The sequence below is a fragment of the Muscardinus avellanarius genome (genome assembly GCF_963383645.1).
Source record: "Muscardinus avellanarius genome assembly, chromosome: 8".
Lineage (NCBI taxonomy): Eukaryota > Metazoa > Chordata > Mammalia > Rodentia > Gliridae > Muscardinus > Muscardinus avellanarius.
Genome location: NC_137794.1, coordinates 62086811 through 62158899, shown reverse-complemented (window position 1 = coordinate 62158899; position 72089 = coordinate 62086811). Strand labels below are relative to the sequence as shown.

Genomic DNA, 72089 nt, shown 5'->3' with positions numbered 1-72089 from the left:
AAGGTCCTTTGCAACCCAGTGAGACCCTGTTTCAAAATAAAGAGTAAAATAGGGCCGGGGATGTAGCTCAGAATGCCCCTGGGTTCTATCCCCAGTGCTTCAAACAAAACAAAACAAAACAAAACAAAACAAATTTTAAAAAGTCAGCTGGGGGTGGTGGTGCACACCTGTAATTTCAGTACTTAGGAAGCTGAGACAGGAGGATCGCAGGTTTAAATCCAGCCTCAGCAAGTAGTGAGCCTCCCACCAACCTAGCAAGACCTTGTTTCCAAATAAGAAATAAAATCAGGCTGGGGGTGTAGCTCAAAGGTCCAATGTCTCTGGGTTCAATCGCCAGTAGCCTCCCCCCCAAAAAAAATTGTTTAAATCTGGATCCAAAAAAGGTATGCTCATGTTTGGTTGTACAGCTCTTTAAATCTTAGTCTTTTAAAAATGTTGCTCTTGTTATGGCCTTTAAGTCTTTAAAAATCATCTGCCGGGCGTGGTGGCGCACGCTTGTAATACCCGCGCTTGGTAGGCGGAGACAGGAGGATCGCGCAGGTTCGAAGCCAGCCGCGCACTGGCTTAGGAGACCCTGTTTCCAAAATATAATATAGGTCTGGGAGTGTAGCCCGGAGGTAGAAGGGCTTCCAGGAACCCAGTACCACCAAAAAAAAAATCATCTACTGTAGTCTGTCCTTCCTCCCACTCCCACCCTTTCTTTTCACATCACACTGACTTTTTTCAGAAGCCAGGCCAGTTGTCCTGAGAAATGTTCCACATTCTGGGCTTGGCTGCTTGCCTCCTTGGTTGTCATTTGGTAGAGATTCCATGTCAGTGACGCAGAAATTTAACTGTTTCTGTTTGTCTGAATTTCCTAGAGACTAGAAGTAAAATTCCACGATGCAAATGACGTCAGGCTCCCCAGCCCACGATGTAGGCAAGAGCAGACCAGAGATGAATTTCATGTTTCCTGTAGCACGAAGCCGGAGGCTGCAGTCTCATCTCACTGGAGGGAGCTCGGTGGGCTCAAGGCCATCCCCCACTGCACAATCCCTGTCAGCCCCCGGCCACCGATGGCACTGTCTGAATTAGTGCTCCTTAAGGAGTTAGTATGTCTTTTTTTTTTTTTTTTTTTTTTTTTTTGGTGGTACTGGGGTTCCTGGAAACCCTTCTACCTCCGGGCTACACTCCCAGACCCATTTTTTATATTTTTATTTGGAAACAGGGTCTCTTAAGCCAGTGAGCCTGGCTTTGAACCTGCGGGATCCTCCTGTCTCTGTCTCCCAAGGGCAGGGATTACAAGCGTGCGCCACCACGCCCGGCATAGTGTGTGATCTTTTAAAAAGTATATTTCCATATAAGTGCTTTCCTTTGTACCTGCCTGCGGTTTCTCTCATCCAGAGAAGTGACAGGGAAGTCACCTGGAAGCCACACAGTGACTTTGGGACCACACAGAGACAGAATTCATGTCTGCTGATCCCCGATCCCACGTTCTTGTCTATGGCAGAAAACACCAGACGACAGTGCTTCCTGCGGTCTTGTCCTTGGGAATCCAATGGGGATATTTTTACATTTATTTATTTTGGGTACTGAGGATCGAACCCAAAGGCATCCTACCTCCGGGCTGCATCCCCAGCCCTTTTATATTTTTGTTTTGAAACAGGGACTCACTAGGTCGCGAGAATCTCGCTAAGTTGCTGAGGCTGGTCTCAACCCTGCTGGGCTCCTGCCTCAGCTCCCCAAGTCCTGGGAACCACACCCAGCTCCATTGGAGTGTTTTCTTCTCGTTGCCTGTGTAATTTATTTATTTTTTAAATTTATTTTAAAACTTTTATTGGTATAGTATGATCTAATAGAGTATTTTTATTTTTATTATTATTATTTTTTTTTGTCTCTATATGTTCTATTTTATTCCACTAGTTTTTTTTTTATTTTATTGGTGCACTGTATTCATACATCATAGTGGGATACAAACTTTTGTAGACATACATGCACACATCGCCCAGTCAGCCCCCACCCGATCCCCACCCCATTCTCTCCCCATCCCTCCCTCCCATGCTTGGCTTAGTGGTTGACATCTAGTATTATAGCAATTTATCCAATTTTAATGATGATAATCTCACATAACAGTTTCATTTGTCTGATACCAAGCTTTTCATGACTTAAAGATAACATTTCAATATTTCTTTTTGCTTTCTTTCTTACCAGAGAATATTTTTTTCTTTTTTTTAGGTGAAACTATCATATATTTATTTTTCAGAAAAAAATCTATCCTGATATGGAATATGGACTCTAGATACCCAAAACAATCTCAAAGCAAAAACAAAGCTAGAAGATGTATAATTTCTGATTTCAAACCATATAAAGCTACAATAATTGAAACAGTGTGGTACTGTTCTAAAGGCAGATATATAGACCATTGGAGTTAAATACAAGCCTAGAGCTAAATTCTTCCCTATATTGTCAAGTTATTTTTGACAAGGTTTCCACGAAGATTTGGTGGTGGAAATAATAATCTTTTAACTAAATATTGTTGAAAAATAATAATTACATGGAAAAGAATAAAATTGGACCCTTACCTAATCCCACATACAAGTATTAACTCAAACTAGATAAAAGACCTAAATATAAATCTTTTTTTTTTTTTTTTTTTTTTTGGTGTGAAGTGGTGACATCCTTTTTGTTTTTTCTTTTTTTTTTTTAATTTTATTTTATTGGTGCACTGTATTCATACATCATAGTGGCATACAAACTTTTGTAGACATACATGCACACATCGCCCAGTCAGCCCCCACCCAATCCCCACCCCATTCTCTCCCCATCCCTCCTTCCCAGGCTTGGCTTAGTGGTTGACATCTAGTATTATAGCAATATATCCAAAATTAAAAATGATAATCTCACATAACAGTTTCATTTGTCTGATAACAAGCGTTTGATGATTTAAAGATAGCATTTCAATATTTCTTTTTGCTTTCTTTCTTACTAGAGCATATTTTTTTCTGTTTTTTAGGTGAAACTATCATATATTTATATATTTATTTTTCAGAAAAAAATCTATCCTAATATGAAATATGAATTCTAGATACCCAAAACGATCTTGAAAAAGAACAAAGCTAGCAGATATATAATTTCTGATTTCAAACCATAAAAAGCTACAATAATTGAAACAGTGTAGTACTGTTCTAAAGGCAGATATATAGACCATTGGAGTTAAATAAAAGCCTAGAGCTAAATTCTTCCCTATATTGTCAAGTTATTTTTGACAAGGTTTCCACGAACATTTGGTGGTGGAAATAATAATCTTTTAACTAAATATTGTTGAAAAATAATAATTACATGGAAAAGAATAAAATTGGACCTTTACCTAATCCCATATACAAGTATTAACTCAAAATAGATAAAAGACCTAAATATAAATCTTAAGACTATAAACTTTTAGGAGAAAATCTGGGTCATAAAACCTCACAACATTGAAATTGGCAGTGATTTCTTGGATATGATTTCAATGGCACAGGCAACAGAAGAATATACAAACTCCCTAAAAAATAAAAGAAAATATTGTATATCCAAAGACAATGTAAACAGAGTTAAAAGTTACTAATAGAATTGGATAAAATATTTCCAAATGCTATATCTGAAGGTATATTAATATTCCAACTAGAAATCCTAAAAATTAACAACAATAAAGGCAAACAATACAACTTAGAGATAGGTAAAAGACTAACATAAGTAATGAATCTCCACAGATAACCAATCTTAGTTGTCTGTTGGATGGAAACTCTTGTTTCTCTGGTTCTGGTGAGTGTTACCTATTTCTTCTTTGTAGTTAATCTCTTTGAGTATTTTCTCTAGCGCTGGTTTTGAAGACATAAATTCCTTCAGTTTCTGTTTGTCATGGAAACTTCTTATTTCTCCATCTAATTTGATAGAAAGTTTTGCTGGATAGGAAATTTTTGGCTGGAAGTTGTTTTCTTTCAGAGTTTGGAATATGTTACTCCAAGCCCTTCTGGCTCTCATGACTTGGTTTGGGAAGTCTGGAGTGATTCTAATTGGTTTGCCTCTGAATGTCACTTGGCCCTTTGTTTTTGTTGCCTTTAAGATTCTCTGCTTGGCTTCCACATTGGTCATTTTGACAATTATATGGCGTGGGGATCCTCTTCTCCGATCCTGTCTAAAGGGAGTTCTATAAGTTTCCTGGATCTGTGTATCAACCTCTTGCTCTAAATTTGGAAAATTTTCTGCTATTACTTCCTTGAAGAGATTGTTGATCCCTTTGGTATCACTTTCTTTTCCCTCCTCTATTCCAATTATTCTTAGGTTAGCTCTCTTAAGATGGGCCCATATTTCTTCAATGTCAGATTCCTGCTGTTGGATATCTTTTTCTAGATTAGAAACTATGCATTCATTTTTGGATTGCTCATCTTCTAAGAGCGAGATTCTGTTCTCCATGTGGTCTAATCGGTTGTTTGTGCTTTGAATTGAGGCCTTTACTTCATTAATTGCATCCTTTATCTCTTTTTGGCTCTCTCTGAGTTCTTTTCGAAGCACCTCTATTATTTCTACAGTTATTTTCCTGATTTGATCTTCTAGAAATCTCTGATTTTCTGTTTTATCAGGTTCTGATGTTGTGGGGTTGTGCACATTCATTACTCCAGTGTTATTCCTCTTTCCCATGATTTCGGAGGTTTGTGCCTTCTCTGGGTTCTTCCCTTGGGTCACTATGGCTTCACTTAAGGTGCTCTGGATCTCGAGTCTGTAGTATCTCAGACCCCACTACTCCTTTACTGGGTTGTATCACAGAGTCTCCGACCCAGGGAGTCGATAGAGGCTGCTTTAAACTATGGGGGGTGCCAGGTTGCACGTTCTCCTATGGTGTGATATCTCTGCCACCACCACTCCCTCACTGGGTCAAGTCCCAGGAGGCCCAATACTGCGATTTCTCCTCTGTGGCCCGCAATTTGACTCACTGTTCTTGAGTACGCAGATGTAGCTGTACTGGACTCGGTGAATTCACTGCTGCTGCCGCCGCCGGTTGCAATATGGCGCCTCTGCCACGCCCTTGGCCATGAGGCTGGCGTATTTTTTCTTCTCTGGTTTTGATTTCCACTCTGAATCCCTGCAGCGTGTGCTGAGCTCAGCCACTGGGAGCTTTAAATGCTGTCTGCGCCGAAAGATCCCGCCTGGCTGTTCCGCATCGGCTCACCTCGGCTTGCTGTGGCCGTCCGCTGAGTTCGCCGCTGCCGCTGGCAGTATGGCGCTGCTGCCGCGTCCTCGGGCGCGTGTGTCTCCTCTGTGGCCCTGAGCTCTGTTCTCAGTCCGCTTTCTCTCTGGAGCCTGGTGGTTTTTTTTGTTTTTCTGGTGATGGTGTTTTCTGGCTATGAAAGGCACTCTTTTTGTGGTAATGGAGATTGGTTGTTAGCGGGACTCTTAAGCCCCGCTTTTCTCGGTGGCCATCTTCCCGGAAGTCCCCTAAATATAAATCTTAAGACTATAAACTTTTAGGAGAAAATCTGGGTCATAAAACCTCACAACATTGAAATTGGCAGTGATTTCTTGGATATGATTTCAATGGCACAGGCAACAGAAGAATATACAAACTCCCTAAAAAATAAAAGAAAATATTGTATATCCAAAGACAATGTAAACAGAGTTAAAAGTTACTAATAGAATTGGATAAAATATTTCCAAATGCTATATCTGAAGGTATATTAATATTCCAACTAGAAATCCTAAAAATTAACAACAATAAAGGCAAACAATACCCTTTAGAGATAGGTAACAGACTAACATAAGTAATGAATCTCCACAGATAACCAATCTTAGTTGTCTGTTGGATGGAAACTCTTGTTTCTCTGGTTCTGGTGAGTGTTACCTATTTCTTCTTTGTAGTTAATCTCTTTGAGTATTTTCTCTAGCGCTGGTTTTGAAGACATAAATTCCTTCAGTTTCTGTTTGTCATGGAAGCTTCTTATTTCTCCATCTAATTTGATAGAAAGTTTTGCTGGATAGGAAATGTTTGGCTGGAAGTTGTTTTCTTTCAGAGTTTGGAATATGTTACTCCAAGCCCTTCTGGCTCTCATGACTTGGTTTGGGAAGTCTGGAGTGATTCTAATTGGTTTGCCTCTGAATGTCACTTGGCCCTTTGTTTTTGTTGCCTTTAAGATTCTCTGCTTGGCTTCCACATTGGTCATTTTGACAATTATATGGCGTGGGGATCCTCTTCTCCGATCCTGTCTAAAGGGAGTTCTATAAGTTTCCTGGATCTGTGTATCAACCTCTTGCTCTAAATTTGGAAAATTTTCTGCTATTACTTCCTTGAAGAGATTGTTGATCCCTTTGGTATCACTTTCTTTTCCCTCCTCTATTCCAATTATTCTTAGGTTAGCTCTCTTAAGATGGGCCCATATTTCTTCAATGTCAGATTCCTGCTGTTGGATATCTTTTTCTAGATTAGAAACTATGCATTCATTTTTGGATTGCTCATCTTCTAAGAGCGAGATTCTGTTCTCCATGTGGTCTAATCGGTTGTTTGTGCTTTGAATTGAGGCCTTTACTTCATTAATTGCATCCTTTATCTCTTTTTGGCTCTCTCTGAGTTCTTTTCGAAGCACCTCTATTATTTCTACAGTTATTTTCCTGATTTGATCTTCTAGAAATCTCTGATTTTCTGTTTTATCAGGTTCTGATGTTGTGGGGTTGTGCACATTCATTACTCCAGTGTTATTCCTCTTTCCCATGATTTCGGAGGTTTGTGCCTTCTCTGGGTTCTTCCCTTGGGTCACTATGGCTTCACTTAAGGTGCTCTGGTTCTCGAGTCTGTATTATCTCAGACCCTACTACTCCTTTACTGGGTTGTATCACAGAGTCTCCGACCCAGGGAGTCGATAGAGGCTGCTTTAAACTATGGGGGGTGCCAGGTTGCACGCTCTCCTATGGTGTGATATCTCTGCCACCACCACTCCCTCACTGGGTCAAGTCCCAGGAGGCACAATACTGGGATTTCTCCTCTGTGGCCCGCAATTTGACTCACTGTTCTTGAGTACGCAGATGTAGCTGTACTGGACTCGGTGAATTCACTGCTGCTGCCGCCGCCGGTGGCAATATGGCGCCTCTGCCACGCCCTTGGCCATGAGGCTGGCGTATTTTTTCTTCTCTGGTTTTGATTTCCACTCTGAATCCCTGCAGCGTGTGCTGAGCTCAGCCACTGGGAGCTTTAAATGCTGTCTGCGCCGAAAGATCCCGCCTGGCTGTTCCGCATCGGCTCACCTCGGCTTGCTGTGGCCGTCCGCTGAGTTCGCCGCTGCCGCTGGCAGTATGGCGCTGCTGCCGCGTCCTCGGGCGCGTGTGTCTCCTCTGTGGCCCTGAGCTCTGTTCTCAGTCCGCTTTCTCTCTGGAGCCTGGTGGTTTTTTTGTTTTTCTGGTGATGTTGTTTTCTGGCTATGAAAGGCGCTCTTTTTGTGGTAATGGAGATTGGTTGTTAGCGGGACTCTTAAGCCCCGCTTTTCTCGGTCGCCATCTTCCCGGAAGTCCTAATAGAGTATTTTTAAATTGAGTTTAAATAATAGATTTTAACAAAAAAATGGGTAGAAAATTGAGATCAGTTTGGGTCACTATAGTCTGGATTATTTATTTATTTCAGGGAAGCAGCCCCAGAGCAGGCAGTCCAAGCCTGCCTGAGCTGACCCACTCTCCCTTCCTCTGCTCCCGAGGACTCAGGCTCTTCCTGAGGCAGGGCCCAGTGGCACTTTGGGCCTTGAGTGGGGTGGGTGTGGAAGAGGACAGAGGAAGGGATCCCCAAAAGCCTACAGCACCCAGCATTCCTTCCATGCCAGTACCAGTGGTCTGAATTATTAAACACTATAAATTCAATTTCCTTGGTTATAAATGTCTGAAACCATCTTTGTTGTATGAGCCAATTATTTGCATGATTTTGACCAGAGAAAACAAAGATGACACTCTTCACTCAGGAATATTCTGGTTCCCAGTACTGGGCTGTTTATAGGAAGGGTTATATTCAGCTTAACAATAAAAAAAGCCAATTCCAGAGGCTTAGACAATTAGGATTTGATTTTGCTCACACAGCATTAAGACAAGTGTTTAGTGGTGGCTGGCTTTGTTTGCTTTAGCAGTTGCACAATGCTATGGTAGATGTAATTTCTTGGCCTTTCCCCATGGTGCCATGATGGCTGCTACATCGCTAACCATCATGTCTGCATTCAAGGCAGGAAGAAGGAGGCCCAAGAAAGGACTGTATCATCCACCTCTGTCCTATTTAATAAAGAAAAGTCCCCTTAGCCAAATTCTCCTGGGTAATCTTGGCATCTTGAGTTGCTAGAGAAGCTGAGGAAGCAGCCCTCCGCTTTCAGATCTCCACTGTGGAGGTAGCAAGAAGAGAGTTGGGCGCACATGAAATGCTTATCTAGTTAGACCAATCTTATTCTTCTTTGCTCTCTGGCACTTATTGTCTACGTTTTCATGAGAGTAATTTCCTCAGTCATTCTTCATTCTGTAGGACAAATGAAAAGAAATAAAGTGTGCATTAGGCACTCACCTCTGCCCCTGAACTAACTACAAGAGCTAGTAATCAAACATTGGCTCTGTCCTCCAGGAAAGAATGAGTACCTCGGATGCTACGAGTCCGATTGTGTCCCCTGCAAACTCATGTGCTGAAGTTTAATTGTCAGCGTGATGATAATATCATGAGATGTAACCTTGCTGGGAGTGGTGGCGTACACCTGTAATCCCAGTACTTGGGAGGCTGTGATAGGAGAATTGCAGGTTTGAGGACAGCCTCAGCAACTTAGTGAGACCCTGCTTCGAAATAAAAACCAAAATAGTCTGGGGCATAGCTCAGAGGTAGAATGTCTCTGGGTTTAACCCCCAATACAAAAAAAGAAGGAAACTAAGTTAGGGGACAATATCTAGTTTCTGAGCTATAGCTTGCACTTTATGATTAAAGGCCCATATGATCAGTCAGGGAACTCAGGAGAAGAATTTGAAGATTATCCTTTTTCCATGTATGGAAACCACCCTGGTCTCAACTACCTGAGCAGGTGTCACTTAAAGCCCTAGGCATAAAAAAGAGACAGAGACAGAGATGGAGACAGAGACAGACACACACACTGCCTTCTTAGATTATTACCAGAGCTCCATTCTCCCATCGGAACTCCCACAAATTTCCTGAATGACTCACCCCATATGACCTCCCTCTTTTTTTAAAAATTTTTTATTGGTGCACTGTATTCATACATCATAATGGGATAAAAACTTGTGTAGACATACATGCACACATCACCTAGTTAGCCCCTATCCAAACCCCACCTCATTCCCTTTCCATCCCTCCTTCCCATGCTTGGCTTAGTGGTTGACATCTAATATTATAGCAATTTATCCAAAATTAACAATGATAATCTCACATAACAGATTCATTTGTCTGATAGCAAACTTTTGATCACTTAGAGATAAATTTCACTATTTCTTTTTGCTTTCTTTCTTACCAGAGGATTTTTTTAAGGTAAAACTATTGTACATTTTTTTTTCAGAAAAAGTCTATCCTAACATGAAATATGAACTCTAAATACCCAAAACAATCTCGAAAAAGAACAAAGCTAGAAGATGTACATTTTCTGATTTCAAACCTTATAGAGCTACAATAATTGAAACAGTGTAGTACTGCTATAAAGGCAGATATATAAAACAGTGGAATAAAATAAAAAGCCTAGAAATAAATTCTTCCATATATGGTCAAGTTATTTTTGACAAAGTTTCCAAGAACATTTGGTGAAGGAAATAATAATCTTTTCACTAAATATTGTTGAAAAATAATAATTACATGAAAAAGAATAGAATTGGACCCTTACCTAACACCATATACAAATATTAACTCAAAATAGATAAAAGACCTAAATGTAAACCTTAAGACTATAAACTTTTAGGAGAAAATCTGGGTCATAACACCTCACAACATTGAAATTGGCAGTGATTTCTTGGATATGATTTCAAAGGCACAGGCAACAAAAGAATAAACAAACTTCCTAAAAATAAAAAAATTGTATATCCAAAGACAATGTAAACAGAGTTAAAAGTTACTGATAGAATGGGATAAAATATTTCCAAATGCTATATCTGAAGGTATATTAATATTCCAAATAGAAATCCTAAAAATTAGCAACAATAAAAACAAATAATACAATTTAGAAATACAATTTAGAAATAGGTAAAAGACTGAAATAAATAATGAATCTCCAAAGATTTTAACCTATAAACACATGAATATATTCTTCTTTGCTTAGTTGTCTGCTGGATGGAAAATCTTGTTTCTCTAGTTCTGGTGTGTGTTACCTATTTCTTCTTTGTAGTTAATCTCTTTGAATATTTTCTCTAGTGCTGGTTTTGAAGACATAAATTCCTTCAGTTTCTGTTTGTCATGGAAGCTTCTTATTTCCCCATCTAATTTGATAGAAAGTTTTGCTGGGTAGGAAATGTTTGGCTGGAAGTTGTTTTCTTTCAGAGTTTGGAATATGTTACTCCAAGCCCTTCTGGCTCTCATGACTTGGTTTGGGAAGTCTGGAGTGATTCTAATTGGTTTGCCTCTGAATGTCACTTGGCCTTTCGTTTTTGTTGCCTTTAAGATTCTCTGCCTGGCTTATACATTGGTCATTTTGACAATTATTTGGCGTGGGGATCCTCTTCTCTGATCCTGTCTAAAGGGAGTTCTATACGTTTCCTGGACATGTGCATTGACCTCTTGCTCTGTTTGGAAATTTTTCTGCTATTATTTCTTTGAAGATATTATTGATCCTTTTGGTTTCACCTTCTTTTCCCTCCTCTATTCCAATTATTCTTAGGTTAGCTCTCTTAAAATGGGCCCATATTTCTTCAATGTCAAATACCTGCTCTCTGATTTTTTTTCTAAGTTATAAATTATGCATATGTTTTTGGAGTGATCCTCTTCTAGGAGTGAGATTCTATTCTCCATGTGGTCTAATCGATTGTTTATACTTTGAATTGAGGCCTTTACCTCAATGATTGCTTCCTTTATTTCTTTTAGACTCTCTCTAAATTCTTTTCAAAAGTCCTGTATTATTTCTACAGTTATATTCCTGATTTGATCTTCTGGAGATCTCTGAATTTCTGTGTTATCAGGTTCTGATAATATGGGGTTGTGGGTGCTCATTGTTCTATTGTTGTTCCTTTTTCCCATGATTTCAGAATTTGTGCCTTCCCTGGGTCACTATGACTTCACTTAGGGTGCTCTGGATCTCGAGTTGTTGGTAATCTCAGCTGCCACTACTCCTTTGCTGGGTTGTATTGCAAATTCTCATACCCAGGAAGTTAATCGAGGCTGCGCGAGACCATGGGGGTGCCAGGCTGGGCATTTTCCCACGGGGAGCTGCAATTAGGGTGTGATATCTCTGCCACTGCTACTCCTGCACTGGGTTGGATTGCAAAATATCCGACCCAAGGAGATTATCAAAGCTATGCAAGTCCCTGGGAGTGCAGTACAGAGATTTCTCCTTTAGGGGCCGCAATTACACTCACGGTTATTGTGCGCGCAGATCTGGAGCTGTGGCGGGGTGCAGTGAACTCGCTATTGCTGCTGGCAATATGGCGCCCCTGCCACGCCCTCGGCTGTGAGGCTGGAGCATTTCTTTTTTGGTTTTGGGCTCCGTTCTGACTCCCTGGAAGGCGTGATGAGCTTGGCCACTGGGAGTTTTATACATTCATTGCGCTGAAAGAACTGCTGAATTATACCCGAATGATCCGCAGCTGCTCACTTCAGCTCCTTCTTTACCTTTCCTCTCTGGAGCCTGGTGCTGTGGGGGAAGATGGCGCAGGCATGGCTCTGCTGCCTCATTGCAGGCTTGCTTTCTGGTCTCTGGTTGTTCTTCTAGTCTTTTTTTTCTCTGTCCCTTGTGCTTACATTTTTAATTTATCTGCTGATGGTGTTTTCTGGCTATGAAAAGCGCTGATTTTGTGGCAACAGAGATCGAGTTTTAGCATGACTCGTGAACGCTCCTTTTCTTCGTCGCCATCTTCCCGGAAATGACCTCCCTCTTCAGGTGAGAGGTGGATTCACAAGATTGGGGCTTGACCCTGACCCTTGCAGAATATTCATTTCAGAAAAAAAGACATCAACCCCATAGCTCTGACATTCATACAACTGTGGAACAGGGAATCATGGTGGTGGGGCTGGGGAACAGTGAAAAAGTAATGACCCTAAAAGGGCCAATCTCTCCCAGCAACACACTGGTGTCTCAAGTTCCAGGCTCACTGTAGGCCATCAGATCTCCCCCCCACCAAAGCGCTCAGATGGGGGAATCCCAGGGGTACATCTGCCAGGCATCTTCTGTGACCTTTGCCATCTATGTATCCTTTGTCTGTCTGACAGCTTCTCCATATTTCTGCTACCATACAGGTCCTCAGAAAAAGCTAATACTAAGCCTGAAAAATAGAGTTCCACACATATAAACATAGGGAAAAAAGAAACAGTGTAATAGTGTTAAAAACATTCATCAAAACTGTACCTTAGCCTCTGGGCGTGGTGGTGCACACTTGTAATCCCAGCATTTGGGAGGTTGAGACCTGAGGATCGCGGTTTGCGGACAGCCTCAGCTACTTAGAGAAGCCCTTTGCAACTCAGTGAGACCCTGTTTCAAAATAAAGAATAAAAAATAGGGCTGGGGGTATAGTTCAGAGGTAGACTGTCCCTGGGTTCTATCCCAGTGCTACAAAAAAAAAAAGATAATGTTTTATTGGTTAGTTCTGTGATTTTAAAATTCAGTGACGCTTTTAAACATTTTAAATGAATGCTGTTGTAAGATATAGTTTTTTGTGTTGTTTATTTGTTTGTTTGCAGTACTGGAGATGGAATCCAGGGGCATTGTACCTCTGAGCTACACCCCTAGCTCTATTTTTTTTAGTCATTTTATATTTGAAACAGGGTCTCACTGAGTTGCAAAGGGCTTCTCTAAGTAGCCGAGGCTGTCCATGAACCACGATTCTCTGGTCTCAGCCTCCTGAATGCTGGGATTACAAGCATGTGCCACCACGCCCGGCTGAACACTATCCTTTTAAACTGCCTTAAATCATGTGATGCTAAGAAGTAAACGGAGACTCAGAGAAATTAAATGACTAGAGCCACACTGTACTGAGTGAAGAGGCTAAACGGACTGGAATACGTGGATGGGAACTTGCGTATCTATATTTATAATATGAACGTATTTTATTTTGTGGAGGTGAAGAATGTTTTCTCTTTAGTACTCTTGAGCTTTCATTATTATCTATAGATGAGAAAAAAACCTGAATTTGAGTTTGAACATTTCTTTTCTACACCAAACCCTTAACAAATCAGCACAATGTTCTCAGGCCAAAAAAAAAAAAAAAAAAAAATCTTTCTTAAAGGTCAAGCAAATGATAATCACAAAGAAATGAAGTGCTTCCAATTTTACTATAGCAGACACTGCAATTTCTATTCATTAGCTTATATGGTTTATGTATAGTTTCTAGAGCTTTCTGTACCTTTATGAGACATCCTTGGAATACGAGTGCCGGAAGGGCGCCTTTGGAATGACCCAGTAACGATCAATGAAGCAGAGAACCATAATAATTTGGTTATTTGAGCCATTAGGCAACTTATCTAGCTAAGTCAGAATCCAAGGCCTGGATTTTCTCATGTTAATTGCTAGTTCTTAACAGAGGCACGTATAGTGATGCTTAATTAATATTTAGTGATGAGAGTGATGACTAACATACGCCATATCAATAACATAAATATCACGGTCTATTTTATCAAATCTTTTTATGCACAAAGTACTAATTTTATTTTGCAGGGTCCCTCTACCACTGAGCTGCACCCCTTGTCCTTCTTATTTTTTATTTTGAAACAGTCTGGCTAAGTTGCAGGGGCTATCCTCCAACCTGCAGTCCTGTCTCAGCCTCCCAAGTACTGGAGTTACAGATGTGCGCTCCCTCAGTGGGCAAGTACTAATAATTATAAAAGCTTCGCTGTAGGTTGTGTTCCCATCTGAATGAGAATGCTAAAAGACCACCATCATCAAGCTTTGGAGCCTAGGTGAGTGGGCTGAGGCCAAATGGCAGGTGAGGTCTGCCCGCGACAGCCCAGGCGTGGCTGCTGGGCCACATTTCAACCCTCACAACAGTGATCTGCTCCCACAAATACATGTGTCCTCACTCAGACTGCATAGGAAGATATTTCAGGTGAAAACTCCCGAAATTCAACTCACTCTCTTCCTGTTCATTTACACAAAACACCCTCAAGGGCCCATCCACCACCAGGCACTGGTGGGTGTGTTATTTATTGCCCGAGGCAGGACAACTGGAGAAAGTAGCCACACCAAAGGATTCAGGATTACTGATATTTCTGGAAACTGCATAGGACCAAGCTCATCACCTCACCCCCTTTCACTGGCACCAGGCTGGCCTGGAACTTGCAATCCTCCTGCGCAGCCTCCGGAATGGCCGGGATTACAGGTGTGTGCCACCTTAATGGCTCCGCTGCCACCACCCTTCATCTCCTTATCAGTTAATCAAAGGCAATTTTTTTTTTTTTTTTGTGGTACTGGGGTTCCTGGAAGCCTTTCTACCTCCGGGCTACACCCCCAGACCTATTTTCACATTTTTATTTGGAAACAGGGTCTCCTAAGCCAGCGCACGCGGCTGGCTTCAAACCTGCGCGATCCTCCTGTCTCTGCCTCCCAAGCGCGGGGATTACAAGCGTGCGCCACCACGCCCGGCCAAAGGCAATTCTTTAAAGCTCCTCCTCCGTTGGTCTCCACTCAACACCTGTACCCCTGGCAGGGGCCTGATGGATCTTGGTGTCACCTGGTGACATCCCTGGACCAGCTGGAGCATGTTCCTGGGTGTCAGGGGCCCTGCTCATCCCTGGCGTCCTCTTCCTGCCTGTTCCTCAATCTGGATGAGGATGGCTCACACATAGCTGACCTTGAGAGGGCACTGCATTGGTGCCAAGACCTGTGCCCTGTGCCTCTGAGGTGCTCGCTCCACCCTCATCTGAAAAAGGTCACACAGCAGGCAGCAGGGCCGGGAATCAAACTGGGGTTCTGATTATGCCAGAACCGTGGTGTCAGTCTTTGGAGCAGGATAGCAAAAATGAGAGGGGACCAGATGCTCCAAGGCTGCCCAAGCCCTGCATGGTCACTCCCTAGAACTTTCAGACACTTGTCTCTTCCAAGGTCCAGCGACTTGATTTCTTGGCCATCGAGGGCAGAAAGGTCAAAGATCAAGTGTAGAAACTCTTGCTTCAGAGAAGCCCTCAGAGCACATTCAAGGAAACACACTTTGCTCCACACAACTGTCGTTTATTTATGGGGGTGAAATGTTAAAGGCTTCACCCATAAAACAAGATGTTGTCAAGCTCCGGCTGAGGAAACGGAAATGTATGAAGTCTTTCTGGAAAAATAATTTATATAAAACTTTCAAAAATACATGTCCTTTGATCTAGTGATTCCTAGAGATGAAGAAAAAGAAGATTTGATTGTGTACAAATGTCTCCAAATAGCGGCCTGGAATCTCAGTACTTGGGAAGCTGAGACAGGAGAATTGCAGGTTCGAGGGCAGCCTCAGCAACCCAGCGAGACCCTGTTACAAACAAACAAACAGGGTGGGGTGTAGCTCAGAGGCAGAATGTACCTGAGGTTAATCCCATTACCATACACCCATAAAAACCAAAACAAACAAATATAAAAACCTCACATTTCTTGTCACTGTTGACCAAGTATGTCCATTGCTAACAACATTTTTGAAAGAATTATTTGCATTTGGTATTACTGACATACCAAATTCTTCTTGTCTTGTGTGTGTGTGTGTGTGTGTGTGTGTGTTTGTGTGGTACTGGGGGTGGAACTCAGGGGCTTTTCTACCTCCAGGCTACACTCCCAGACCTATTTTACACTTTATTTGGAAACAGGGTCTCACTAAGGTGCTGAGAGCCTCACTAAGTAGCTGAGGCTGGCTTTGAACCTGCGCGATCCTCCTGTCTCAGCCTCCCAAGCGCAGGGATTACAAGCGTGCACCACCACACCTGGCTTCTTCTTGTCTTTTCAATGTATTAATTCAAAGGCTATTAAGATGCTTTTCTAAACAGGGTGCAATGGTGCGTGCCTGCAATTCCAATACTTGGGAGGCTGAGATAGGAAAATTGCGGGTTTGAGGCCAGCATGCAGTAATTTGGCAAGACCTTGTTTCAAAATAAACAAAAGTAAACCAGGCGTGGTGGCGCACACTTATAATCCCCACGCTTGGGAGGCGGAGACAGGAGGATCGTACAGGTTCGAAGCCAGCTTCTCTGGTTTAAGAGACCCTGTTTCCAAAATAAAAAAAAAACAAACACAAAATAGGTCTGGGAGTGTAGCCCGGAGAAGGGTTCCCAGGAACTCCAGTACCACCAAAAAAAAAAAAAAAAAAAAAGTAAAAGAGGAGTGGGGGTGTAGCTCAGAGGTGGAACACCCCTGAACTAATCATTCCAGTACAGAAGCTATGAAGAAGCAGCAGAGAGCGAGGTTTGATGGCACATACCTGTAATCCCAGTCCCTAGGAGGCTGAGACAGGAGGATCACAGATTCTTGCCCAGCTTCAGCTACTTAGTGAGGCCCTCAGCAATTTAATGAGACTGTTTCAAAATAAAAAAATAAAACAAAATAGGGCTGGTGTAGCCAGAGGTAGAACGCTCCTGAATTGAATCCCCGGGAACACACACACACACATCTGCAGAAAGTGGGGAAAAAGAAAAACAATCAAGGTGAAATCAGAAATTCAAGGAAAACAAACATAATAATGAAAAATTATCAGTAAAAGCAAATGTAGTTTGTGAAGACCAATAAAATGGATAAAAATCTCTCAGAACCATCAAGAAAATAAGAGCATTGCATTAAGTAAAACATATTAGAAAATTTAAGCCGGGCGTGGTGGCGCACGCTTGTAATCTCAGCATTTGGGAGGCTGAGACCAGAGGATCGTGGTTCGCGGACAGCCTCAGCTACTTAGTGAGGTACTCCGTATCTAGGTGAGACCCTGTTTCAAAATAAAGAACAAAAAACAGGGCAGGGGCTGTAGCTCGGAGGTCGAATTCCCCTGGGTTCCACCCCCAGACCCGCAAAAAAAAAAAAAAAAGAAAAAAAAAAGAAAAGAAAAGAAAAGAAAAGAAAAAGAAAAATTAAAAAGGGCCATATCTTCAAAATTGAATATTTTAAAAATCGGGAACATTTGACTGATGTTTGCCTGTACACTTGAAAATAGATAAAAATGGTCAATTTTTCTACAAAATAAAAATTGCCAACACTGTTCAAGAAGAAACAAAAAAAATGGAATAGAATAATAATTAAGAACATAAAAAAAAAACCTCACTGTCCTAAAAGGCACCAGGCTGTTGACTATTTTATTTTTATTTTTATTTTTTTCAGTACTGGGGATGGAATCCAGGGGCATTCGACCTCCGAGCTATTCCCCAGCCCCTATTTTTTATTCTTTATTTTGAAACAGAGTCTCACCGAGTTGCAGAGGGTCTCACTAAGTAGCTGAGGCTGTCCTTGAACCACGATCCTACTGTTTCAGCCTCCCGAATGCTGGGATTACAAGAGTATGCCACCACGCCCGTCTTGTTGACTGTTTTAAAATGTACCCAGGGTTGTTTTTTTTTTTTTTTTTAATACTGGTATTTCAAGGGCATCCTACCTCTAAGCTATATCTCCAGCCTTTTTATTTTTTATTTTGACACAGGGTCTCGCTAAGTTGCCAAGGCTGGCCTCAAACCCGAGATCCTCCTGCCTCAGCCTCCCAAGTACTGGAGTTACAGGAGTACACCGTGGTGCCCAGTTCCAGGATTTGTTCTAAGCAGGTATGGTAAGACACTCAGACATGAAGGTGACTTTTATAATGAAGTAGCCCTCCCCCTTACCGGGGAGCCCAGATGCTCTACCAATGAGCTGCCTCCCCAGCCCCTTTTATCTAGAGACAGGTCTTGCAAATTGCAATCCTCCTGCCTCAGCCTCCCAAGTAGCTGGGATTACAGGTGTGCTCCACTGGCTGAAGTTTTTATACTCACAGATTGCTAGACAGGAGGCACAGACTTCTGGGAAAGCGGCAGGGTCTATTAGGAGGCAGGTGGAGAAAGAGGGGAAGTGTCAGCCACGACAGTTACTGTGCTCTTTGGGGAAAGGATTGGAGAGGCAAAGCAGGCGAGTGCAGGATGAGACGTTTGAATCATTTTGGTGGGCTCCGGGTTTTAGGGATGGTCCTTACTTATATGGTTCTGGGTCTGGGGATATAGCTCAGAGGTAGAATGCTCCTGGGTTCAATCCTCAGTACCAAAACAAACAAGAAATAAAGGAAAAGAAGACACGATTAATACATCTGTCCAGGTGAGTTTTACCAATACTTCCATAAAGAAAAATAAAATCTATTTTTACAGACTGTCCTAGAAGCCAGGCATGCTGACACATGCCTCTAATCCCAGTGCTTGGGAGGCTGAGACAGGAGGATCACAGGTTTGAGGACAGCCTTAGCAAGTAGTGAGATGCTCATCAACCAGTGAGACCCTGTATCAAAATAAAATAATAAAATAGGTGGAGGTATAGCTGGAAGGTAGAATGCCCCTGGGTTCAATCCCTAGCACCACAAAGGCAAAGCAAAAGGGCCGGGCATGGTGGTACACACTTGTAATCCCAGCATTTGGGAGGCTGAGACAGGAGGATTGCGGTTTGCAGCCAGCCTCAGCTACTTAGTGAGGCCCTCTGCAACTCAGTGAAACCCTGTTTCAAAATAAAGAATAAAAAAATAGGGCTGAGGGTGTAGCTCGAAGATAGAATGCCTCTGGGTTCCATCCCCAGTACTGCAAATAAAATAAAATAAATTAAAACAAAACAAAGCAAAACATTAAAAAAACAAACCATCCTAGAGAATGTAAAAATGGGAAAGCGACCAAACTCATTTATGAAGCTAGAATAAATACTGACTTGGGTAAATGAGAGTGGAACCTAAAAGTTTAGGCAATCTCATTAAGTAACAAATGTAACAAATAAAGCATTAGAAAACTGAACCTAACCATGTATAAAAAGATCAAATAGAATTTATAAGAATGCCAAAACAATAATTTACAAAACTATTTACTCACCACATTAACATATTAAAGAAAACATATCATGTGATTAGCTCAAAAGACACACTTAAAAGCATTTGATAAAATTCAGTACCCATTCATGATTAAAAAAAATCTTATTAATTTCTTTCGGGGGGTGTGTGTGTGTGTGTGTGTGTGTGGTACCAGAGACTGAACCTGGGGGTGTTTTACCTCTGAGTTAGACCTCAAGTCTATTACTTTTTTGTTTGGAAACAGAGTTTTGCTACATTGCTGAGAGTCTTGCTAAATTGCTTGGTTTGGCTTCAAACCTGCCATTTTCCTGTCTCAGCTTCTTCAACTACTGGGATTACAGGCATGTGCCACCATGCCTAGTTAACAATATATTAATAGAAGAGAGTTTTCCTAGTCTGGTTTGTGGTTATCTTTTGCTAAAAACATATATACAAACTGGGTGTGCTGGCACATACCTGTAAACCCAGTACTTGGGAGACTGAAACAGGAGGATTGCAGGTTCAAGGCTAGCCTCAGCAACTTAGTGAGGCCCCCACAACTTAGTGAGACCCTGTTTCAAAATAAAAAAAAATATAAAATAGGGCTGGAGGTACAGCTTGGGTTCAAATACACACAAAGTACAAATTTCAGAAGCATTCCTTTTAAGGTTTAGAACAAGAAAATACTAAATACAAGAAAATACTAAATACTATCACTTATATTATTCAACATTATATCAGAAGTCCTTAACAATCCAATGAAACTGGAACAAAAGGAGGTTTAGGACTCTGACTTATGACTGGGAGATGCTGACTCTGGCTGACCAAACAGAAAAAGAGATTCTTGTGAGAATGTTGAGCAGCTCACTGAATCTACCAGAGAGCTGAAAAACAAGGCTTATGGGGGAGGCTCCAGAAGCGCCCATCACACCCCCCGAAATGGCCTGATAAGGACTTCTTCGGTGCTGCCTCCCCTGCACTACAACAACGCCTGCAGCCATCATTACTTCCACTGAGCTTGTCTGAATGACATCCCGAGGACACTGATGCCAGCTGCTCCATCACGGCCTCCGCCGCTGCTGCTCACACACCCGCTGCTCCTCACTGCCACTGCTCCCCACCACCACCTCAGTTACAGGTCTGCTCCTCAGCTGCAGGGAAGTCTGCGGAAGGAAACTGGAGACACTTTAAGCATCCATAGGAGAACAGTCTTCTGCAACCAGACTCAAACGTAGAAAGGGATTCAGAGCTGGGCAACCAGAGCAAATGGCAAATGACCATTCACAGAGGAAAAGTAAAAATTGTTCTCACTTGCAGATGTTATAATCTACATGGAAAGCTGGATGTGGTGGCACATGCCTGTAATCCCCATGCTTGGGAGGCTGAGATAGGAGGATCACTGCTGGAGCCAGCTGGCAAGAGTACGGGTTCCAAAGAGGGGAGTGAGGATGAAAGAATTTGATTCTAAGAATTTAATTTACTTCTCTTGAAGCACAGGAGGGTCGCCAATCTCTATTGGGCCGACTCCGGGTTTATTTCTCTTGTGCATGGGAGGGTAGCCAATCTCTAATGGGCTGACACCGGGTTTATTTCTCTTGTCGTATTTATACAATTTTGGGTCAATCAGTCCCTCGTGCCATCACCACCTGTGCACATACATCGCGGGCAGGTCAGTCAATACCCTCGTGCCATCACCACCTGATCTTTTCTCAGACCTTTTACTTTGAACTTTCCATGACCGCAAACCTTGTTGACTCTGGGCGAAGGACAGTCAACTGAGTCAGAAATATTCTTTTAGGGGAAAACCTTAATGGCTCCCCACAGATCGCAGAGGTTCGAAGCCAGCCTTAGCTACTTAGTGAGGCTCTCAGCAACTTAGTGAGACCCTGTTTCCAAATAAAATACAAAATAGGTCTGGGAGTATAACCCGGAGGTAAAAGCCCCTGGATTCCACCCACAGTACCACCATAATAATAATAATAATAATAATAATAATAATAATAATAATAATAATCTACATGGAAAACTTATGTTAATGTACAGGCAAACTTGTACAATTAGTCAACTTTCATTTCCCTGACATGATACTACATAAAAACCAATGGGTGCAGAGGCACACATCTGTAATACCAGCTACTCGTGAAGCCGAGGCAGCAGGATCACAAGTTCAAGGCCAGCTTCTGCAATTTAGCAATTCCCTGTCTCAAAACAAGCAAGCGTAGCTGGGCATGGTGGCGCACGCTTGTAATCCCAGTACTTGAGAGACTGAAGCGGTGGATTGCAGGTTCATGGACAGCCTCAGCTACTTAGTGAGGCCTCTGCAACTTAGTGAGACCATGTTTCAAAATAAAGAATAAAAAGAAGGGCTGGTGGTGTAGCTCGGAGGTAGAATGCCCCTGGGTTCAATCTCCAGTACTGCCAAAAAAAAAAAAAAAAAGCAAGCAAACAAACATAAAAAAGTCAGTGGTATTTCTATAAGCCAATAACATATAAAGACTTAATAGAGGCCGGGCGTGGTGGCGCACGCTTGTAATCCCCGCGCTTGGGAGGCAGAGACAGGAGGATCGCGCAGGTTCGAAGCCAGCCGCGCGCGCTGGCTTAGGAGACCCTGTTTCCAAATATAAAATGTAAAAAGAGGTCTGGGAGTGTAGCCCGGAGGTAGAAGGGCTTCCAGGAACCCCAGTACCACCAAAAAAAAAAAAAAAAAGACTTAATAGAAATAAGTTTATTCACAAAGCAAACAAACTATAAATTATCTGGGAATAAACCTAATCAGATTATATATATATATATATATATATATATATATATATATATATATATATATATATACACACACACACAATTTTAAGGAAATAAGGATATAAAGAAGACTTTTTTTTTTCTGTACTGGGGATGGAACCCAGGGGCATTCTACCTCCGAGCTACACCCCAGCCCTATTTTTTATTCTTTATTTTGAAACAGGGTCTCACTGAATTGCAAAGTTGCCTCACTAAATACCTGAGGCTGGCCATGAACCACGATCCTCCTGTCTCAGCCTCCCCAATGCTGGGATTACAAGCATGGGCCACCACGGCCAACTAAGAAAACTGTTTAAAAATGTGTATACAGCCGGGCATGGTGGCTCACGCTTGTAATCCCCGCGCTTTGGGAGGCGGACAGGAAGATGGCGCAAGTTTGAAGCCAGCCTCTCTGGCTTAAGAGACCCTGTTTCCAAATAAAAATATAAAAATAGGTCTGGGAGTGTAACCCGGAGGTAGAAGGGTTTCCAGGAACCCCAGTACTACCAAAAAAAAAAAAAATATGTATACAGGGGGAGCACACTCATAATCCCCGCGCTTGGGAGGCTGAGACAGGAGTATTGTGCAGGTTCGAAGCCAGCCTCAGCTACTTAGTGAGGCTCTCAGCAACTTAGTGAGACCCTGTTTCCAAATAAAATATAAAAAGGCCTGGGAGTATAGCCCAGAGGTAGAAAGCGTCTGAGCTCCACCCCCAGTATCACACACACACACACACAAAATGTGTACAGGGCTGGGATGTTGCTCAATGGTAAAGCACTTGCCTTACATGTGCAATGCCCGGGTTTGATCCCCAGCACCAAAAAAGACAAGTAAATAAATAAATAAATAAAGCTTTAAAAAGAAACTTAAAATGCTTATAAAAACTGGGTGTGAGCCGGACGTGGTGGCGCACGCTTGTAATCCCTGCGCTTGGGAGGCTGAGACAGGAGGATCACACAGGTTCGAAGCCAGCCGCGCTGGCTTAAGAGACCCTGTTTCCAAATTAAAAAAAAAAAAATACATAAAATAGGTCTGGAAGTGTATCCCGGAGGTTGAAGGGTTTCCAGGAACCCCAGTACCATCAAAAACAAAACAAAACAAAACAAAACAAAAACTTGGGTGTGAGAGGCTAAGGTAGGAGGATCACAACCTGAGCAATTTATTTTGGGACTCTGTCTCAAAATAAAAAATAAAAAGGGTTGTGATGAACTGAGCATGGTGATACACGTCTATAATCTCACTACTTGGGAGGCTGAGACCGGAGGATTGTAAATTCATGGCAGCCTCAGTGATTTAGGGAGGCCACCAGCAACTTAGTGAGACCCTGTTTTAAAATAAAAAATAAGGCTGAGGGTGACTTCAGAGGTCCAATGGCCCTGGCTTTAATCCCTAGTACCCCCCACCCAACACAAATAGTTCAGTGGTAGAGTACCCTTGGGTTTAATTCCCAGCGTCATCTTCTCACATGGATATATCCTTATATGTATATACATACATGTATATATCCTTGTGTACATGCATATTTTATGTATATGTCTTTACATTATGGCCTTATTTGGGAAGACTCAATTTCACAACAATGTCAGCTCCCCAAATCTGATGTATAAATTTAACACAATTCCAATTAAAAAAAAAATCCACCTGGATTTCTGTATGCAATTTGAGAAACTGATTAAAATGCAAATGGCAGAGTAAATACCTAAAAATATCCCCAACAATTCTGAAAAAAGGGAATTAAGAGGTGGGACTTGCTCTTTCAAATAACAAGTCATTACAAAGCTTTAGTGATTAAAATAGTTAGGTACTTGTACAGAAATGTTCAAATAAGTTGAGTGAAATAAAAAGCCTGGAAATTGGTGCATGCATGTAGGGGATATTAATCCGTGAACGGAGGTGGTGTTATAAATCAGAGATGGAAGGACGGTTGAACATTGAAACCATTCACTTTCCTTATAGAAAATAAACTCAGATCCCACTTCCACAAAATACAAAGGCATATTTCAGATAGATTAAAGCTCTAAGTGGGAAAGCACAAAACTTTAAAACTGAGGAAAATATCTTTAGGATTTTTGAGTCACAGAGTTTTATTAAATTAGATGGAAAAAGTACAAGTCATAAAGGCAAAGACTAATATTTGACTAAATTAAAATTTTCTATATGACCAAAGGTATATAATAAAAATGCAATAAAAAGCACAAACAACTTTCTACAAAGATGGTCACAATTTAAGGAGACTTAGCCACTAGGAAACCCAAATGATTTATAAACATATAAAAAGATGCTAAACCTTAATACTAATTAGGGAGGGGAACTAGTAAAATGATGGGATCATGTGCACCAATTAAGAGTTAGTATGAAAGTCAGGGAAAAGTAAACTTCTAAACTACTGGCATGAGTATAAACAGGTATAATCACTGAAGAGAACATTGTTTTGGAAGCTTGTTATAATTTTTTTTTTTTTTTGCGGCACTGGGGATGGAACCCAGGGGCATCTACCTCCAAGCTACACCCCCTAGCCCTAGTTATTATTCTTTATTTTGAAACAGGGTCTCACTGAGTTGCAAAGGGCCTCACTAAGTAGCTGAGGCTGTCCATGAACTGCAATCCTCCAGTCTCAGCCTCCCAAATACTGGGATTATAAACGTGTGCCACCACGCCTGGCTTTTGTTATAAAATTTTAACAACTTTCAAGTTTTAAGAAACTCTTACACAGGTACTGATGGAGACCCGTGAAAAGAGGCTCCTTGTCATATTATTAGTAATCCCCTCCTAAAGAAGAGAAAAACAATGTTCATTAAGTGATTTTAGGAGCAAACCAAGCATGGTGATACATGCTATAATCCTAGTACCTGGGATGCTGAGATAGGAGGATCACAGATTAAAAGTCAGCCTCAGCAGTTTAGTAAGGCCATTCACAACTTAGTGAGACCTTGTTTAGAATAAAATAAAATAGCTGGGAGTGATGGCACACACTTGTAATCCCAGCATTTGGGAGGCTGAGACAGGAGGATCACGGTTTGGGAGAACAGCCTCAGCTACTTAGTGAGGCCCTTTTTCAAAATAAAGAATAAAAAATAACAGGGCTGATAATGCAGCTCGGAGGTAGTATGCCCCTGGGTTCCATCCCCAGTACCACTAATTAATAATAATAATAATAATAATAATAATAATTAATAAAATAAAATAGGGCTGGGGATGCAGCCCAGAGGGGAGTGCCCCTGGGTTCAATCCCGAGAGAGAGAGAGAGAGAGAGAGAGAGAGAGAGAGAGAGAGAGAGAGAGAGATAGATTAGAGCCAGGTGTGATGATGCATGCCTGTAATCCCAATATTTGGGAGGCTGAGTCTGGAGAATCATAAGTTCAAAGCCAGCTTCAGCAACTCAGATAAACCTTGTTCCAAAATAAAGAATAAAAAGAACTGGAGGTGTAGCTTAAAGGTAGAATGCCCCTGGATTTAATCTTCACTACCAATAAAAAAGAGAGATTAATAGAATTTAAGTAAACTATTAGTAGACTGCATACTGAATAGTGGTTAAACGAAATTAACTAGATCTAAATGAACCCATGTGAATAGATGTCAAAAACATAACACTGAGCCGGGAGTGATGGCGCACGTTTGTAATCCCTGCCCTTGGGAGGCAGAGACAGGAGGATCGCGCAGGTTTGAAGCCATGTGCTGGCTTAGGAGACCCTGTTTCCAAATAAAAATGTAAAAATAGGTCTGGGAGTGTAGCCCGGAGGTAGAAGGGCTTCCAGGAACCCCAGTACCACCAAACAACAACAACAACAACAACAACAACAACAAACAACAAACAACAACAACATAACAGAGAAAGAAAAAGCACGAAATAGCTGGGTGTGGCAGCACACCCCTCTCTAATCTCAGTATTTGGAAGGCTAAATCAGGAGAATGGAAGGTTGAAGCCAGCCTCAGCAATTTAGGAAGAACTTGTGTCCAAATAAAAAATAAAATAGGGCTGGGATATAGCTCAGAGGTAGAATTCCTCTGGGTTCAATCCCTAGCACCATATATATATATGCATAATCTATGAACCTACTTCTGTAAATTGAAACATATAAAACATTATTATACATTATTTTATATGTAACTACCTACAGATATTTATTTATACAGAAGCATGGAATAATTGGCTAGAAAGAGACACACTCTGGTAGCTAGCCTGCAATCATCCTGCCTCCGGATCCTTATGCCCTTGTATAATCTCCTCCCCCTTAGTTCACTTGCCTTTATTTTTCCCCCTTTTTCCCGCAGTGCTAGATACTGAACACAGTGCTACAACGATGGGGTGCCACCTCCAAATTAGGTGTAGAAAACTGGCTTCTCTCTTGTTGGCTCTGGCTCTGGCCCTGCTCAAACAAGATGCACGTTGTAAGCTGCTCTGTGGAGAGGCCCGCGTGGCAAAGAATGAGGGCCACCTCGAGCCCAGGCAGCGAGGCCCTCAGTCTAGGACTCAGGAGGAACCTCGGCTGCCAGCCACCAGCGTGTGACCCAGGGCACTGACTGCCTTGCTGACCCTGGAGAAGTCGAGCATTGGCCGACGCTTGAGGACGGCTGAGAACCCAGCTCACCAAGGACTGACCCACAGGCACTGCCAGGTGGTGAATATGGTCATTTCAAGCCATGAAGGTTTGGTGGTAATTTGTGATATACCAGATTATGAGGGTTACGGTCTGGACTAGGAAGAGATAGGAGAGAATGGGATTAGAGGGTCAATGAACAGGAATTTAAAAATTACTTTTATGAAATGATTTTAAATAGCATGGCAAGCCAGGCATGGTGGCTGAGACAAGAGGATCCGGGTTCTCAGCCAGCCTCAGCTACTTAGTGAGGTTCTCAGGCACTTAGTGAGACCCTGTTTCAAAATAAAGACTAAAAAATAGGCTGGGGGTATAGCTCAGAGGTCGAACGCCCCTGGGTTCCATCCCTAGTACTGCAAAAGAAAAAAGAAAGCATGGCAAAATGTTAGTTATGAGTTAAATTAAATTCTGGGTTAAGGGTTCATGAGTATTTGCTACACTTTTCCGTATGTTTTTTCTGTATTAGTGTCTCAAAAAAGAATAATTTCCAATTCCAGATTTAAGAGAAAAGCCTAGGGCTCAGATACTGTATTTTATTTTATTTTATTTTATGCTATCATCTAATGCTCTGAATTGGAGAAATGCACCTTTTGTTTTCAACTTCAGTTCCACAAAATTTTTGGAGCCTGCTGCTATACTGGGGACTGAACCCAAGGACTGCACATGCCAGGCTAGTGCTCTACCTCTGAGCTACATTTCTAGCCCTTTTACACATTTTATTTTGAGATAAGGGCTCACTAAGTTGCCCAGGCTGTCCTTGAACTTGCCACTCTCCTGCCTCCGCCTCTCAAGTAGCTCGTGGTTATACATGTGCATCACACTACCACGCCCAGCCTCGTTGATTATTTATAGAACTCATAGCAGAAGGTAATAGGAAAGAGTGAGTTCATATAAATTCTAAATTCAAAATGACCAGACTTTAGGAATGATGACACCATAGACAGGAGAAATTGGTTTATTTTTTAAAATATTTCATGCTAAGTTTAAAATATAATTATCCAAGCACCTGCCTAAGAGGTGTAATAAGACAAGTGTCACAATTATCCTTACAATTCACATAAAACCTATCTTCCCCAAGAAAGCAGCATTGGAGCTACTTATATTTTTTGTCCTTTCTTCTTTTTTTTAAGGTAAACTAACTTAAAGATGTTTATTTCAGAAGGATATAGTTAAAATTGGAATGTGATAAATTCACATTTGTCACATTCCAATTTTAAGTATAAATTATTGAATAGAAGCTGGGTATGGTGGTGCACGCTTGTAATCCCAGCATTCAGGAGGTTGAGACAGGAGGATCACAAGTTCATGGCCAGCCTCAGCTATTTAATGAAGCCCTCCGCAATGTAGTGAGACCCTGTTTCAAAATAAAGAATAAAAAAAAGGGCAGGGGGTGTAGCTTGGAGGCCAAATGCCCCTGGGTTCCATCCCCAGACCTACATAATAATAATAATAATAATAATAATAATAATAATAATATCAAATAGATAGTTTTTATTACATGTTATCACCTACCCAGCATTCCTCATGCATTTAGGTGATTTACTCTAACTAATGACATGTATTTAAATAATTTGGGTCTATCAAAAGAGATATTCCTTGTGATAATTTTATAATTAAGCAAATTCAAATGTTAGACTTTAATTTTAGGGCTCAGTTCCACATTTTTTTCTTTCCTATGGATTAGCCATTTTATGAAGTCCATTTTTATTTCCTGTTAGGGAAAAATCCCGTTTAACAGTGTTTCTTTCATTCCATAATGAATGGTACAATTAAGATTTAATTAGAAGCACACTAGTAAGGGAATTGAAAGCTACTCTGAACCTGAAAATGAAATGTTACACTTTTAAATTGCTCACATGCTGCCACCCACCCTCCTTAGAAAGCTGCCATATGTAAACTTAATTTGAGATGCAGCTTTTTAAAGTAGCATGATTGCCTGTTACATTGAACCTCTTCTTGTCATGTGCCCACCAATAAAGCCCATTTTATCTAAGGAAGAAAGACTCACAGATGCTTCAAGGAAGAAAAGGGGAATTTGCCATACATTTACTTCACAAAGAACGTTCTGCATTTAAGTGTTTAAGGGCGAGGAGAAGACCTTACTCTCATTAGCGTATGTCTCCCTCCTTCTCCTCCTCCCTGTTCACAGCCTTGCAAAGAACATTTGGGAAGTGATTTATCCATCACATATAAATTGATTTTGAATAAATATTAGCTTTATATTTAAACAATGCTTTAGAAACTAACACATATTAGAATCTAGGTCTTCATTATTGCTCTTAACCCCATTAACTGTTTTTCCCCCAAAATTAGATATATCATTTCCAAGACTCAAGTAGAGGGTGTTTTAAAAGTGATTTGCAATCATGGGCCTTCTCATGTGAATTGAGATTAATTGCTTTTCTGAAAGGTGGATGGGAATAGTAATTTCCCATAATACTATGAACCTGGTAAAGTAATAGAGAAGCGCTCTGGCCTGCTGAGATGACCTACTGACATTGCTGGGCTACAGAAAGAGGAGTGGCTTTGCCCTAGAGTGGATTTCAGGCAATTATTTGGAAAACTGCCTAGGGCTGGAAAGGCTCTCACAGTCCAGACTGCAAGTAGAAAATTAGTGTCTTCATACCTTTCCTGTCTTTTTTCTGGAGGCCCCAATCATGGGATGAAGTAGAGAAATAACCAAATATGGATGCCTGTTATGAAGACCAGGAATTGCAGGAAATCCTGAACATGCAAGTTCTTGATATTCACAGGACGCTCTGGCTTCGTGCTCTAAAGGCAGAACAGTTTTCCTTTTCCTGTGTATGGTGCCATCCATTTACCCATTTACCCAGTCATCTGAACTTGTAAACTTAGGTCATCCCTGGCTCATATCCTAGATTGAAATAATCAGTAATGCTTGCTCCTTGCACATCATAAATATCTCTAACTAAACCTTTCCTTCTTTCTCACTCCCACTGTTAGCCTCCTTAGGTCTTTTTTTTTGTGTGGTATATTTTATTTAGAACAGGGTCTCACTAAGTTGCTGAGGCTGGCTTCGGATCCGTGTGATCCTCCTGTCTCAGCCTCCCAAGCGCGGGGATTACAAGCGTGCCCACCACGCTGGCTCTCCTTAGGTTTTTAATACTGCACAGTCTCTTCCTTAAATGTCTCCATGACTTTGTCACTGTCCAGCATAAGGCCTTCAGTGGTTCCCTATTGCTTACAGGATAAAACTTAAGCTTTTAAGCTTTTTTTTTTTTTCCATACTGGGGATGGAACCCAGGGGCATTCTACCTCTGAGCTACACCCCAGCCCTATATTTTATTCTTTATTTTGAAACAGGGTCTCACTGAGTTGCAAAGGGCCTCACTAAGTACCTGAGGCTGTCCGCAAACTGCGGTCCTCCTGTCTCAGCCTCCCGAATGCTGGGATTATGAGCGTGCGTCACTACGTCTGGGTAAAACTTAAGCTTTTTAAGCACAAAGAGTACTAAGCAGGTGGATTGATTGGTTTTAGCAACATTCTTATAATCTCCATCAGCAAACCTAATAAACATAAGCTCTACATAAAAATAGTGTGCTTGTGCCGGGCGTGGTGGCGCACGCTTGGAATCTCCGTGCTTGGGAGGCGGAGACCGGAGGATCACGCTGGTTCGAAGTCAGCCTCGCTGGCTTAAGAGACTCTGTTTCCAGATAAAAATAATATAAAATGGGTCTGGGAGTATAGCCCATAGGTAGAAGGGTTTCCAGGAACCCCAGTACCACCAATAAATAAATAAATAAATAAATAAATAAAATAAAAATAGTGTGCTTGTCATTCAGCTACAGCTTTTTACAAGTTCCCCAGTTTTTCCTTCTTGCTAGACTGCTACCACTCACAACTAGACATTCTGGAGCTACCTTCGAGTGTTGCTATTCATTTTATGACTCCAGTACAAAAATCACCTCTTAGAAGGGGTTTCTGACTCTTCAAACCTGTAGGCAAAGTTGGTTCCATCTTTAATGCTTCCCAAGCACCTCTGCATTATGTCTTTTATATTTAATTTTATTGCACACACTTGTTTTTGTTTTGTTTTGCTGTTTGCTTCACATATTCTATGATGTATGAGATAAAAAGCAAATTTACTGCAACTTACACTTGGAGGAAGGCGTTTTATTCTAATTTTTGGTTCTAAATCTTCTTTAGATCATAGAGTCCTATGGAAAACCATGAGGAAAGCTATGATTTTCTTAGAAAAAAATATACTTACAAAATTTCATCAAGACTTGTGGAAATCACAAATGCTGTAGACTTGCTGATAGCTGACAAGTTGAGAAATTCTGTGTTCTCATTATTAGCAGTGAATAATAAGTATTTGGAATGAGCAGAACCTCTCCTAGTCCTGTTCCTAATTCTTCTTTTGCCACAGCGACCAGTTTTGTGTATATTCTGGAAACAGTCTATAAGAATATAGCATGAGCTGGGTGTCCTGGTGCATGTTTGTAATCCCAGCGCTTGGGAGACTGGGAAAGGAGGATCACACGAGTTCGAGGCTAGCCTCAGCTACTTAGTGAGGCTCTCAGCAACTAAGACCCTGTTTCCAAATAAAGTATTAAAAAATAGGTCTGGAAGTATAGCTCAGAGGTAGAAAAGCTCCTGGGTTCTACCCTTCTACCCTTAGTACTGAAAAAAAAAAAAAGAATGTAACATGAACATTTACCATCTTACCATCTTTTCGTCTTACGTTTTCTTTTCTCATTTATCTTGGCAATTGTTCCACATCCATATGTAAGATTTCAAATGTAAAGAATTCTACTGTATACTCTACCCTAAGTTTTAAAATATATTTTTAGATTTAAAAACAATTTTAAGCTAATAAAACAAATGGCAAACACCACCATCTGAAAGTAAGTTGCTGACTTAATGTCTCATCACCCATGAATACTTACCAGTGTATTTTATTCTATTTTTTTTTTTCAGAAATACAGGCACATTTATTTAGGAAAGCACCCAAAGGAAAATTTTGGCTATCAAGAAAGAGCGCGCGAGAGAGACAGACAGACAAATAGAAAGGCATCCTTTGGGGGTAACTACACAGTCAAAGGAGAATGTGGCTATTTTGAGAGTGAGCTTTTTAGGGTAAAGCAAAATAACACACATTCAAGGAGGAGTGTGGGCAGCTCCAGACGGAGAGAGCCTCCACTATATTTCCTTATAAATAAAAAAGTTCTCTTACATAATCATAATACAATTATCAAAATCAGAAAATTAACATTTTATTTATTTATTTATTTTTTCTTTTCTGTTTCTTTTTTTTTTATTGGTGCACTGTATTCATACATCATAGTGGGATACAAACTTTTGTAGACATACATGCACACATCGCCCAGTCACTCCCCACCCGAACCCCACCCCATTCTCTCCCAATCCCTCCTTCCCATGCTTGGCTTAGTGGTTGACATCTAGTACTATAGCAATTTATCCAAAATTAAAAATGATAATCTCACATAACAGTTTCATTTGTCTGATACCAAGCTTTTGATGACTTAAAGATAACATTTCAATATTTCTTTTTACTTTCTTTCTTACCAGAGAATATTTTTTTCTATTTTTTTTAGGTGAAACTATCATATATTTATATATTTATTTTTCAGAAAAAAATCTATCCTAATATGGAAAATGGACTCTAGATACCCAAAATGATCTTGAAAAAGAACAAAGCTAGAAGATATATATTTTCTGATTTCAAACCATATAAAGCTACAATAATTGAAACAGTGTAGTACTATTCTAAAGGCAGACATATAAACCATTGGAGTTAAATAAAAGCCTAGAGCTAAATTCTTCCCTATATTGTCAAGTTATTTTTGACAAGGTTTCCACGAACATTTGGTGGTGGAAATAATAATCTTTTAACTAAATATTGTTGAAACATAATAATTACATGGAAAAGAATAAAGTTGGACCCTTACCTAATCCCATATACAAATATTAACTCAAAATAGATAAAAGACCTAAATATAAATCTTAAGACTATAAACTTTTAGGAGAAAATCTGGGTCATAAAACCTCACAACATTGAAATTGTCAGTGATTTCTTGGATATGATTTCAATGGCACAGGCAACAGAAGAGTATACAAACTCCCTAAAAAATAAAAAAAATATTGTATATCCAAAGACAATGTAAACAGAGTTAACAGTTACTAATAGAATGGGATAAAATATTTCCAAATGCTATATCTGAAGGTATATTAATATTCCAACTAGAAATCCTAAAAATTAACAACAATAAAGGCAAACAATACCATTTAGAGATAGGTAAAAGACTAACATAAATAATGAATCTCCACAGATAACCAGTCTTAGTTGTCTGTTGGATGGAAACTCTTGTTTCTCTGGTTCTGGTGAGTGTTACCTATTTCTTCTTTGTACTTAATCTCTTTGAGTATTTTCTCTAGTGCTGGTTTTGAAGACATAAATTCCTTCAGTTTCTGTTTGTCATGGAAGCTTCTTATTTCCCCATCTAATTTGATAGAAAGTTTTGCTGGGTAGGAAATTTTTGGCTGGAAGTTGTTTTCTTTCAGAGTTTGGAATATGTTACTCCAAGCCCTTCTGGCTCTCATGACTTGGTTTGGGAAGTCTGGAGTGATTCTAATTGGTTTGCCTCTGAATGTCACTTGGCCCTTTGTTTTTGTTGCCTTTAAGATTCTCTGCTTGGCTTCCACATTGGTCATTTTGACAATGATGTGGCGTGGGGATCCTCTTCTCCGATCCTGTCTAAAGGGAGTTCTATAAGTTTCCTGGACCTGTGTATCAACCTCTTGCTCTATGTTTGGAAAATTTTCTGCTATTACTTCCTTGAAGAGATTGTTGATCCCTTTGGTTTCACTTTCTTTTCCCTCCTCTATTCCAATTATTCTTAGGTTAGCTCTCTTAAGATGGGGCCATATTTCTTCAATATCAAATTCCTGCTGTCGGATATTTTTTCCTAGATTAGAAACTATGCGTTCATTTTTGGAATGATCATCTTCTAAGAGCGAGATTCTGTTCTCCATGTGGTCTAATCGGTTGTTTGTGCTTTGAATTGAGGCCTTTACTTCATTAATTGCATCCTTTATCTCTTTTTGGCTCTCTCTGAGTTCTTTTCGAAGCACCTCTATTATTTCTACAGTTATTTTCCTGATTTGATCTTCTAGAAATCTCTGATTTTCTGTTTTATCGGGTTCTGATGTTGTGGGGTTGTGGGCATTCATTGCTCCAGTATTATTCCTCTTTCCCATGATTTCCGATGTTTGTGCCTTCTCTGGGTTCTTCCCTTGGGTCACTATGACTTCACTTAAGGTGCTCTGGATCTCGAGTCTGTAGTATCTCAGACCCCACTACTCCTTTACTGGGTTGTATCACAGATTCTCCGACCCAGAGAGTCGATAGAGGCTGCTTTAGACTGTGGGGGGTGCCAGGTTGCACGTTCTCCTATGGTGTGATATCTCTGCCACCGCCCCTCCACCACTGGGTCAAGTCCCAGGGAGTACAGTACTGGGATTTCTCCTCTGTGGCCCATAATTTGACTCACTGTTCTTGAGTACGCAGATGTAGCTGTACTGAATTCGGTGAATTCTCTGCTGCTGCCGCCGGTGGCAATATGGCGCTGCTGCTATGCCCTCGGCCGTGAGGCTGGCGTATTTCTTCTTGGTTTTGATTTCCACTCTGAATCCCTGCGGCGTGTGCTGAGCTCAGCCACTGGGAGCTTTAGATTTTACCTGCGGCGAGAAATCCCACCTGGCTGTTCCACAGCGGCTCACCTCGGCTTGCTGTAGCCGTCCGGTGAATTTGCCGCTGCCGCTGGCAGTATGGCGCTGCTGCTGCAGCCTCGGGCGTGATGCCAGTGTATCTCCTCTGTGGCTCTGAGCTCTGTTCTCAGTCTGCTTTCTCTCTGGAGCCTGGTGATTTTTTTGTTTCTCTGGTGATGGTGTTTTCTGGCTATGAAAGGCGCTGATTTTGTGGTAATGGAGATTAGTTGTTAATGGGGCTCTTAAGCCCTGCTTTTCTCGGTTGCCATCTTCCCGGAAGTCCGAAAATTAACATTTTATATTACCTCATCTATTTCACAGAACCAACTCAAATATTGCCTGTTGTCCTGTAATGTTTTTTTTTTATTTTTTATTGTACATGGTCCTTTTATTCTCTGCAGCAAAGAGGCTTCCTGCCTGCAGACACAGAAGCCTTAGGTGGGCAGAGAACTGTTACCTATAAACAGAAGAATGACATGTTAAACAGCAATCCTGACATAGTGATTCTACACAGATGGTGCTGTTGTAGGGCTCAAGGCAGTGATGTAACGGGGTGCTGAGTTACAGGACGGTTTCCAGGTATGTTCCAGTCATTGCAGGGTTAGGAGGATAGGTGGGGCTGCTTATTTTGCAGTACTGGGATGGAGCCTAGGGGCATTCTACCTGCGAGCAACATCCCCAGCCCAATTTTTTATTCTTTATTTTGAAACAGTTTCACTGAGTTGTAAAGGGCATAAGTGGCTGAGATTGGCTTCGAACTTGTGCAATCCTCCAGTCTCAGCCTCCCAAATGCTGGAATTAAAAGCACGTGCCACTATGCCCGGCAGGATGGGGCTGTTTAAAAGTCCCAAGATTCAAATGTCCTTGTGGCAGATGAGCTCCCAGCTGGACTGATGCCTCCAAGGGAGTGGGAGACACTTCCCAGCTGCTCCTCCCCTCCGTTCTTAGTCTCCCAGGCAGAGCTGGTCAAAGGAGGTGGCCAGCTGCAGCGCCCCCCGCAGGCAGCCCACATCCTTGCCGACACCTTTGCCTTCCAACAGACCTGACACCTGCTGCATCCACTTGCTGGCTTTCAGGCCCCGGTTGGCTGCATTCTGGGGTACTTGACACAGACATATGATCTTGCCAGCCTTACTGTCTACTGTGGAGAACTTGGTGCACGTCTGAGGGGAACGCATCTTGAGAAGCTTCAAGGCTTCATTCAGTGCCCTGGATAAGGCGCCACTCTCCATCTCCAGGATAACCAGGGGTTGGTTGGGGGTGTTGTCCATTAGCTGCTTTGTCTTCTCCAACACCTGCTTCGGACTTCGGCTTAGTTTGCTTGGTCTAGTCACCTATGATCTTCTTCAGAGAGTTCAGTCTCCCCCAGTTCATCCTTTTGCCACTGGGGGATGACTGCGGTGGCCAGGGCCTCTCTGAGGTCAGCGATCTCCCTCTGCACATCCTTGTTTGGTGCGGTCTTAGGCCTTCACTTTGGTCAGAGAAGGATTTCTTCAAGCTGTCTGCCTTCTGGGCTTCACCACCCATGATGGCAAAAATCCCCCCACCACGATACCCTTAGCAGTAGCTTCTTCAGTCACATTCACAAAAGTTCCTACATGATTTGAGTTCAGCAGATGCATTCCCCCCCTAACTCAACCAAAGTGAGGGAGCCAGTGGGCCCAGAGAGGTCATCCGACAGTTTGGATACCAGGACCCCAATGGAGATGACTCGCACAGGCTCAGGATAGGTCTCATCACACACACGCAGACCTTGGATGGCTTTCACTGTTGCCAGGGGGCAATCCTGGGTATAAATAGGCTTGGCCGCCTGGATCATTAGCAGTCTCTTTGGCCTTCTTGTTCTGTTGGGTGGACATAGCTCGCTTGGCAGTCAAGTCAAACCAAAGGCAATTAGGAGCAACCAGAACCCGGGGGCATTGTACCTCTGAACTATACCCCAGCCCTATTTTTTTTTTTTTTTTGGTGATACTGGGGGTGGAACCCAGAGACTTTCTACCTCCGGGCTATACTCCCAGACCTATTTTTATATTTTATTTGGAAACAGGGTCTCACTAAGTTGCTGAGAGCCTCACTAAGTAGCTGAGGCTGGCTTCGAACCTGTGCGATCCTCCTGTCTCAGCCTCCCAAGCGCAGGGATTACAAGCGTACGCCACCCACACCCCAAGTAGTATTTTTGTTTTTGAAACAGCCTCTCACTGAGTTGCGAAGGTCCTCACTAAGTGGCTGAGGCTGTCCTTGAACCGTGAACCTACAACCTCCACCTCCCAATGCTGGGATTACAAATGTGTGCCACCACACCCAGCACCAGTAAGGCTTTCTGATCAGCTTCTCCAAGTGCAGAAAGCAGGGCGAAATTCAGAATGTGGGTAGCGGTGTGGTTACTCATGACAGCCCCACTGGGGCTCATCAATGAACAGCTGGACCTGATCCCCTGCTCTCAGGCTGTGGTAGAAGGTTCCTCCTATGTGTAGCAGGTATCCTCCTCATAAACTCAACAACTGAGTTTATGGTGAAGAATAAACTTGCTGCTGTTATCAGCCTTCGTCATAGATCTGCCCTCCTCGGTGGGCATAGAAACAGGTCTTGTCCAGCAGCACTCCACCCTCCTGACCCGCAGACACCTCTTCCATGAACATCTCTCTGTGCGGAGCCAGCACTGTAGCCAGTGCACTTTCAAACACACAACCACCACAGAGTTTGAACGGTAATTACACTTTGGAGAATTGTCTGTGGCCTTCAGACCCTTTGCCCAGAGCGCTTCCATAGCATAAATGTCCAGCATAATGAGGTCTTTCCCGCCTGCTCTCTTGCCCTGTGGCTCCAGCTGGGCCAGTTTCCTCTCCTCTTCAAAACCATCCATATTCACCACCATGCCCTTCTCTTTGGCAATCAGTCCAGTGAGATCCACTGGGAACCCATAGGTGTAATGTTCTTTATGTCAAGTGCAGTTCTTCAAACTTTCCTTGACTTTTATAGTCATACATTTTGAAAGATTACAGGTTAGATATTTTGTAGGATGAACCTTAGTTTGGTTGGTCTGATGCTTCCTCATGATTAGAATCAGGTCACACATCTTTGGCAGAAATGAAACAGAACTGATGCTGAGTTCTTGTTTTTGTTTGTTTGTTTTCGTAGTGTTAGAGATTGAACCCAGGGGGATTCTCCCTCTGAGCTACACTCCCAGCCTTATTTTATTTTTTTAGTTTGAAGCAGCAGTTCACTAAATTGCAGAAGGCCTCAATACACTGCGGAGGCTGGCCATGAACCTGCAATCCTCCTATCTCATTCTCCCAAGTACTGGGATTACAAGTGTGGACCAACATGTCCAGCATACCGCTGTAATATTTTGATTGCTTCCTGTCAGGTGGCACACAATTTCTATACATTTCATTATGATGATGTTTATGTTGTTCATTTAATTACCATGGAGTCTGAAAGACTTCTAGACTGTAAATTTACTTTGTATAATATGTATTTTGTATCTTGGAAATATGTAAACATCTCATTCCTCATCAGTTTATTCATTTATTAAAAGTTATCAGCCATCAGGTGTGGTGGCACATGCTTGGAATCTCAGTGCTTGGGAGGCTGAGACAGGAGGATCGCACAGGTTCGAAGCCAGCCTCAGCAGGTTAGTGAGGCTCTCAGCAACTTAGTGAGACCCTCTTTCCAAATAAAATATAAAATAGGCCTGGAAGTATAGCTCAGAGGTAGAAAGCCCTTGGGTTCCATCCCCAGTAACACACACACACACACACACAGAGTTATCAGCAGGTCATAGTGGCACATACTTGTAATCCTAGTACTTGGGATACTTAGGAGGATTGCACCTGCTGGGTCAAATAATATGTGCATTTGTAGTGTTTGTTATGTTTTCTGAAGAAATTTAACAGTGTACATATCCACCAGTAGCATACAATGGTAATTCTAATACTTAGATAAAAATTACATAATAGCATTTGAGAAAATCAAGACAATTTCTTCTTTCTTTTTTCTTCTTTTTTTCGTCCTCCTCTCTCCCTTACCCCACCCTACCCCTACCCCTTCTCCTCCTTTGTGGTACTGGGAATTTAATCCAGAGGCATTCTACTCCAAGCTACACCCCCGGACCAATTTTATTTCTTATTTGGAAACAGGGTCTCACTACTTACTGAGGCTGTCCTCAAACCTGTGATCCTCCTGTTTCAGCTTACCAAACACTGGAATTACAGGGGTGCGCTGCCCAGCAAGGCAATTTATTTTTCTATTTTGGAAATACACTTATTCTTACACAAATCAAATTTAAAACTATTCAGTTTCTTGGTAACAAAAATGAAACAAATTTTACCTATCACAAACAAACTTAGGAACACAAAAAATAATAACCAAACAAATGGGGTAAAAAGTAAGTATAAACTGAGTGTGGCAGCCAACACCTATAATCTCAGTATTTGGGTTAAGACAGGAGGATCACAGGTTAGAGATTAGCCTCAGCAATTTATAGAGACCCTGTTTTAAAATAAAAAAAATAAAAAGGCCAGGGGAATAATTTGGAGGTACAATGCCCCTGGGTTCAATCCCAGTAAAAACAAAAAGCTGGGTGTGGTGGTGCACACTTGTAATCCCAGCATTCGGGAGGCTGAGACAGGAGGATTGCAGTTTGAAGACAGCCTTAGCTACTTACTCAGGCCCTCTGTGATTCAGTGAGACCCTGTTTCAAAAAAATAAAGAATAAAAAATAGGCTGGGGGTATGTGTAGCTCCGGGATAGAATGCCCCTGGGTTCTATCCCCAGTACCGCAAAAAACAAAAACAAAAAAACAAAACAAAACAACAAAACCAAAGAACCCAGTAAGTATAAAATCCCTCAGAGAGCCTGGGGTGGTGGTACATGCTTGTAATTCTAGTAGTTGGGAGGATGAGAGAGGAAGATGGCAGATTCAAGGATAGTCTAAGTAGGTAGTGAGACTCTTCATCAACCTACCAAAACTCTGTTTCCAAATAAAATATGGCTGGGGTGTAGTTCAGAGGTAGATTGCCCCTGAGTCCAATTCTCCGTGCCAAAAAAGGAAAAAAATAACCCCTCAGAAACATAAATTAGGAAACTAATTATGGAGTTAGTGCAGTACTCTGCAATTTATAAGGCAAAACCGATCATCTGAAAAGCGGAAAGACACAAAACACTCAGGAAGCAAATTTTCTACCAAACTTGTTAATCAAATATTTTCCATGTCATGAGCTTCAATTTTCTGCAGCCTAGCAGTGATATCAGGATGCATGCTTGCATGTTCCCTGTGATTTCCTTGGGCATGCCAGAAACTAGATGGGCCTTCGAAGTTGAGCAGTGTGTCCAGGATTTTCCGGGTCGCTGTACCCTGGGTATCAAGTCAACTTGTTCACTGGCCATCCTCGGCCCAGACTTACACTACTAATACATCCTCCGCTAGCCAGGTGTGGCCATTCACATTTAAATAAAATAAAATGGAAAATTCAGTTATTCAGTCATCGTCATAGCCACATCGAGGGCTCAACAGTCATATGTGGCCAACGGTTACTCTATTTAAGTAGGTGTAGATTATTTCCATCATGGTGGCACACGTCTGTAATCCCAGTACTTGGTAGGCTGAGACAGGAGGATAGCAGGGTTGAGGCCAGCCTCAGTAATTTAGCAAGATCGAAACAAAATAAGACTGAGGGGGTAGTTCGAAAGTAAAATGCCTGGGTTCAACCTTCAGAACCAAAAAGAAAAAAAAAAAAAATCTATGAGTGGCGCTGTGGTAGGCAGTAGAAATTTTTTTTTTTTTATAAAAAAGCTAAGAGGTAACTAGTTCCAATACAAATAAAAGCCAATGGACAATATTACTCTTTCCAAATAGGATGGGGGGAAAAATACTATGCCAACAAACACGAAGTAAACATCCTGCCAAGGCCCACCTGCCGGTGGGCTTTCTCTGCGAGCTCACTGACAGTAATGTCCACTGCCCAGGCCGTGGTTCAGGCGACGTGCAGAAATCCCGCAGACTTTTGGCGCTCAGGGAACCCCCAGAGCGGTGGGCGCCCAGGGGCGGACCCGAGGGGATGCCGCCGCTCCCGTGCGCACGTCCCCGCGGCCGGGTGGGCGTGGCGCCGCGCGGGGGCGTGGCCGTGACGCGCGCCGCGTGACCCCGCTCCGGGCCTGCGCCCGCGGAAGCCGGAAGCCGCTGGGGCGAGAGGCGCTGGGGAGCGACCTGCGGCTCGGGATCCCGGTGATGGAGCCCGACCCGCCCGAGGCGCGGCGGAGACCGTCGCCGCTGCGGGGGCTGCTGCTGGTGCTTCCGCTGTGGTCCAGGTTCGCCCTGGGCGCGCTCCCTTTGGGCAGCAGTCCGCGCAGGGTCTCCCCGGACCTCCTGTCGGAGCAGCAGTTGCTGGAGGTGGAGGACTTGACCCTGTCCCTGCTTCAGGGCGGCGGTCTGGGGCCACTGTCGCTCCCCCCGGACCTGCCGAATCTGGATCCCGACTGCCAGGAGCTGCTGCTGGACTTCGCCAACAGCAGCGCAGAGCTGACCGGGTGTCTAGTGCGCAGTGCTCGGCCCGTGCGCCTCTGCCAGACCTGCTACCCCCTCTTCCAACAGGTCGTCAGCAAGATGGACAACATCAGCCGAGCCGTGGGGGTGGGTAGAGGAGCACACCCCCGACCTGTGGCGTGGGGGGAGCTGGGAAGGGAGGAGGATGTAATGATGCCCCAACTCTGCAGCCCTAAGAAAAGGGTTGAACTGTGTCTGTGGAGTTTGGGGCATCAGAAAAAAGGAGTGGCATTGTGGGGTTTGGGGCTTGGGGTTTTTACCTCTATAGGTGATGCTGGGCTTCATCTTGGTACTTATTTGCACATGGGAATGACTGGTTTTCTTGTGGCTTCTGTGTCCATGGCCTTATCTTCTTCTCTTCCTACCCAGCTCCATCCACCACAGCTTCTTCCCATTCCTACCCTGTGGTTCCCAGAAAGAGCCCTTTCTGAAATCTCTCGAGTAGTGGAGAAGCACGTAGTGGTTAGACACTTGAGCTCTCTAGCCAGAAATGTTCAGATCCACTAGTTTCTAGCAGTGTGGCCTTGGATAATTTTTTCAGAGCCTTAGTTTCCTCCTCTATAAATAATAATAATAAAAATGAACAACCCAAAACAGACATTGACTGATGTGGATGTTAATATTTTTTCTTTTTTTTTTTTAAAGAGTGGTCATGGTGGTGTTCACCTGAAATCCTAACACTTGAGAAGCTGAAACAGGAGGGACACAGACAGGTTCCAGGCCAGTCTCAGCAGCTTAGACCCTCAGCAATTTAGCAAGACTCTGTTTCAAAATAAGTAAGCAGTGTGTAGTTGCTTGCACCCTTAATCCCAGGACTTGGGAGGCTGGGACAGGAGGATCACAGGTTTATGATTAGCCTCAGTAATTTAGGTAGACCCTCAGCAACTTAGACCCTATTTCAAAATTACAAAATTAATTAGGGCCAGGAGTGTAGCTCAGAGGTAGAATACTCTGGGTTTAATCCCTAGTACTACAAAATAAATAAGTGAATGAATAAATAATAAATAATAGGGCTGGGAGTATAGTTCAGAAGTAGAATGCCCCTGGTGTCCCCAGCACCCCCCCCAAAAAAAAAAGAATTTTAAAAAAGGCATGGAAATTCATCTTAGTGATTAAAGTGGAGCTACTTGACCTGGAGTCCAGTTCTCTCCTGCTTACTAGCATGTACTCAGGGCAAGAAACATTCTTTGTGCCTGTTTTCTCATCTACAAAATGGGAGATAAAAGGAGGTCATAGAAAACTGGCATATAGTAATAGCCCTCAATCTCTGGGAACTAAAAGTTGAGGAAATGGTAATTCTATATCTAGTCTACGTTCTTGGTACCCTGAGAGCTTTTCTGGTCATGTAGATGCTATAATGGATTTAACTATAAAAGAAGAAGTCAATCCCTGCCCATCAGTGTAGCTGAGGGTGCATAGGCTGGGAAAGTTTTGGTGTCATGGCTACTGAAAGTCACAAGGATGCTGGTAAAAGGAAAACATGAGGAGTAACATTGGGATTGGAGAGTAGGAAAGTTCCTCTTGTCATGAGGGGACAGCAAGTAGTCTCATGGAAATGTGATTGGAATTATTTCATAAGTAATAGTTGATTTGAACAAGTACGGTCTTGTATGTATTTGCTTTAAGTTAGCCTGATAGAACTTCGTAGAAATCTGTTATTTTACATAAGTGGATTTATTTGCATTAAATAAATTCTGTGGTCAATTTTTCTGGAAAGAGTTTTTAAGGTAGTCTAATAACTTTAGGCTTATGTGCAGTGTCTTCCAGGCATACTTCTATTGGTGTGTGTATGTATATACATATATTTATGTATATGTATACATTAGGTATATTTCTATTATAAATGTAAATATTATTTATATTATATATTTATATTACTCTCTATATATTCTTTTTTTACTTTAAGGTACCCCAGAATTGTCCTTGTCAACTAAAACAGGGTATGATATGGTGTAATATTTAGTTTTGAGCAGTTAAGAGTAGTTTTTAGGATGCCTTTCATTATAAGGAACAAGTTCAATTGTGAGCAGAATGACCATGAGCCATGATATAAAGCTTGAATCTTTTGAGGTGGCACATGTTTCCTTCGTGTGTGTAGGTACTATAGACTTAATAAGAGGTTTAAAAAGTTATCCCAAACTCCAGTAGTAAAATATTAAAGGCATCACCCAATCTCTGTATGAATTTCTCTGGGAGTTCCTTACTGCCCAGGTGAGGCTTCCCAGTGTGGGGATTTCAGAAGCTTCTTTCCTTTCCTTTCCTTTCTGCACACCAGATTCTATCTATAACATGGGCACCCAGCTCATCTCACCCTAGTGAGCTGTTATAGGTTGAAGAAAGCTTGGGATTTAAAATGTCCCCCTAAGCCTAATGTGTTGGCAGTGCACCCCGGTTCAGAGGTGGTACATGTCTGTAGGGGACAAATCCCTAGGGGCTTGGCCAGGGACTGTATCTGTCCCTGTCTTCTTCTTCCTCTCGCTGCTTCAAGCTGCTGTTAGTTGGGTGGTGTTCCTCTGCCATGATTTGCTCCTTTGGTTTCTGCCTTGGAGCCTCCCAACACTGGACTAAACCTCTAAAACTCTTAAGCCAAATAAACCTTTCCTCCTCTGAGACTTGTTAGGCATTTTGGTCACAGAAACCAAAAAGCTGAAAGTAACAAGGGTAAAAAGGTTAAAGAAAGCAGGAAAACTTCTCCAATCTGCTTCCTCTTGAATTCATCCTAGACCTTGGTCTATTCCTTTCTTTCTTCAGTAGAGCTGAATATGGTTCATTATCTTAAAAACATGACTTCTGTAGTTCTAAGGTTCTTTTTTTTTTTTTTGTGGGTTTAGGGTTGGAACCCAGGGGCATTCTACCTCCAAGCCACACCCCCTGCCCTATTTTTTATTCTTTATTTTGAGACAGGGCCTCACTATGTAGCTGAGGCAAACCGCGATCCTCCAGTCTCAGCCTCCCAAATGCTGAGATTACAAGCGTGCGCCACCATGCCTGGCTAGTTCTAAGGTTCTTTATGGATCTACTTACAGGTTTTGTGGACGGGTTTGGAAGTTGAGCCATTATGCATAATAGTGAGCCTATGGAAAAATGTGTTCTGACTTTGTTGTGAGTGAACTTGAAGAAATTAGTTGTCTTTTAAGGAGGTCTCTTTATCCAGAGTAATGCATTTTCTTTGATTCACTAGACTCGGTCTTTTATTCAAATCAGTTTAATTGGCAAACACCTACTGTTCTTGAACACTGGGCTGCTCAAAGGATAAAGACGGAAAATGAGTATAAGGCCCAGGCCTCAAACCATCAGTGTAGTTGGGGAGATAAAATAAGCCTATATTGAGGAAAAGAAAAGGAATATATCACCGGTATATTAACAGGTTGACAATAGCAATGTGGAACAAAGGGGTGAAGGAGGTGCTGAATGGGAGGAACAGAATAAGGTACAGTTGGTTAATAAGAGAAAACCCGTGTCTCACCTTCTTTAGAATGAGGGGACATGGATTGATTGAGAAAGCACAGGACTGCAACGGGGGTGAGTGGTAGAAACTAGCCAAGCTATTTATGTGTCTATTAGTTTAACTAATAGAATTATTTGATGAGAATCCTGTATTCCTGTTACTTTTTTGTGGAGCTACCGAGACAAGACCACATGTAGTTTTATAATCTCATGGTAAAGAATACAGTGATTGTGCAACCTGAATGGTTCCTGCTTCCTAAGGGTTATACTTCTTAGGGTCATACTTTCTTTTCATTTAAATTCATAGCAGCTGGGCCTGGTGGTGCATGCCTGTAATCCCAGTACTTAGTAGGCTGAGACAGGAGGATCACAGGTTTGAGACCAGCCTGAACAATTTACCAAGGCTCTCAATAACTTAGTGAGAACCTATTTACAAATAGATATAAAATAGGGATGGGAATGTAGCTCAGAAGTGCTAGTTCAATCCCCAGCACCAAACAAACAAACAAAGCTCATAGGGACATGGTTTCATTGAGCTGGTCAGCATCATCAGGGTGCTTTTTAGGATGCTTTAGATCCTTCAAATTCTGAGTTGGTGAGCTCTATCATAGTCTACTTGTTGAAAATTAATTAATTAATTATATTATTTATTTATTGGTGGTACTAGGGGTGGAACCCAGGGCCTTTTTCTACCTCCGGGCTATACTCCCAGACCTATTTTTATACTTTATTTGGAAATAGGGCCTTACTAAGTTTCTGGGAGCTTCACTAAGTAGCTGAGGCTGGCTTTAAACCTGTGTGATCCTCCTGTCTCAGCCTCCCAAGCGCGGGGATTACAAGCATGTGCCACCACGCCCAGCCTATTTGTTGAAAATCTAAATAAATAGATGTATCTAAGTACAATCTGAAAACCAATGATAAACATAGTATGTAAGAAATTGTTTAACTCAAGTGTTAAATTCAAGGTAAGTGTTGCAAAGAAAAGCCCCCAGATGCTACCAAAGCATATAACCAGGGTACTAGTCTTGGGTGTGGCTGGGGGTAGGTAGCTTGGTCATTGATGAAAGCTGACACCTAAAATGTGAGGGGGTGGGGTATGGGAAGATCTGTGTGTAAAGAAAGAGCTGGTGTGCAGACAGAGAAGGAGTTGGGGGTGTTTAAGGACTAGAAAGAACTCACCATAGTGAGCAGGAAGACTAGCGATATGAGCCTGAATGGACAGGGCCTTGTAGGAAGGCTAAGGCATTTATTTATTTATTTATTTATTTATTTATTTATTTGTTTATGCATGCATGCATGCATGCAGTACTGGGGATGGAACCCAGGGACATTCTACCTCTGAGCTACACCCCAGCCCTATTTTTTATTCTTTATTTTGAAATAGGGTCTCACTGACTTGCAAAGGGCCACGCTAAGTAGCTGAGGCTGGCCATGAACCGCGACCCTCCCATCTCACTCTCCCAAATGCTGGGATTATAAGTCCGGCATTGGCTAAGGATCTTAGACTCTGATTTTAAAGGAGTGCAGTGTTGGAAGGTTTGATTGTGTGGAATGACGTATTTGAACTTGTACTAGGGATGTTTTGGCAATTTGACAGAAGTGGGGGGCTTAGGGAAGGTAGGGGAAGAAGCTAGTAGAGAGAGGAGTTGGGAGGGTATTGCAGTAAGAAATGGTGGCGGCTGGGCCACACGGGGCCACTGTGATGGGGATAAATGAGTAGATAGCAGAGATACTTAGCAGGCAGAAGTGATGAGACACCTGGTTAATGGGATGTGGGAAGGGAGGGAGAGGAAATGGTGATTTCCAGGGTTTTAATAAGACCAGTAAGTGAAGAGAGTTAACATTTATTGAGATGGAAGGAGGAAAGGAGCCTGTTTAGTGGGAAATCATTAACTCAGTTTTGAAACTTGCTGGTTTTGAGGTGTTCTTAGACATTTAAGTGAAGAGAATTGCCTATGTGGTTGGATATGTATGTCTTTGGAGGTGGTCAGAATAAAGATAGCATTTGAAACCGTGACACGGATGAGCGTACCTGAAGAATGAGTGAGAATGCTGAGAAATCTGGGGGTTGAGCTTAGCGAGGCCCTGGGCTTAGTCCTCAGTAACAACCCCTCCCCCCCACACACACACTCTCACACCCACAAACACATACACACATGCCAAGAGTTGAAGGTTGGGATAGAGGATAAACTATCAAAGGAGACTGAGGAGTCAGGATGAAGAAATACTAAAGAATGTATTGGAACATAAGCCAAGGACAAGGAAAGCAAGGTTTATTTATGTCAAATCCTGATCAGAGAGTCGAAAGTGGACCTATTAACACTGGCATTATTAGTGACATTAACAGGCAGCTTCAGAAGAGTGGTTGGGTGCGACAGCAAGAAGAGAGTGAGTTCAGGCAGGGCGTGGTGGCCTACACTTGTAATCCTAATACTTGCGAGGCAGAGACAAGAGGATCGCAGGTTCCTGGCCAGCCTCAGCTACTTAGTGAGGCCCTTTGCAACTTAGCAAGACCCTGATTCAAAATAAAGAATAAGAAATAGTGCTGTGGGTGTAGCTTGGAGGTAGAATGTCCCTAGGTTCAATCCCCAGTACTAAAAGAAAAAAAGAAGCCGGGCGTGGTGGCGCACGCTTGTAATCTCCGAGCTTGGGAGGCAGAGACAGGAGGATCGCGCAGGTTCGAAGCTGGCTTAGGAGACCCTGTTTCCAAATATAAAATGTAAAAATAGGTCTGGGAGTGTAGCCCGGAGGTAGAAGGGCTTCCAGGAACCCCAGTACCACCAAAAAAAAAAAAAAAAAAAAAAAAGAAAAGAAAAAAGAAAAGAAAGAAAAAAAAAAGAATAGAGTGAGTTCAGCCTGGCATGGTGGGACACACCTATAATTTGGGAGGTTGAAGAAGGAGGATCACAAGTTTAAGACCAGACTTGACAGTTTAGTGAAATCCTGTCTCAAAATAAAAATGAAAAGGGTTAGGGGTGTAGCTCATTAGTAGGATACCTCCGGGTTCAGTACCTAGCACCACAAAAAAGAAAAAAACAAAAGCAAGTAGGTTAGATGGTGAATGGAAGATGAGAAAGTGGGCAGAGCAAACCTAGACAGCTGGAGGGGCTTTCCCTTAAGAAATTACTTGAGCGTGGTGGCATACACCTGTCCTCTCAGTACTTGAGACACAGGAGGATCACAGGTTTAAGGACAGCCTCAGCAAAGAGTGAGACTCTCACCAACCCAATGAGACCTTGTTTTTAAGTAAAAATAAGCTGGGCATAGTGGCACATGCTTGTAATAGCTATACTTGGAGGCTGAGACAGGAGGATCGCAGGTTCAAAACCAACCTTAGCAACTTAGTGAGACTCATCAACCTTGTTTCCAAATAAAATATATAATAGAGCGAGGAGTGTAGCTCAGAGATTGAAGGCCCCTGGGTTCCATCCCCAGTACCACCAAAATAAAGAACAACAACAACAACAAAAAAAATAGGGATGGGGTAAAATAGAGGTAGAATGCCCCTGAATTCAATCCCCAGTAACTCCCCCCCCCAAAAAAAAAAAAAAAAGAAAAAGGAAAGAATAAGAAAGAAGTGTTACTAAGGAGAAAAGTGGAGCTCAGTGATTTTTTTTTCATTTCTTTGTCTGTCTCTCCTTTCTTTTTTTCTTCCCTAAGATAAAAAGATAGTTAAACATGTTTCTATGTTTTGTTTGTCTTGTGGTATTGCCCAGGCTGGTCTTAAACTCCTGGGCTCAAGTGAGCATCCTGCCCCGGCCTCCGGAGTGCCAGGCCTACAGGTGCACACCGCTGCAGCCAGCAACTTGTTAAATGTTGATGGATAAGATCCTGTAGAGAAGGCAAAAGCCTTGTAGAGGTGAAGGGTGCTGTAGGAGGCACTGGGGAAGGAGAGAGAGAGAGAGAAAGAGAAAGAAAGAGAAAGAAGTAACAGCCTCAGAAAGGTTAAGTTCTCCCATGCTATTCATGAGAAGAGGTGGGCTTTGAATTGAGGAAGATGACTACCTGTTTCATAGAGTTGTTACAAGAATTAAGTGGGTTAGTCCTTTGGGAACATTTAGATTCAGGTACTCCGTAACTACGTTCTCTTCATTACAATTATTATTTCCTTTCCATCCCCACTGTTGCCGCTGTCTTTTCCTCAAACATGAATTACGAAACTAGTCTGATTAGTCTGCCTGCCTCCTCACCCTAAATGGCCTGATTTAGACATCCTTTCCCACAGCTCTGCTTTTCATGGCACCCTACTAAAAACTCTTCAGTTTCCTCCTGTTGGCCCTCGTGACCCTCAAGGTCTTTCCAACCTGTCCTGCCTTACGTCTCTGATGGCCCTACTTTCACAGGGCTACCCTCCACTCTGCCTGTATTGGCCTACTGAATACTCCCTACTTTCGCCCTGTGATCATTTTCCCCTCTCTGCGTTAGAATTAATTCTCTTTTCTTTCTCAAAATTAGGCATCATTTTTTTTTGTTTGTTTTTTGTTTTTTGTGTTTTTTTTTTTTTTTTGGTGGTACTGGGGTTCCTGGAAGCCCTTCTACCTCCAGGCTACACTCCCAGACCTATTTTATATTTTTATTTGGAAACAGGGTCTCTTAAGCCAGCGTGGCTGGCTTCGAACCTGCGTGATTCTCCTGTCTCCGCCTCCCAAGCGCAGGGATTACAAATGTGCGCCACCACGCCTGGCAGAATTAGGCATATTGTAAATCCTGCTTTCTCCATGAACTCCTTCCTCCCAATTATATCAACATTGTCCTCAACTGAGTGATTCCACACCTTAAATACTCTTAAAGGCTCTACTGTATTGCTTTTTTTTTTTTTTAAGCACTGGAAATTGAGCCCAGGGGCACTCTACCACCAAGTTAGGTCCCCAGCCCTTTTACTATTTTATTTTTGAGAAAGAATCTCACTAAGTTTCTGAAGCTGGCCTTCAACTTGTAGGCTTTCTGCTTTCATATCCAGAGCAGCTGGTATTACAGGCTCCCACACCCAGCTGTATGCTGTCTTGATTTCTTAAATAGCTAGTCCTTGACTTAATAAAGATGCAGTTAAGTAACTGAGTACACACCCACTCAGAGCACTTGAGGTTGGCAGTGGGGTCACTAGGTGAAATAGCAGCATCACTTACAAACCGTGGGCCAGGTATTATGCTGAGCGATTAACATGTTATTTTTATTTAATATAGTAACTGTAGGACCCGTGATTCTGAAACTGAAACCCAGAGACATTGGTCAGATTTTGGTTCAAGATCATTAGCTAGTGATGTAGGCTTGTCTGATTTCTTGGCTAAGCTCTATTTAAGAATTAATAAAGCCGGGCGTGGTGGCGCACGCTCGTAATCCCAGCATTCGGGAGGCTGAGACCTGGAGAATCGCAGTTCGCGGACAGTCTCAGCTACTTAGTGAGGCCCTCTGCAACTCAGTGAGACCCGGTTTCAAAATAAAGAATAAAAAATAGGGTGGGGGGTGTAGCTCAGAGGTCGAATGCCCCTGGGTTCCATCCCCAAACCCGCAAAAAAAAAAAAAAAAAAAAAAAAAAAAAAAAGAATAAAGCTGAGCGTGGTGGCACACGCTTGTAATCCCAGCATTTGGGAGGCTGAGACTAGAGATCATGGTTTGCGGACAGCCTCAGCTACTTAGTGAGGCTCTCAGTAACTTAGTGAGACCCTGTTTCAAATATTCAAGAAGTTTTTTTCTACCACTGGTTATTGCTTTAAGAGTACTTTCAAGAAATGAACTTTTAAGATGTTTTGTTAAATTCACTTATTTATTCTGCAGTGCTGGGGATTGAACCCAGGGCTTCTCACATGCTAGGCAAGTGCTCTACCCCTGAGCTACATCCCCAACCCTCCATTCACAATTTTAAAAGCAAGCACTGATTTGGATGCGTGTGTGTGTGTGTGTGTGTGTGTGTGTGTGTGTGTGTTGCTGGGGATTTAACCCCAAGGGTCATTTTACCTCAGAGCTACACTTCCATCCCTATTTTACTTTTATTTTTGAAGCGGGGTCTCACTTGGTTGATGAGAGTCTCACTCCTAGATGAGGCTGTGATGGAGCGTGCAGTCCTCCTGCCTCAGTCTCCTAAGTACCAGGATTACAGGCCTGCGGCACCACGCCTGGCTACACAGCTGCTTCGCTTCTCTTTGTGTCTGCAGGGAAGTTCTTGATGCTCCAGGGTTAGCATTCTCTTACACTTTTTATATTCCCAAAACTCTGGGATTCCTTTAGTGCCTGGTCCATAGGAGTTAAGTAGCTTTGAAAGAGTGAAGGCTCATCAGAAAGCTTGAGGTACAAGGGAAAGGAAACATAAGGATTAAGTAACTTAGGAATTTGTGTTTACTATTTCCATAGCATGAGTGTCTATCATGATTAAAATAATTTGTGGAAAGCATGTTTCACTGTGTATGAAAAATTTGGACGTTTCCTAGATTTTCTTGTGGATTATAAGACTGTGATCCAAAAATTGCCCAAAAGATGAAATTGATAGATTAAAAAAGTATGTTCAGCCGGGCGTGGTGGCGCACGCTTGTAATCCCCGGATTGCGCAGGTTCGAAGCCAGCCCCGCTGGCTTAAGAGACCCTGTTTCCAAAAAAAAAAAAAAAAAAAAGTATAAAATAGGTCTAGGAGTGTAGCCCGGAGGTAGAGGGGTTTCCAAAAAAAAAGTATGTTCATTGTAGAAAAGTTTAGATAACGTAAGAGAAGTAAAAGTGAAAATAAGAACTGCTATATTTCTGTTACATAGAAACACTTCCTATTACATTCTGATGAATTGTTCCAGAATTTTTTCTATGCATAAAAGTAAGATATTATGACACACAAGCAACTTAGACCTAAGAAGTTGAGATTGAACTACAGAAGCAAACACTTAAGAAGCAAGGACCTAGCCAGGTATGGTGGCACACACATATAACCCCAGTACTTGGAAGACTGCAGGTTTGAGACCAGCCTTAGCAACTTAGTGAAACCCTGCTTCAAAATAAAAAATAAAATAGGGCTGGGGGGGGGGGTTATAACTCAGAAGTAAAACTCCCCTGAGTTCAGTTTCCAGTACCACACAAAAACCAAGATTTTCTTCCCTTTTAAGTTAACAAGATACTAATAAATGTTAGCTGCTAATTGTTTTATCATCATTATCTGATTTAATCAAGCAAAATATAATCATTTTTAAAAGGTTTTTGCCCCAAGTTTTGTTTGGAGAGTATAAAATGCTCAGATTGAGTTTTTCTGTCTATTTCTGTTACTGTTGCAGAACACTTCAGAAAGTCAGAGTTGTTCCAGGAGTCTCTTAATGGCAGATAGAATGCAGATAGTTGTGACTGTCTCGGAGTTTTTTAATACCACGTGGCAGGAGGCAAATTGTGCAAGTAAGTAACTCTTTTATTTTCACTTTGCACTTGGGAGTTCAGTAGTTCAGATGTTACATTTAATTTTAGTGAATTTTAGGATCTATGAACTGCGTAATACTTTTATTGCTAAACTTAACTGTCATTAGCATTATGGTGTATTAGTAGTAACTATTTGGGCAAAGTCTGGAAGAAAAGTGTAACAGTTAATAATATGAGCTTTGAAGTCAGACAAGGATTTGATTCTCAGCTCTGCCACTTACAAAGCTGTCAGATTTGGGACAATTAACTTTGCCTCTTGGAACTTCAGATTCCTCCTCTGTAAATTGGTGAGAATATTGGAACCTGTCTTATACAGTTGTTTCAAAAATTAAATGCAATGGATCTGAGTAGACACTTCTCAATACGATTTAAAAAAACTGGACATTGTGGTGCACACTTGTAATCCTAGTATTGGAAGGTTGAGACAGGAGGATCACAGGTTAACGGCTAGCTTCAGCAATTTGTAAGGCCCTCAGCAACTTAGTGAGACCCTGTTTCAAAATAAAGAATAAAAAATAGGTCTGGAGGAGTAGCTCAGAGGTAGAATGCTCCTAGGTTCCATCCCCAGTACCATACACACAAATATAAATATATAAATATATATATTATATACATATATATATGATAAAATATCCAACATTATCAGCAGTCAGGGAAATGCTGATCAAAATGACACTGATTAGATTTCATGTAACTCCAGTTTGAATGAGAATAATAAAAAATAAAAGTAATAATAGATTCTGGCAAGGATGTGGGGAAATAGGGATCTTTATACACTGTTGGTTTGATTGCAAATTAGTACAGCCACTATGGAGATCAGTGTGGAGGTTCCTCAAAAGACTGGAAATGGGATTTTACTCAATTATAAAGAAGAACGAAATTATGTCATTTGCAGGAAAATGGATGGAACTAGGGAATGTTATGTTAAGTAGAATTAGCCAGTCCCAGAAAGTAAAGAGCCATATGTTTTCACTCATATGTGAAGCTAGAGAGAAATGGGGAAACTGGAAGGACTTCAGGTAAATAAGGGGAGGAGGTTTGGAGGGGGTGCGGAGGGGAGACTTGATGAAGGAACAGCTCAGACAGTGGATGAATGTGGGGGAGGAGAGAGGTGGAGCCCAGAGGGAAACACTCAGGGGCTGTGTGCGTGTGTTATCACTCTGAACCGTGTTAGGGTTTCTACTTACAATGCACCAGTAAAGAAGGAAAAATACTAAAAAAGAAGTAGCAGAGTAAGTTGATGCATATCATATTGCATCTGCACAGAAATATCTAGCTATATTTTATGTATTTAAAATTGTTCTGAAGGTAAATGTGCATTCAGAAAGCAGTGATGCATGGATGGACTTAAGCAGTTTTACAATTTAAAAAATGAAAATAGCGTATGAAGCACTTAATGCTTGGCACATAGTTAATGTTCAAGGAATGTTAACTGTTTGATAACACTTATGTAGATAATAAGCTGTCAAATGTGTGTATGGTAATATCTGTCCTGTCACCTCTGCAGGTTTGCATGTTTCTGTGTAATACAGTGATACCTATTTTTGGATTTTCTTTGGAAAAATCAAAATCACTGTTTCCATTCAAATGTGTTTTGAATACCAAATATGTGCTAGGTCATTCTTTCAGGTTTCATAACTTAGAGAGGAAGAGAAATAAACCTATTAATGTAACCTAGGGCAGACAAATAAATGCTTTAGCAAAGCTCTGGAGGCTTTGGGAGAAGTAGAAAATAAAATTATCTGGGGAGCATTTGAAATGATGTGGTAGGAGAGGTACTTTTTGAACCTCGGCTTCATGCTTGGTTGTGGTTTCAGGTAGTGGAGCTGAGAGGAAGGACTTGGCAGATAGAGACTCATCGGGTGCAGAGGCACAGAGATGTCAGAGAGTAGTAGGTGTTTCCTGTTCTGGAAGCACAAGAGGAGAAAGGGAAGATAGGACCTTGGCTGATGCTGTAGCTTATCATGTAGGCCAACATTTTTCCTACTGCTTAGCAGTCAGCGTTTATTAAGAAAGAGTTCTATACTGTAATATCTTGGGGATTAGTCATGCCTGTGGGATAATAAAGGCAGCAAGAAGTACTGCAGGTTAAAAAATTATTTAACCTTTAATTGTTTAATTGATGATTTTAAACATCTAACCTAGAATTTCAAAGCTTTTTTTTTTTTTTTTTTAATACAAAGACCTCTTTTTTGGTGGAACCCTTTTGGAAAAGAAAGAGACCAGTAAGAAAATGTGAAGAAAGGCAGGAGCCACAGTATAGGAAGGACAGAATGAATTAAAGATTTGTATGATGATAAGTCATTAAGTAGGTTAACTTCTATAAGGACTTAACTTTTTCTTTAATTCATATTTAGAAAAACTGTAAGTGGGAAAATACCTCTGCCAAGTTTCGTTTCCTTGTCAGTGTACCATGGTATATTAAGTATTTACTCTATTTTTTGCAGTACTGGGGATGGAACCCAGGAGCATTCTACCTCTGAGCCCTATTTTTTCTTTATTTTGAAACAGGGTCTCTCTAAGTTGTGGAGGGCCTCACTAAGTAGCTGAGGCTGGTCGCAAACTGGGATTAGAAGAGTGCACCCCCACTCCCAGTTCCATAACCCATTTTAGAAATTTACTTTTGTTAAAATTCATGTGAAGCAAGGTGTGGTGGCCCACATCCGTAATCCCAGTACTTGGGAGGATGAGATGGAAGAAGCGCAGGTTCAAAGCTAGCTCAGCAACTTAGTGATGCTCTCAGCAACCTAGTGAGACCCTATTTCCAAATAAAGAATTAATCTGTGACCCCCCTGTCTCAGCTTCCCAAATACTAAGATTACAAGCATGTGCACTACACCTGGCTCATTTATTAAATTTAATTATAAAGTTTCCACAGTTTATTCTATAGATTCTGAAGCTTGCCCTGTTTTTCAAAAATTGGTAATTGTTGTTTTCTTTAAAAACTAGTTTTGAAACAGCAGAGATCTTAATACAAACTCATTATAGATGCCAAATGCTGCAAGGATGTATAATTTCCGCCTTTTTTTTTTTGTGGGTCTCAGGATGGAACCTAGGGGCTCTACCTCCGAGCTATACCCCCTGCCCTATTTTTTATTCTTTATTTTGAAACAGGGTCTCACTAAGTTGCGGAGGGCCTCACTAAGTAGCTGAGGCTGTACATGAACCGCGATCCTCCATTCTCAGCCTCCCAAATGCTGGGATTACAAGCGTGCACCACCACGCCCGGTTTATAATTTTCCTTTTGATGACTCAGCAGACTTCTGTCTTCCCTTGGTTTCTTAACACCGTAAGAATGCCTCTTGAGCTGATGCCGGAGCCCTCACTTAGACCAAAACTCTGCAAGCTGTCATTGATGTAGCGCCATTGATTATCTGAGATGAAAAAAATTCATAATGACCACTTCACATAGTGTTTATAAGAAGCTTTATTCTATATTATTTTGGGGGGCAGGTCTGGAGATGGAATCCAGGGATATTCTACCTCCAAGCCACATCCCCTTCCCTATGTTTTATTCTTTATCTTGAAACAGGGTCTCACTAAGTTGTGGAGGGCCTCACTAAGTAGCTGAGGCTGGCTGTGAACCGCGATCCTCTGGTCTCAGCCTCCCAAATGCTGAGATTACAAGTGTGCGCCACCACGCTCAGCTATTACTAATGTTCTTTAACTTACTAATTTCTAATATATAGGTTTGAATCAGGAAGTCAGAGCTCTTTAATAATGGAGACTTTTTTTTTTTTTCTGGTACTGGGGTTCCTGGAAACCCTTCGTCGGGCTACACTCCCAGACCTATTTTATATTTTTTATTTGGAAACAGGGTCTCTTAAGCCAGCGAGGCTGGCTTTGAACCTGTGCGATCCTCCTGTCTCCGCCTCCCAAGTGCGGGGATTACAAGCGTGCGCCACCACTCCCGGCCTTATTGGAGACATTTTTAACCTCATTATATAATGAACTCCTTTTGCCTTATAATGACTTTATCTAACAGTTATTGAAAAAAACTTTGATAGTACTACATTAGTTCAATAGTTAATCAGATGACCAGTCTATATTAGCTTTTAGTTTAATTTTCAAATTATCTTAAGTGAAAAGTAAATGATTGTCAGTAAAAGAGAAGTGGTTAAGTCCTTTTGCTCTTCAGAGAAGCTTTGTTTATAAATTACTTTTTTATTATGAAATTATTTTAATTATGTAACTTATATAGAAGAAATTTGCATTGCTCTCACATAGTCAAGTGCTTTATACCACTTGAATGGGAATGTAGGAACATACATTCTTTTTTTTTTTTTTCATGCTGGTGAATACAGGGGCACTCCACCTCTGAGCTACAATTTTTTATTTTGAAACAGGGTCTTACTCTGTTGCCGAGGGCCTCCCTAAGTTGCCGAGGCTGGCTCAACCTGCAGTCCACCCGCCTTAGTCTCCCAGCTGCTCGGGTTACAGGCGTGCACCACCACATCCAGCTGAGTGCTCCTTTAATCCTTTTGCTGTGTACGTCCATGGTCCTGATGCAACTTGTTATAAAACAGATGCACTGCGCTGGGTGAAATCGTGTTCCCTCAACTTTTTTGCAAGATATCAAGCATAAAACCTGAATGTTCAGTCTTAATAGTATAAAATTCTACATATGTGTAATTGTGCTTGTTTTTATTTACATCAATACTGCCTCATTCCTAAAAGGATTTAAGGTACTTCATGATGATGTTAAACCCGAATTAAAAGAGGCTTTTATATACATATTTTTTTCTTATTTAGTATTTGAATTTTGGAAAAGCTGATAGATGGTGTACTAAACCCAAGTAAAGAAAGATGATAAAATTAAGAGAATACAGGAACCTGAAAAGTATATTTAATATTTTGGTGCCCTATTAACTTGATATATGAGTCTAAGTATATTACTTTATTTCTCTGGCTTAGTATCCTGATTTGTCAAATTATCAGATATTTATTTTTATATAAAATTTTTTTTGTGTGAGAGAGAGAGAGAGAGAGAGAGAGAAGAGAGAGAGAGAGAGAGAGAGAGAGAGAGAGAGAGAGAGAGAGAGAGGAGAGAGACAGACAGACAGACAGACAGACAGACAGACTGGGTATTGGACCCAGGGGAACTCTACCACTGAGCTACATCCCAGCCCTTTTTATTTTTTGAGACAGGTCTCAGGAAGTTCCCCAGACTGGCTTTGAACCTGTGATCCTCATGCCTGAGTGTAGGAGTGGCTGAGATCGCATATGTGTACATCCAGTTAGCCTTCAGATTGTCAAATGATTGGGTGGACAGTTAATGTGGGGCTCATGTTCTTGGGAACATAAAGCTGCAGAGAACATAAAGAACTCTTGTCCTTGGGAGCATAAAGCTGTAGAGTACATGAGGTGAGTAGGGAAGAATCTAGGAATAGGTTTATCAAGGGGGCCCTGTGTTCAGTGTGTGCAGAAGGGCCCCGCACAGGGGTTTTGCATGAGGGGTGAATGTGCTGATTTCTAGCTGGATTCTGAGACAGGGTACTCTTTTGTAATTCAGCCACCCAGAGGAGGAGCCTGTTTCTGATTCCCACAGGAGTCTTACAGTGCTAGTTACTGCTGCCTGTTCACCAGGCTTAGGTTTCTTCTCAGTTACCTCTCATCTGTTGGAGGAGACTGCCTGAACCCCCATGTGGTTTAAGATGCCTAGGGGTGCTGGAGGGAGGAGCCATGGCATGTGCTTGTTAACTTGAATACCAAACTTTTTTTGTGTGTATGTTACTGGGGATTGACCCAGGGACCTTCTATTTCTGAGCTACACTCCCAGCCCTGTTTTATTCTTTATTTTGAAGTAGAGTCTCACTAAGTTGGGGAGGACCTTACTAAGTTGGCGAGGCTGGCTTTGAACCTGTGGTCCTCCTGTCTCAGCCTCTCAAGTACTGGGATTTCAGGCATGTACCACCGTATTCAGCATAATATCAAACTTTTTAATGGTTTAGAATATAGTTCTGAGCTGGATGTGGTGGCACTTACCTGCAATCTTAGTACTTGGGAGATGGAGACAGGAGGATGACAGGTTTAAGACCAGCCTCAGCCACTCAGGTAAGACTCTTGGCAACCTACTGAGACCTTGTTTCCAAATAAAAAATTTTAAAAAGGGCTAAGGGTGTAGCTCAGAGGTAGAGCCCCACTGGGTTCAGATCTCAGTACCATACACACAGAAAGAATGTCATTGTGAATGTGTTATCAGACCGAATCCAATTTCTGGCTTTCTACTGTGGCCCTTGGCAACCTCTGTAATTTCCCTAAACTTCTCTTCCTTATTTTTAAAATAGAGATAATGATAGTTCTCGCTTCATAGAATCATGGCAAGTATGAAGTAAGTAAACGTATTTAAAGCATAAGCATACTGCTTGGCGCAGGAGGAGTACTCAGCAGACGTCAGCTTTCCTTGTAGTGGTTGCCACTTGTCATCATTCCCAAAATGTCCTTTAATCTCATATCCTAGTTTCTGCCTACTGAGTCTCATCCATCAAATCCTATTTGATTTGATTGTTGCAACTCTCTACTCTTGGTTGAGAAAGATACCTTCTTCTGTGCCTGTGCTAGGGATTGAAGTCAGGACTTCATGCATACTAGGCAAATGCTTTACTACTGACCTCCATCATCCCCAGCCTTATTTACTTTCTTATTTATTTATTTGCAGTCTGGGAAGGAACCCAGGGGCATTCTACCTCCGAAAATTAATACAAGTTAAATAGTTTTATGAATAAATGCCGCTGTTAAGATAGCACTTGAAGCCAGGCATGGTGGCGCACGCTTATAATCCCAGCACTCGGGAGGCTGAGACAGGAGGATCTTGGTTCGCGGCCAGCATCAGCTACTTAGTGAGGCCCTCTGCAACTCAGTGAGACCCTATTTCAAAATAAAGAATAAAAATAGGGCAGTGGGTGTAGCTCGGGGGTCGAATGTCGCTGGGTTCCATCCCCAGACCCGAAAAAAAAAAAAAAAAGATAGCGTTTGAGAGCTGATTTTCATGATTATGATTGTTTACAATTAAAAGACAATTTCAACTTTATTTGATACTGCATATTGTTTTTATAAAGAGAGGAGAGTATGCAATTGTTTTAAAATTTTCATGACAATGGCTATTATTCAACAAAACTTTTGGAAACTAATAGGGATAAACTTCATGCATTTGGAAAATTCCCTCCCTCCCTCTCCTTATTTTTTGGTACTGGGGATTAAAACCAGAATTACTTTACAATGAGCTACATCTCTAGCCCCTTTCACTTTTTATTTTGAGATAGAGTCTCTCTGAGTTACCCAGACTGTCCTCAACTTGTGACCCTCCTGTCTCAGTCTTCTGAGTAGCTGGGATTATTGGTGTGTGCCACTGTACCTGGTTTGGAAAATATTTTATTTGGAATACTTTCTGCTTGCTGGAATAAAGAATTACATCAGTGCAGAACAGAAGATGATAGCTTGAGACATAAATGATAACATTATTGTTTGTGATAAATTAATATACTTTTTTTGACAGATTGTTTAACAAACAACAGTGAAGAATTATCAAACAGCACAGTATCTTTCCTCAATCAATTTAACCTCACCTTGACCTGCTTTGAGCATAACCTTCAGGTATTTTACATATATTTGAGATTAAAATGCTGTCTGGTACAAATAAATACTGTGTAATTCTAAGTTTTTTTTAGCATTAATTATTGATATTTATCTGTACTCATTATGTAGAGGAATTAGTGGGCCTGGATTTCCCGCTCTTCAGTTCTTCCATTTACAGATAGCAAAACTTTCAGTTCTGTTATATGGAAAGCAAAGATAGCAAAAGCCGCCCTGCACACTGCCAAGTATTTTTGTAGTGAGAATCTGCCCAGGTGATGAGTGTGACTGTAACGAGTAACTGTTTAACTTCAGTACAGCATTCTTCCTTCTGATGGTAATGTATCTCGACTTTGCTTATGCAGTAAAGTATTTTGAATGCACTATGGATCTGCGTACAGGAAGTTTATTCTTTGCTCCATATTTGCTTATATGTTGTCTACTTTCAGAGGCATGTTTAGGAAGGTAACATTGTTGAATTTTGATGTGTATGGTAGGCTTTCAGAATTCTACCCTGTAGGTTTTCATTGTTTCCATTTCTGACTCTTGAATTTTGGTATTGGAACTGGCCTGGTGGTGGTGAAGGGTACGATTGGAACTTTGGCAAAATTGTAATCTGGAAACTTCATAATAAGTAATGCCCACAAATAGATATAAACATGTTTAAGGTATAATTATATATGATTTTCTCTTTAATAAATGTGATGACACAGCATTATGAATTTCCCTTAGAAAAACAAAAATGATTTCCCATACAATCCCCAGAATGTGTTCTGTAGGACATTAGTAAGATGGTTTGTCTAAACAGGGTTTCGAATTCTGCTAAGGTTGGGAATGCTTTACTATAGGACTTCAGAACCTTTAGTAGACTAATTTATGTTGTAAAACTCCAAATGGTGACACTCTTATTATTATTATTTTTGTGATAGTGAAGATTGAACCAGGGGCATTCTACTCCTGAGCTACACCCCCAGCTCCATTTTATTTTGAAACAGAGTCTCACTAAGTTGCAGAGGCCAGCCTTGAACTTGCTGTTCTATTGTCTCTGCCTCCCACATCTGAGATTACGGATGTGGGCCACCATGCCTGGCCTCCAAATGGTGGTTTTAGTGTACTAGGTTTACCAGATCTATTTGATCAGGGAACTCTTTGGTTTAAGAGACTAGTGTTCTAACAAATATATTAGAAAGATATTAGTTCGTTCTTTCTTTCTTTCTTTCTTTCTTTCTTTCTTTCTTTCGTGGTACTGGGTGTGGAACTCAGAGGCTTTCTGCCTCCGGGCTATACTCCCAGCCCTATTTTATATTTTATTTGGAAACAGGGTCTCACTAAGTAGCTGAGGCTGGCTTTGAACCTATGCGATCCTTCTGTCTCAGCCTCCCAGGCATGGGGATTACAAGCGTGCGCCACCATGCCTGTTTCGAAATTAGTCCTTTTTCTGTGATGTTAGTTTCATGTGTTTTTCTTTTCCTAATTTGTTGTTTTTCTATTGTGGGTTTTTTTTTGTCATGAAGAAAACTTTAATTTTGTTAGATTTATCAATTTTTAATAGTTTGCGGTATTTGTATCACATTAGAAAGGCTTTTTCAACATTGAGATTATTTAAAATTTTTATTTTAATACTTTTATGGCTTATTATTTACATTTAACCATCTTTTATCTTAAAAAATTTTGGGAAATCTATTTGGGTCTACCAGCTTCCAAGATTGGACACTAGCTACTTCTTTACCAGATCAAAATAGGATCTCATAATTCATTAAAATAATCTGAATCCACCAGGCATGGTGGCGCATGCTTGTAATGCCCGCGCTTGGGAGGCGGAGACAGGAGGATCTTGCTGGTTCAAAGCCAGCCTTGCTTGCTTAAGAGACCCTGTTTCCAAATAAAAATATAAAATAGGTCTGGGAGTGTAGCACAGAGGTAGAAGGGTTTCCATGAACCCCAGTACCACCAAAAAAAAAATAAGTAAATCATAAATAAATAAATAAATAATCTGAATCCTTAAATCCAGGTTTTAAATATATTAGAAATAGTGTATCTAAGCTGGGTATGGTGGCACAGGCTTTTAATCCCAGTACTTGGCTGAGATAGGAGATAGGAGGATCGCAGGTTCATTGCCAGCCTTAGCTACTTAGGGAAGCCCTTTGCAACTTAGTTAGACCTTATTTCAAAATAAAGAATAAAAATATAAAATAGGACTGGAGGTATAGCTCAGAGGTAGTGTGCTCCTGGGTTCAATCCCCCATACTGCAAAAAAAAAAAGAAAAGAAAGAAAAGAAAAAGAAATCGTGTGTTTAATATTATAAATTCTAAGCACAGTGGGAGGCCACTTCAAGCGAGCAAGGATGTTAAGCGGTGTCATTACATGCTACAAGGGCACTCGGGCCAGGCATGGTGGTGCAAGCCTGTAATCCTAGTACTTGGGAGGCGGAGAAAGGAGGATTGCAGGTTCGTGGCCAGCCTCAGCAATTTAGGGAGTCTTTCTGAAACTCAGTGAGACCCTGTTTCCAAAAAAAAAAAAAAAAAAAAATAGGGCTGGGAGTATAGCTTAAAGGTAGAATGCCCCTGGGTCCCATCTCCAGTACCCTTCCCCACACAAACAGCACCCAAGCTTCTCCGTGGAGGACTCAGCTGAAGGGAGGCAAGAATAGAGGTCACATCCTGGCGAGGAGGCTGGTGGCACGGGAGAGCGATGGCAGTGCGGGACCAGGGAGTTGTGTGCAGCATTAAAGAAAAGTAGACGAATTCAGGATATATTTTGGAAGTCTGACAGGACTTGCTGGTAGATTGGGTAATTTGCAGAGGGTAGTTTGGGCTGATAGTGGCCAAGAGGAGGATGGTGCTGTGGGAGGAACAAGTTGTGGGGCGTCAGGTTAAGAATTCTGTCTTGAGCATGTTAAGTACCACTTACACATCCCAGGGCAGATGGCCATGGTGTTTTAAGTGATACTGGAGCTCAGGGGAGAGGTGCGAGCTGGAGATGGAACTTAGGGAGTGCCCAGGTTCAAATGGTACCCACAGTCATAAGACTGGATGAGCATGAGTGTAGGGAGATAGTAAAGAGGTCTCAAGGATGCAGACCTGTTTTATAGGGGGCATGTGAGTGGCTGGGGCAAGGATGGTGGGAGACATCGAAACAGACACATGGTCGTGGTAAAACTGCTGATACTGGCTGTGGCAGCAGCTTTCAGCTCAGATGAGTGGACAGGAGTAGGTTTAATTGCCAAGTTCTACCTTGTGTCGTGTTTACAGATGGTTTCTCTGGGAACCCATCCTGTCCTGGTGACTGTGGAGAGGCAGTGAAAGCGTGTCCCCACAGGAAGGGCGAGATTCTTGCGCCAGCCTCCTGTGGCTCTAGAAAGTGGGTGCTTTGGGAGATAGAGATTCTGGCAGTTTCCCTGCGAGTGGTGCACCTGTAGTTCAGCCTTCTCTTATGGAGAATGCCTGTGGGCAGGGCTCCTCAGCGCCTGGTTTAGCCTCCACTGTTGAATCTGTGATGAAGACATGAGGAGACACGGCACATACTTGTGTTGTCATTGTCCTAGAATCCTGCCTCCTCATACATTTTTAAAAGGGTGTAACTAAGCCGGGCGTGGTGGCGCACGCTTGTAATCCCCGCATTTGGGAGGCTGAGACAGGAGGATTGCACAGGTTCGAAGCCAGCCTCAGCTACTTACTGAGGCTCTCAGCAACTTAGTGAGACCCTATTTCCAAATAAAATATTTAAAAAAAAGGTCTGGGAGTATAGCCCAGAGGTAGAAAGCTCCTGGGTTCCACCCCCAGTACCACAATAAATAAATAAATAAATAAATAAATAAATAAATAAATAAATAAATAAAAATTCCCTGTAGGATTATACCACCATTTATTGGGGAGGCTTTGTTTTGGTGTAGACTGCTGCCATAGACAGCCCTTTTTCATATAATTTGGAGCACTTGGAAGAGTTTGTCCAGTAGTCTCCTAGAAATAGAATTATTATACCAAAAGATACATGCATTTTGAATTTTAATAAAAGTGGTTAAGTTATACCCATCAAGATTCTGCGCACGAGCCAGGTGTGATGACACATGCCTGTAATCCCAGTACTTGGGAGGTGGAGACAGGAGGATTGCAGGTTCAAGGACAGCCTCAGAAACAGCGAGGCTCAGCAACCTAGTCAGACCCTGTTTCAAAATAAAGAGTAAGGCTGGGTGTGGTGGCGCACGCTTGTAATCCCCGCGCTTGGGAGGCTGAGACAGGAGGATCGCGCAGGTTCGAAGCCAGGCGCGCTGGCTTAAGAAACCCTCTTTCCAAAATTTAAAAAGTATAAAATAGGTCTGGGAGTGTAGGCTGGAGGTAGAAGGGCTTCCAGGAACCCCAGTACCACCACCAAAAAAAAAAAAAAAAAGAGTAAAAAGGCTGGAGGACATAACTCCGAGGTAGAATGCCCCTGGTTTCAATCCCCAGCACCACACACACACACACACACACACAAAGATTCTGTGCTCGATTTTCAATTTTGAGTTTAGCTACATGCACAATTGTTCTATGAAAAACAGGCACTAGGCTATTTCTTGTGGCCGACTAAGAAGAGAGTTATTTTTTCTGTCAGTAGATGGTGAGGGCAACATTGTAGGGACTACATCAGTTAGATACGTTGATTTGTTCTTTTCTCTTTCTTCCCGTGTTCAGTTAGTGTTATTTCTTCAGGCTATAAAGAATTAAGTGAACAGAAGGCAAAGATGTAAACTCATTCTTCAAAGGACACGTGTCAGTCTTGAGATTTGCTACTCCCCTTACTGTAGGCTATCCGGCCCTTTGCGGTATCCGTCCCTCTTTGTTGGCTAGCACGCCTGGCCTGGGGGTCTTGCACAGATGAACCGAGTGGGAGCTGGGCTCTGCTGTCTTTTTCTTCCCGGTGATTGCGTCCTCTCAGGAGGCTGACTGGTAAAGTCAGCGGAGTGGGGTAGATAAGCGCAGATTTGTCACGAGTTAGTTTGGGGAATTTGGTGTGTACTTACTGGTGATTTGGTATAGGAGCTCGTGTCTTCATTTTATACTGGCTAGTGTGGCGGTCTTCAAAATTTAGAGGCACTTTAAATGTGCCAGATATTTTGCCATGTGTTTGACATACCAGGGTTTTAACCTGGGGACCTGTAATATACATGATTTAGTAACCTTCCCACATCACAGCTCAGCACCTCACTTACCAGATTGCCTCCCGTCCTTTAGGAGAGCAAACAGTTGACGTTACAGAGGTGTCGTGTGTAATGTATATTGTGTGGATTACATCCGCCTTTTTTATTTTAGGGGAGTGCACAAAGTCTTCTACCACCAAAAAATTTCTCAGAAGTGTGCAAAAACTGCCGTGAATCATACAAAACCTTGAGTAGTTTATATATTAAAATGCAAAAAATGAATGAGCTTGAAAATAAGGCTGAACCTGGAACACACTTGTGCATCGACGTGGAAGATGCGGTAAGTACTTCTGACATGAGGCATGCTTTGCAAGGCTAATGTCCTTTCAGTATACCAACTCTCGGAGTTACACTGGAAGCTGTATATGCTGTCTTCAACTGGAGATAACTATAGTAGGTACAGAGTAGTAAGGAATAACTACAGTAAGTTATAAAGTAGAATATCTAGGTGTGTCAAACTAAAACGAAAATCAGATACTTTATGACTGAGTTGATAATTCATTACTTTTTTTTCTTTTTTTTTTTTGCAGTCCTGGGACTTGAACCCAGGGGCATTCTACCTCCGAGGTATACCCCCACCCCTATTTTTTATTCTTTATTTTGAAACAGGGTCTCACTGAGTTGCAGAGAGCCTCACTTAGTAGCTGAGGCTGGCCGCAAACCTGTGGTCCTCCTGTGTCAGCCTCCCAAGTACTAGGATTACAAGCGTGCACCACCACACCCAGCTCCTTAATTTTCTTAGTGTGCTGCTTCTGCCGAGCAGTACACTGGCATTTGTACCGCAGGACACGCAGAGCAACAAGATGCAGAGTCTTGGGTGCTTTGGTCCTGTACCTTCCTTGTTTTATTATTTTTATTTTGAAACGAGGTCTCGCTAAGTTGCTCAGGCTAGCCTCCAACCTGCAGTCCTCCTGTCTCAGCCTCCCAGGTACTGGGATTTTAGGCATGTGCCACCATGCCTAACCTATTGCTTTTTTTTTTTTTTTTTTTTACATCTATTACAACCTGAAAATAAAGTATAAACTACATGAGGACAAGGATCTAGTCTTTTTGCTCATTATTCAATATATAGGATAACAGCTGGCATATAGTGGACTTTTTTTTTTTTTTTTTTGGTGGTACTGGGTGTGGAACCCAGGGGCTTTTTTACCTCCAGGCTATACTCCCAGACCCATTTTTTAAATATTTTGTTTGGAAACAGGGTCTCACTAAGTTGCTGAGAGCCTCACTAAGTAGCTGAGACTGGATTCGAACCTGTGCAATCCTCCTGTCTCAGCCGCCCAAGCGCGGGGATTACAAGTATGTGCCACCACGCCCGGCACTTTTAATAAATATATATTGATTTAATAAATGGGCAACAAAGCTTTTTTTCTCCATTGCATAGCTGTCCTTACATGGGTCACCACTAGATGGCGATCATGCCCTTTTAGGCAGTATGCTGCCTGAGAAGGCATTAGGGGAAACAAATTATTGGCTCAAACAGATTTCAAGCAAATTGATGAGCTTGATAGCCGAGAATAATGAGCGCATTATTATAACAGCAGCTCAGAGGGAACCATAGTGGCCAATACTATCCAGGATGGTAAAAAAGCACTTACAATGGCTACACCAAGCTGATGTGGTGGCTCATGCCTGTAATCCCAGCACTTGGTAGGTTAAGACAGAAGGATCGCTGGTTCAGAGCCAGCCTCTGTAGCATAAGGAGTCTCTCAGTGACTTAGAGAAACCCTCTTTCCAAATAAAAGATAAAATACGAGTAGGGGTGTAGCCTGGAGGTAGAATGTCCCTGGGTTCCATTCCCAGTAGCCACACAAACAAAAAAAGTTATATCATGAGGACTTTTTTTTTTTTTTACTGCTTTACCCTTATTGCCTAGAATAGTACTTGATTTGAAATAGACTCTCAAAAATAGTAATATTTAAGGAAAAAAAGGGTCTAAGTATATTCTATTAATAGCAATTTTTTGTTTGCAAGTATTAAGTGGCTGACATTCTGGGATACTTTAGTCAGGATTATGAAATTAGAATATATTTCTATGTTCAGCTGGGCGTGGTGGTGCACGCTTGTAATCCCCGCGCTTGGGAGGCGGAGACAGGAGGACCGCGCAGGTTCGAAGCCAGCCGCGCTGGCTTAAGAGACCCTGTTTCCAAATTAAAAAAAAAAAAAAGTATAGAAATAGGTCTGGGAGTGTAGCCTGGAGGTTGAAGGGTTTCCAGGAACCCCAGTATCACACACACACACACACACACACACACACAAGGGAATATATTTCTATGTTGATATGAATTGATAGTCACTGATTATTGACAAAATAATTATTAGAAACTGAAGACAAGGTAACTATATAACAGAATATTATTTGTTGTTCCAGATGAACATAACTCGGAAACTTTGGAGTCGAACTTTCAGCTGCTCCGTCCCTTGCAGTGACACGGCGCCTGTGATTGCTGTGTCTGTGTTCATCCTCTTCCTACCTGTTGTCTTCTACCTTAGTAGCTTTCTTCACTCGGAGCAAAAGAAACGCAAACTCATTCTACGTAAGTTTCTTATGATTATTCATTTGTTTCGATTATAGCCTTGCATTAAAAATTATACCGCCTAGCTACTTGGGAGGAGGCTAAGGCAGGAGAAGGGTGGCTCCTGAGTCATGGCTTTTCTTGTGTATTGTCAGAATGAAAGAATGGGCTTGCCCCTGAGTAATTTTCGTTTTTTAAATAAGAGAATGTTTTAGGGAAATAGTTAAACTTTTTTTTCTCTTTATTATTCATAGTCTAGAAACCTATGATATATGAGTTCTTAACCCCTTAAACTTTCTAGTACTTTACTTTTTCTTTTCTTTTTTTTTTTTTTTTTTTTGGTTCCTGGAAGCCCTTCTACCTCCGGACTACACTCCCAGACCTATTTTATATTTTTATTTGGAAACAGGGTCTCTTAAGCCAGCAAGGCTGGCTTCGAACCAGCACGATCCTCCGGTCTCTGCCTCCCAAGTGCGGGGATTACAAGCGTGCGCCACCACACCCGGCTCTTATTTTGCTTTTAATACACCTAATTTTTAAATAAAGGGGGGAAAAGGATATAAAAGCTGGGCATTTGGCACAATCCTGTAATCCTAGTTTTGGGGAAAGACTGAGGTTTGAGGCAGCCTCGGCAACTTTGCAAGACTTTGTTTCAAAATAAAAAATAACAAGGGCTTGGAGTATAGCTTGGAGATAGAATGCCCCAGGGTTCAATCCCTAGTAACAGCCCCAGTAAAAACAAAAACAAAACCCAGTTAGATTACTGTTATTAATTTTAAATAAGAAATGGCATACAAACAAAAACGAAAACCAAAACACTGATTTAATTTGCTTCCCTAATCCATTAAAGAAAGGCCTAAGTGGACTTTGAATTTAGGCTATTATTAGTTTGTTTTGTCCCACCTTTTTGTAAGTTCTAGGAATTGAACCCAGGGCCTTTTACATCCTTGCCAAGCACTCTCCCAACAAGCTACATCCCCAGCCCTACACTTTCCCTTTAGTGCAGACTGATGCAAACACATTGGTCCAGGGGGTCGCATGGTAATTGTGCGTGTACAGGGGTGGACGGGGAGACCCTAATAGAAACTACAGCAGTGGTTCTCCTTCTTGGCTAACAAATTATCTGCAGGGCTTAAAAAAAAAAAAAAAAAAAAGAGGTACCTGAGTCCCACTGTTTATCTTTCAAATCATTACTTCTCTTCTGGTTGCAAACCTCTGAAGTCAGGATATTCCTAATCTTCCAGTGTAAGATGCTCTCACATTGGCACTGTTGCTTTTCATTTCGAAAATACGAGAAACGGCCAGTAGTGGTAGCGCACACCTCTAATCCCAGTACTTGGGAGGCTGAGGCAGGAGGATCACGGGTTCAACGACAGCCTCAGCAATTTAGTGAGATGCTTAGCAGCAAGTTAGCAAGACCCTGTTTCAAAATTAAAACATAAAAAGGGCAGGGGGTGTAGCTCAGAGGTAGAATGCCCCTGGGTTGTATCCCTAGTACTAAAAATAAGTAAATAAATTAAAATATGAGATACATTCACATTTAACTGTCAGTTCAAAACAAATTACCAAGCCAAGTAGCCATAACAGTTTTTTTTTTTTTCCTTTTTCTTTTTTGGTACAAAGTCTTGTATAGTTTCTAACTAAGGAATTTTTTTTTTTTTTTTGAGGTTGGGGAAAAATGGACTTGGATTTTAATTCTTAGAAGATTGGATCTATTCAGATTTAAACATAGACAAATACTGTGGTGTACATAGAAATGATGAATAATTTTTAGAGAATTAAACTTGAGCTAAAATATAATACTTTTGTCCTATTCAGCCAAACGTCTCAAGTCCAGTACCAGTTTTGCACACATTCAAGAAAATTCAAACTGAAACCTGCAAAATGGAAACTCGACAGCTTATCACATGGATGAGTGCTGAGAAACACGGCTCGGCCAGAAAGAAGAAGAGCTGTGATCTGACAAGTCAAGTTCTTAAGAAATGCAAGGACAGCTGGGCATGGTGGCACACGCCTGTAACCTCAGTACTTGGGAAGCTGAGATAGGATCGTAGGTTCAAATCCAGGCTCAGCAACCTTAGCAAGACCCTGTTTTCAAATAAAAATTAAAAATAAAACAGGGCTTGGGAACATAGCGCAGAAGTAGAATGCCCCTGGGTTACACCTCAAATTAAAACACACATACACCCACACCCCCCTCACACACATGCACGCGCACGTGCGCACATGAAATGCAAAGATTTCAGATTTTTTAATAACATATTTTGATTTTTCTTTTCCTTTACACCCCTTTTATAAGGATTCGAGTATTTTTTATTTCCAAGTCTATCTTAAAGTGTATTTCAGATTTTTTAATAACATATTTTTCTTTTCCTTTTCACCCCTTTTATAAGGATTCGAGTATTTTTTATTTCCAAGTCTATCTTAAAGTATATTTGTTATAATAACAAAGATGCAAGAACAATCTGTTTTATTTTGTAGACATATTATTATTACTACTTGAGACTTTTGTTATCTCATTATTAATATAAGTACCTCGAGTGGAAACATTTTTTGAGACTTAATATTAATCAGTAATAGCAAATGCTTTGAAAAAGAAATATACTTGCCAAAAAAGGAGCAGGTCCAAAGATTAATTTAAATTTCTCTCCATGCAGGTTGTTTTTGTTTTTTTGAGACAGAGTCTCACTAAATTGCCCAGGCTGGCCTCAAATTCACGATCCTCCCGGCTCACCCTCCTAGTAGCTGGGATTACGGGTGTGCATCATTGCACCCAACCTCCACTGCAGTATTATTGTCATAGATATATTTAGGATGTCACACATTATAATAATATATAATTCAACCTCTAGTTTCCCTAGAATTATTTTTGAAACCACTAATTATAAACCTCTCTAACAATTTTTAAAAGTGGTAAAGCCACATGTTTATCTTTGTAAAAAGATTTATGGTAACTGGTTTCTTACTTGACTTTTATAAATGGTATTTTACTTTTGCCTTTATTTCATAAGTAATTTGAGATCACTGGATTGCTTTATTATATTCAGGGCAAGATGGATTCTTTTTATACCAGGGGTTCGCATTGTGAATTACATTAAGTTATTTGGCAATTTATAAGTTATTATTACTTTAAATCAGATATGTAGCATTGTCACACTGTATTTAAATTCTGAGGTCTTTTTAAATGGAAAATTTTCTGTTAGGATATGTTGGGGAGGGGAGAGAAAGGAGGAATAACAACTTAATGCCAAGCCAGGCATAGTGGCGCACGCTTGTAATCCCAGCATTTGGGAGGCTGAGACTGGAGGATCGCGGTTCGAGGACAGCCTCAGCTACTTAGTGAGGCCCTCTGCAACTTAGTCAGACCCTGTTTCAAAATAAAGAATAAAAAATAGGGCAGGGGGTGTAGCTCGGAGGTCAAATGCCTCTGGGTTCCATCCCCAAACCTGCAAAAAAGAAGAAAAAAGAAAAAAGAAAAAAACTTAATGCCAAAAAAATAGAGACCTGAGGGGATGCTCAATTAAGATGGTTGAATGGTTTCTGTTGGAGGCATGAATCAGGGTAGTCTCACACCGGAAGCAGTTAGATTAAGATGATACTTATTTTACCTACGGTACGTAAGTCAGTTAAAAGCAATATGACTAAAATTGGAGGCACATATTTCACTCTCAGAAAATAAATTCTGTTTTGGCATATTCGTATCAGGCTTTCAAACAGTGCTTTGTTTCAGAATTGGTCACAGATTTGTTTGTCAGGTGTTTAGAATTGAGGATTTCACTTACTCCTTCTTGCTTTCTTGGTGGAAATTGGCTTTGTTTTAATGTTGACAACATGAGGCCTTGGTGGAAATTGGCTTTGTTTTAATGTTGACAACATGAGGCCTCCTGTGTTTAGAAATAATATTTTTGTTAAGTATCAAGAGAGTTTGAATCCCTTCGTAGACTGTAAAATGCTTCACAGACAGAAGAATGTTTTGATGCTCTTCTTTATGTTTACCACACATGCAGAGTGAAAGAGAAGCTCATCCCGCATATCTGACTTACCTGAGAGCTGTTAGGTCCTTCTGGTCCGCCGTGGTCCACTTAGAATGTGCTGCGGTGCGTCTGCTGTCACGGTTCCTGCCGCTGGTATTAATAGCGCCGTCTTGATTTGAAGCATGTGTTTGAGGGCCGTTGGAAGCAATCTTCATTAATGCAGATGAACCCAGTTTACATGTGCAAAGTTAGAAAAATGACATATTCGAGTCTGTAAGTAGTGACTTTTTGAGCACCTTTCAATACTGTGTGTTTGTAAAAAAAAAAATTGCATTTGGATATTAAGCTAAAAAGCACTTTAAAAAAGAAAAAGCAGCCTTCACTATTTTTCTGGTGGGGTCATTGCTTTTTAGAAGTTGCATCAGCCGTAGTAGATTTCAAAAATAAGTATTAAATGCTAACATGTGTAAGTATTTCATTTTGTAGTTGTATGGAACAATTCTTTGCATAGTTTTAAATTCTAAGACACATAGTATGCACAAGAAAATCTTAAAGTTTTTTAACACGTTAAAATAAAGGAAGTAACTTAAGGACGTTGCGATGCAGTAATTGGATCTTTAAATATATTTTGAAAGCTTCAGATGTAATTTAATACCACATCTCAATTTTTCAAGTATTGAACATAAATGCCCATCTGCCTTATAATTTTACTGCAAATAAAAATGTGCTTTTTGATTGTTTTTCTTTTTTGGATTTTAGAGGCAAAAGTAATATCAGATATCTTTTTGCGTGTGTGTGTGTGGACACAGGGGCATTCCATCTCCAAGCTACACCTTCAGCCCTATTTTTAATTCTTTATTTTGAAATAGGGTCTCACTAAGTTGCAAAGGGCCTCACTAAGTAGCTGAGGCTGGCCACGAACCCGGATCTGTCTATCTCAGCCTCCCAAATGCTGGGATTACAAGTGTGTGCCACCATGCCCAGCTCATATATCAGATATTTTAAAGTGTCATTCTCTATCAATGAATAACATTAGGATTTAGTAGATAAATGCTATTCATTTACTGTTAGAGCAAGTATATTTTAATTTTTCATGGATAGGCTCTGATTTTTATTCCTCATGAAGCAAGATGTTTTCTCAGAACAACACTGTAGTTGTATTACATTTCTATCCAAAGACTTAACCAAAATTAATCTATGTGACAGTTTAAAGTGGGAGAAATTGTGTTCTGCGTGTGTATGTGTGTGTGAATGTG

The 72089-nt window shown here is 41.5% G+C and overlaps 1 protein-coding gene across 1 annotated transcript; it reads left to right on the top strand.

The window, feature by feature from the left end:
* Positions 1-40449: 40449 nt before the first annotated feature.
* On the top strand, positions 40450-68733 carry OSTM1 (osteoclastogenesis associated transmembrane protein 1; the record flags this gene model as incomplete). The annotated part of the gene is made up of 6 exons (XM_080700781.1): positions 40450-40851; positions 51459-51573; positions 59090-59187; positions 64456-64623; positions 66715-66880; positions 68678-68733. 6 exons carry the CDS (start codon positions 40450-40452, stop codon positions 68731-68733), a joined length of 1005 nt encoding a protein of 334 aa, XP_080556907.1.
* Between the last annotated feature and the right edge of the window lie 3356 nt (positions 68734-72089).